Here is a 70,158-nt window from a genome sequence, read left to right as displayed (position 1 = left end):
ACAGTTAGATTTTGTGTGGAGGCTATATATACCCCTCCACCCACTCTTCATTCTTGGATAGAGCCATCAGAACAAACCTACACTTCCAACTTACCATTTCTGAGAGAGAACCACCTACTCATGTGTTGAGGCCAAGATATTCCATTCCTACCATATGAATCTTGATCTCTAGCCTTCCCCAAGTTGCTTTCCACTCAAATCTTCTTTCCACCAAATCCAAATCCTGTGAGAGAGAGTTGAGTGTTGGGGAGACTATCATTTGAAGCACAAGAGCAAGGAGTTCATCATCAACACACCATTTGTTACTTCTTGGAGAGTGGTGTCTCCTAGATTGGCTAGGTGTCACTTGGGAGCCTCCGACAAGATTGTGGAGTTGAACCAAGAAGTTTGTAAGGGCAAGGAGATCGCCTACTTCGTGAAGATCTACCGCTAGTGAGGCAAATCCTTCGTGGGCGACGGCCATGGTGGGGTAGACAAGGTTGCTTCTTCGTGGACCCTTCGTGAGTGGAGCCCTCCGTGGACTCGCGCAGCCATTGCCCTTCGTGGGTTGAAGTCTCCATCAACGTGGATGTACGATAGCACCACCTATCGGAACCACGACAAAAACATCGGTGTCTCCAATTGCGTTTGAATCCTCCAATCCCTTCCCTTTACATTCTTGCAAGTTGCATGCTTTACTTTCCGCTGCCCATATACTCTTTGCATGCTTGCTTGATATGTATTATGATTGTTAAACTTGTGCCTAAACTCCACTCCAACTTAAAGAAGTTAAAAACTGTAACTTTGGGTACTTAGTGTCTAATCACCCCCCCTCTAGACACCTCTTCTCGATCCTTTCAAACGCTCACTCTCTTTCTATGCTATCTAGTAGACTATCTAATTTACAATCTTGTTGCGAAAATGTCGCCGCTGTCATTACTTGGTCGTATACCAGGCTTACAGGAATTTCCTTCCCGTTGGGTCCCTGTGGTCCAACTCTGGCCATATGGTTCCGGTCAAGACCAGTATAGCGTGTCTTCACCATGGCCCATGCCTCTCGAGCACCTTCACGGCATGCAGATGTCTTCGAAAGCTTGAAACCACGCCGGGCACCCTTGAATAGATCAGCCAACCCCTCCAATCTTTCTGGAGGGACGTTAGAAGGCCATAAGGATTTGGCCATATTCTTCATGTCCTTCTGAGCACGCTCGTGTAGCTTTGCCAGCTCCTTCAGAATGTCGCTCTGTAAGACAGGCATTTCCTCTTCGGGATGGCTGGTTAACATACCTGTATCAACTGAACTATCATATTCCGCATTATATGATCATATCAATAATCCGGACAGTTCACAAGACATACCGAATATGCCGCCCTTCAGCTTCTGGTTTTCTTGTTGTGCCTCTAAGAGTTGAGCCTTCAAGCTCTTTATCTCTTCGGCCTGTTTCTTCACTTCTTCTTCCAGTTTATTATCGTTGCCATAATACATTGGGGCACTCTTTATTTATTCAAGCTCGGAGACAACGGCGTTTAGCTGCATTTGGCTTGTCTCAAGCTCCCGGGTTAATGTACTATTCTTCTCCTTGAGAACCTGTGGTCATAAAATGATCCTTAAATCGGTTTTGTCCACCCGCTTTAAGTCTCAGGGGCTACTACTATCAATCCACTAAGTTCATAAAGATTTGTACCTACATATCCTTTGAGAACAGGCGAGCGACCCCGGTGAGTCCGTCCCGAGCAGCTCGAATATATGCACCTACAATGCTTAGGGCGTTAAACTCCGGCTCCGTTAAGGCAGGGGCACGCAAGGCTTCTTTTAAGTGACGATGGTTCATCGCACTCTCGACTTCGGAGTTGGTCACGGACATCTCATCCGGCTCTCCGTGAGACGAACGAGTCTGTGCCACATCAGCATGCGCCCCCGTTGTTAGGGAATGTTGCATAAAATAAAAAATTCCTACATTCACCAAGATCAATCTATGAGTTCATCTAGCAACGAGAGAGGGGAGTGCATCTACATACCCTTGTAGATCGCGAGCGGAAGCGTTCAAGAGAACGAGGTTGAGGGAGTCGTACTCGTCGTGATCCAAATCACCGGAGATCCTAGCGCCGAACGGACGGCACCTCCGTGTTCAACACACGTACAGTCAGCATGAAGTCTCCTCCTTCTTGATCCAGCAAGGGGGAAGGAGAGGTTGATGAAGATCCAGCAGCACGACAGCGTGGTGGTGGATGCAGCAGGGATCCCGGCAGGGCTTCGCCAAGCGTCTGCGGGAGGGAGAGGTGTAGCAAGGGGGAAGGGAGGCGCCAAGTCAAGGGTGCGGCTGCCCTCCCCCCTCTATATATAGGGTCCCCAGGGGGACGCTGGCCCTAGGAGATGGGATCTCCTAGGGGGCGGCGGCCAAGGGGGTGCCTTGCCCACCAAGGCAAGTGGAGGCGCCCCCTCCCCTAGGGTTCCCAACCCTAGGCGCAGGGGGGGAAAGGGGGGGGCGCACCAGCCCACCAGGGGCTGGTTCCCTCCCACTTCAGCCCATGGGGCCCTCCGGGATAGGTGGCCCCACCCGGTGGACCCCCGGGACCCTTCCGGTGGTCCCGGTACAATATCGGTGACCCCCGAAACTTTCCCGATGGCCGAAACTCGACTTCCCATATATAATTATTTACCTTCGGACCATTCTGGAACTCCTCGTGACGTCCGGGATCTCATCCGAGACTCTGAACAACTTTCTGTTTGCTGCATACTAATATCTCTACAACCCTAGCGTCACTGAACCTTAAGTGTGTAGACCCTACGGGTTCAGGAGACACGTAGACATGACCGAGACGACTCTCCGGCCAATAACCAACAGCGGGATCTGGATACCCATGTTGGCTCCCACATGCTCCTCGATGATCTCATCGGATGAACCACGATGTCGAGGATTCAAGCAACCCCGTATACAATTCCCTTTGTCAATTGGTATGTTACTTGCCCGAGATTCGATCGTCGGTATCCCAATACCTCGTTCAATCTTGTTACCGGCAAGTCACTTTACTCGTACCGCAATGCATGATCCCGTGACCAAACACTTGGTCACTTTGAGCTCGTTATGATGATGCATTACCGAGTGGGCCTAGAGATACCTCTCCGTCATACGGAGTGACAAATCCCAGTCTCGATCCGTGTCAACCCAACAGACATTTTTGGATATACCCGTAGTATACCTTTATAGCCACCCAGTTACGTTGTGACGTTTGGTACACCCAAAGCACTCCTACGGTATCCGGGAGTTACACGATCTCATGGTCTAAGGAAAAGATACTTGACATTGGAAAAGCTCTAGCAAACGAACTACACGATCTTGTGCTATGCTTAGGATTGGGTCTTGTCCATCACATCATTCTCCTAATGATGTGATCTCGTTATCAATGACATCCAATGTCCATAGTCAGGAAACCATGACTATCTGTTGATTAACGAGCTAGTCAACTGGAGGCTCACTAGGGACATGTTGTGGTCTATGTATTCACACGTGTATTATGATTTTCGGATAATACAATTATAGCATGAATAAAAGACAATTATCATGAACAAGGAAATATAATAATAATCCTTTTATTATTGCCTCTAGGGCATATTTCCAACAGTCTCCCACTTGCACTAGAGTCAATAATCTAGTTACATTGTGATGAATCGAACACCCATAGAGTTATGGTGTTGATCATGTTTTGCTCGCGGAAGAGGTTTAGTCAACGGATCTGCGACATTCAGATCCGTATGTACTTTGCAAATATCTATGTCTCCATCTTGAACATTTTCACGGATGGAGTTGAAACGACGCTTGATGTGCCTGGTCTTCTTGTGAAACCTGGGCTCCTTGGCAAGGGCAACAGCTCCAGTGTTGCCATAGAAGAGAGTGATCGGCCCCGACGCATTGGGTATGACTCCTAGGTCGGTGATGAACTCCTTCATCCATATTGCTTCATGTGTTGCCTCCGAGGCTGCCATGTACTCCGCTTCACATGTAGATCCCGCCACGACGCTCTGCTTGCAACTGCACCAGCTTACTGCTCCACGATTCAACATATACACGTATCCGGTTTGTGACTTAGAGTCATCCAGATCTGTGTCAAAGCTAGCGTTGACGTAACCCTTTACGGCGAGCTCTTCGTCACCTCCATAAACGAGAAACATGTCCTTTGTCCTTTTCAGGTACTTCAGGATATTCTTGACCGTTGTCCAGTGTTCCTTGCCGGGATTACTTTGGTACCTTCCTACCAAACTTACGGCAAGGTTTACATCAGGTCTAGTACACAGCATGGCATACATAATAGATCCTATGGCTAAGGCATAGGGGATGACACTCATCTCTTCTTTATCTTCTGCCGTGGTCGGGCATTGAGCTGAGCTCAATCTCACACCTTGCAATACAGGCAAGAACCCTTTCTTGGACTGATCCATATTGAACTTCTTCAATATCTTATCAAGGTATGTGCTTTGTGAAAGACCTATGAGGCGTCTCGATCTATCCCTATAGATCTTGATGCCTAATATGTAAGCAGCTTCTCCAAGGTCCTTCATTGAAAAACACTTATTCAAGTAGGCCTTAATGCTGTCCAAAAGTTCTATATCATTCCCCATCAAAAGTATGTCATCTACATATAATATGAGAAATGCTACAAACTCCCACTCACTTTCTTGTAAACGCAGGCTTCTCCATAAGTCTGCATAAACCCAAACGCTTTGATCATCTCATCAAAGCGAATGTTCCAACTCTGAGATGCTTGCACCAGCCCATAAATGGATCGTTGGAGCTTGCACACCTTGTTAGCATTCTTAGGATCGACAAAACCTTCCGGCTGCATCATATACAGTTCTTCCTTAAGATGTCCGTTAAGGAATGCCGTTTTGACGTCCATCTGCCATATCTCATAATCATAGTATGCGGCTATTGCTAACATGATTCGGACGGACTTTAGCTTAGCTACGGGAGAGAAAGTCTCATCGTAGTCAACCCCTTGAACTTGCCGATAACCCTTAGCGACAAGTCGAGCTTTATAGATGGTAATATTACCATCCGCGTCCGTCTTCTTCTTAAAGATCCATTTGTTTTCTATCGCTCACCTATCATTGGGCAAGTCTGTCAAAGTCCATACTTTGTTTTCATACATGGATTCTATCTCGGATTGCATGGCTTCAAGCCATTTGTTGGAATCTGGGCCCGCCATCACTTCTTCATAGTTTGAAGGTTCACCGTTTTCTAACAACATGATTTCCAGGAGAGGGTTGCCATACCACTCTAGTGTGGAACGTGTCCTTGTGGACCTACGAGGTTCAGTAGCAACTTGATCCAAAGTACCTTGATCATCATCATTAATTTCCTCTCCAGTCGGTGTAGGCACCACAGGAACATTTTCCTGAGCTGCACTACTTTCCGGTTCAAGAGGTAGTACTTCATCGAGTTCTACTTTCCTCCCACTTACTCCTTTCGAGAGAAACTCTTTTTCCAGAAAGGATCCGTTCTTGGCAACAAAGATCTTGCCCTCGGATCTTAAGTAGAAGGTATACCCAATGGTTTCCTTAGGGTATCCTATGAAAACGCATTTTTCCGACTTGGGTTCGAGCTTTTCAGGTTGAAGTTTCTCTACATAAGCATCGCATCCCCAAACTTTTAGAAACGACAGCTTAGGTTTCTTCCCAAACCATAATTCATACAGTGTTGTCTCAATGGATTTAGACAGAGCCCTATTTAAAGTGAATGTAGCTATCTCTAGAGCATATCCCCAAAATGATAGCGGTAAATTGGTAAGAGCCATCATAGATCGCACCATATCCAATAGAGTGCGATTATGACGTTCGGACACACCGTTACGCTGAGGTGTTCCAGGCGGCGTGAGTTGTGAAACGATTCCACATTTCCTTAAGTACGTACCAAATTCGTGACTTAAATATTCTCCTCCATGATCTGATCGTAAGAACTTTATCTTTTAGTCACGTTGAATCTCTACCTCATTCTGAAATTCCTTGAACTTTTCAAAGGTCTCAGACTTGTGTTTCATCAAGTAGACATACCCATATCTACTCAAGTCATCAGTGAGAGTGAGAACATAACGATATCCTCCGCGAGCCTCAACGCTCATTGGACCGCGCACATCAGTATGTATGATTTCCAATAAGTTGGTTGCTCGCTCCATTGTTCCGGAGAACGGAGTCTTGGTCATTTTGCCCATGAGGCATGGTTCGCATGTGTGAAATGATTCATAATCGAGAGACTCTAAAAGTCCATCAGCATGGAGCTTCTTCATGCGCTTGACACCAATGTGACCAAGGCGGCAGTGCCACAAGTATGTGGGACTATCGTTATCAACTTTACATCTTTTGGTATTCACACTATGAATATGTGTAACATTACGTTCGAGATTCATTAAGAATAAACCATTGACCATCGGGGCATGACCATAAAACACATCTCTCATATAAATAGAACAACCATTATTCTCGGATTTAAATGAGTAGCCATCTCGTATTAAACAAGATCCAGATACAATGTTCATGCTCAAACTTGGCACTAAATAACAATTATTGAGGTTTAAAACTAATCCCGTAGGTAAATGCAGAGGTAGCGTGCCGACGGCGATCACATCGACCTTGGAACCATTCCCGACGCGCATCGTCACCTCGTCCTTCGCCAGTCTCCGCTTATTCCGCAGCTCCCACTTTGAGTTACAAATATGAGCAATGACACCGGTATCAAATACCCAGGAGCTACTACGATCAGTGGTAAGGTACACATCAATTACATGTATATCACATATACCTTTAGTGTTGCCGGCCTTCTTGTTCGCTAAGTATTTGGGGCAGTTCCACTTCCACTGACCCTTCCCTTTGCAATAAAAACACTCAGTTTCAGGCTTGGGTCCATTCTTTGACTTCTTCCCGGCAACTTGCTTACCGGGCGCGGCAACATCCTTGCCGTCCTTCTTGAAGTTCTTCTTACCCTTGCCTTTCTTGAACTTGGTGGTTTTATTGACCATCAACACTTGATGTTCCTTTTTGATTTCTACCTCTACTGACTTCAGCATTGAAAATACTTCAGGAATAGTTTTCACCATCCCCTGCATATTGTAGTTCATCACAAAGCTCTTGTAGCTCGGTGGGAGCGACTGAAGGATTCTGTCAATGACCGCCTTGTCCGGGAGGTTAATGTCCAGCTGGGACAGGCGGTTGTGCAACCCAGACATTTTCAGTATGTGCTCACTAACAGAACTATTTTCCTCCATCTTACAACTACAGAACTTGTCGGAGACTTCATATCTCTCGACCCAGGTGTGAGCTTGGAAAACCATTTTCAGCTCCTCGAACATCTCATATGCTTCGTGTTACTCAAAACGCTTTTGGAGCCCCGGCTCTAAGCTGTAAAGCATGCCGCACTGAACGAGGGACTAATCATCAGCACGTGTCTGCCAAACGTTCAAATCGTCTTGCAATGCTGGGAGAGCAGGTGGGTCACCTAACGGTGCTTCAAGGACATATGCTTTCTTGGCAGCTATGAGGATGATCCTCAGGTTCCGGACCCAGTCCGTATAGTTGCTGCCATCATCTTTCAGCTTGGTTTTCTCTAGGAATGCGTTGAAGTTCATGTTGACATGAGCGTTGGCCATTTGATCTACAAGACATTTTTGCAAAGATTTTAGACTAAGTTCATGATAATTAAGTTCATCTAATCAAATTATTTAATGAACTCCCACTCAGATTAGACATCCCCCTAGTCATCTAAGTGTTACATGATCCGACTTGACTAGGCCGTGTCTGATCATCACGTGAGACGGACTAGTCATAATCGGTGAACATCTCCACGTTGATTGTATCTTTCATACGACTCATGTTCGACCTTTCGGTCTCTTGTGTTCTCAGGCCATGTCTGTACATGCCAGGCTCGTCAAGTTAACCTAAGTGTTTTGCATGTGTAAATCTGTCTTACACCCGTTGTATGTGAACGTTAGAATCTATCACACCCGATCATCATGTGGTGCTTTGAAACGACAAACTTTCGCAACGGTGCACAGTTAGGGGGAACACTTTCTTGAAATTATTATGAGGGATCATCTTATTTACTACCGTCGTTCTAAGTAAACAAGATGCAAAAACATGATAAACATCACATGCAATCAAAAAGTAGTGACATGATATGGCCAATATCATATAGCTCCTTTGATCTCCATCTTCGGGGCTCCATGATCATCTTCGTCACCGGCATGACACCATGATCTCCATCATCGTGTCTCCATGAAGTTGCTCGCCAACTATTACTTCTACTACTATAGCTAACGGTTTAGCAATAAAGTAAAGTAATTACATGGCGTTAAATCATTGACACACAGGTCATACAATAATTAAGACAACTCCTATGGCTCCTGCCGGTTGTCATACTCATTGACATGCAAGTCGTGATTCCTATTACAAGAACATGATCTCATACATCACAATATATCATTCATCATTCATCACAACTTTTGGCCATATCACATCACAAAGCAATTGCTGCAAAAACAAGTTAGACGTCCTCTAATTGTTGTTGCATCTTTTACGTGGCTGCAATAGGGTTCTAGCAAGAACGTTTTCTTACCTACGAAAAAGCCACAACGTGATTTGTCAACTTCTATTTACCCTTCATAAGGACCCTTTTCACCGAATCCGCTCCAACTAAAGTGGGAGAGACAGACACTCGCTAGCCACCTTATGCAACTAGTGCATGTCAGTCGGTGGAACCTGTCTCACGTAAGCGTACGTGTAAGGTCGGTCCGGGCCGCTTCATCCCACAATACCGCTGAAGCAAAATAAGACTAGTAGTGGCAAGAAAGTTGACAACATCTATGCCCACAACAGATTTGTGTTCTACTCATGCAAAGAGAACTACGCATAGACCTAGCTCATGATGCTACTGTTGGGGAACGTTGCATAAAATAAAAAAATTCCTACGTTCACCAAGATCAATCTATGAGTTCATCTAGCAACGAGAGAGGGGAGTGCATCTACATACCCTTGTAGATCGCGAGCGGAAGCGTTCAAGAGAACGAGGTTGAGGGAGTCGTACTCGTCGTGATCCAAATCACCGGAGATCCTAGCGCCGAACGGACGACACCTCCGCGTTCAACACACGTACGGTCAGTGAGGGAGTCCTAGACTAGGGGGTCTCCGGATAGCCGAACTATCATCATCGGCCGGACTCCAAGACTATGAAGATACAAGATTGAAGACTTCGTCCCGTGTCCGGATGGGACTTTCCTTGGCGTGGAAGGCAAGCTTGGCGATACGGATATGTAGATCTCCTACCATTGTAACCGACTCTGTGTAACCCTAGCCCTCTCCGGTGTCTATATAAACCGGATGGTTTTAGTCCATAGGACGAACAACAATCATACCATAGGCTAGCTTCTAGGGTTTAGCCTCCTTGATCTTGTGGTAGATCTACTCTTGTAGTACCCACATCATCAATATCAATCAAGCAGGACGTATGGTTTTACCTCCATCAAGAGGGCCCAAACCTGGGTAAAACATCGTGTCCCTTGTCTCCTGTTACCATCCGCCTAGACGCACAGTTCGGGACCCCCTACCCGAGATCCGCTGATTTTGACACCGACATTGGTGCTTTCATTGAGAGTTCCTCTGTGTCGTCACCGATAGGCTCGATGGCTCCTTCGATCATCAACAACGACGCGGTCCAGGGTGAGACTTTTCTCCCCGGACAGATCCTCGTATTCGGCGGCTTTGCACTGCGGGCCAATTCGTTTGGCCATCTGGAGCAGATCGAAAGCTACGCCCCTGGCCGTCAGGTCAGATTTGGAAGTCTGAACTTCACGGCTGACATCCGCGGAGACTTGATCTTCGATGGATTCGAGCCACAGTCGAGCGTGCCGCACTGTCATGATGGGCATGATTTAGCTCTACTGCCGGACAGTGCCCTGGAGGCCGCACACGAGTCCTCTCCGACCCTCAATTCGGAGCCGGCTGTGCAGATCAAGGATGGGTGGTTAGACACCGCCTCGGGGGCTGCAACCTCTACGGCGATAGAGCCAAATACTGACCTTGTCCCTTGTGAAGCTCGTGACTTCGAGGCGCCGGACTCCTTGCCGGACTCCGAACCTCCTACGCCCCCTCCAATCGAATCCGATTGGGCGCCAACCATGGAGTTCACCGCTGCGGACGTCTTTCAACGCTCACCTTTCGGCGACATCCTGAATTCGCTAAAGTATCTCTCGTTATCAGGAGAGCCCTGGCCGGACTGCGGTCAGGACAGTTGGGATGCGGACGATGAAGAAATTCAAGGCCCACCCACCACCCACTTAGTAGCCACTGTCGACGATTTAACCGACATGCTAGACTTCGACTCCGAAGACATCGACGGTATGGACGACGATGCCGGAGACGACCAAGAACCAGCGCCTACTGGGCACTGGAAAGCCACCTCGTCATATGACATATACATGGTGGATATCCCAAAGGATGGGGATGGCGAGGGAATAGCGGAGGAAGACCCCTCCAAGAAACAGCCCAAGCGTCGGCGTCAGCGGCGCCGCTCTAAATCCCGCCGCAGCAAGAATGGAGATTCCGGCACCGGAGATAATAATACCCCAGACAGTGCCAAAGACAACACCCTCTAGCAAGATTCAGCGTAGGAGGACGGAGAAGCCAGCCCTCATGAGAGAGCGGCAGACGAAGAGGTAGAGGATGATAATTACATGCCTCCCTCCGGAGACGAGGCAAGCCTCGACGACGACGAATTTGTCGTGCCTGAGGATCCCGTCGAACAAGAGCGTTTTAAACGCAGGCTTATGGCCACGGCAAACAGCCTCAAGAAAAAGCAGCAACAGCTTAGAGCTGATCAAGATCTGCTAGCCGACAGATGGACTGAAGTCCTTGCGGCCGAAGAGCATGAGCTCGAACGCCCCTCCAAAAGCTACCCCAAATGCAAGTTGCTCCCCTGATTAGAAGAGGAGGCATATAAACCTGCATCACCAGCGCACAATACGGTTGACCGACCACCTCGTGGCCGCGACAGAGAGGGCTCTAGGCCCTCCACTAGAACCGTACCCCGGCATCGCTCGAAAAGCACAAAGCCACAGGGGAACGCTCCGGACTTGCAAGATATATCGGAGGATAAGGCAAGACAATCAAGATCGATCTACGGATCGCGTGGGCGCCCCATGATACGTGACGACAACCGTCGCGCCAGACACAGCAAGTCCGGCCGGGCCGAACACAGTAGACAAAGCTCGCTTGAGCTCCGTCGTGATATAGCCCAATACAGAGGCGCCGTACACCCACTATGCTTCACAGATGAAGTAATGGATCATCAAATCCCCTAAGGGTTTAAACCAGTGAATATTGAATCCTATGATGGCACAACAGACCCCGCAGTTTGGATCGAAGACTATCTCCTTCATATCCACATGGCCCGCGGTGACGATCTTCACGCCATCAAATACCTCCCACTCAAGCTTAAAGGACCAGCTCGGCATTGGCTTAACAGCTTGCCAGCAGAATCAATTGGGTGTTGGGAGGACCTGGAAGCCGCATTTCTTGATAACTTCCAGGGCATGTATGTGCGACCACTAGACGCTGACGACCTAAGCCACATAATTCAGCAGCCAGACGAATCGGCCAGACAATTATGGACACGGTTCTTAACTAAGAAAAATCAAATCGACGACTGTCCGGATGCGGAGGCCCTCGCGGCCTTCAAACATAACATCCGCGATGAGTGGCTTGCCTGGCACCTGGGACAGGAAAAGCCGAAATCCATGGCAGCCCTCACATCACTCATGACCCGCTTCTGCGCGGGAGAGGACAGCTGGCTAGCCCGCAGCAACAACCTCAGCAAAAATTCTGGCAGTCCGGATACCAAGGACTGCAACGGCAGGTCGCGTCACAACAAGAACAAACGCCACATTAACGGCGACAATAATGAGGATATGACAGTCAATGCCGGATTCAGAGGCTCCAAACCCGGTCAGCGGAAAAAGCCATTCAAAAGAACTACTCCGGGTCCGTCCAATTTGGACCGAATACTCGATCGCTCGTGCCAGATACACGACACCCCCAAAAAGCCAGCCTACCACACCAACAGGGACTGTTGGGTATTCAAGCAGGCAGGCAAGCTAATTGCCGAAAACAATGGAAAGGGGCTGCATAGCGATGACGAAGAAGAGACCCGACCGCCAAACAATAGAGGACAGAAGGGTTTCCCCCCACAAGGGCAGACGGTGAACATGATATACGCAACCCACATACCCAAGAGGGAGCGGAAGCGTGCACTCAGGGACATATACGCGATGGAGCCAGTCGCCCCGAAGTTCAACCCATGGTCCTCCTGCCCGATCACTTTTGATCGAAGGGACCACCCCACCAGCATCCGCCACGGCGGATTCGCCGCATTGGTTTTAGACCCAATCGTCGATGGATTTCACCTCACCAGAGTCCTGATGGACGGTGGCAGCAGCCTGAACCTGCTTTATCAAGACACAGTGCGCAAGATGGGCATAGACCCCTCAAGGATTAAACCCACAAAGACGACCTTCAAAGGCGTCATACCAGGTGTAGAGGCCAATTGTATAGGCTCAGTTACACTGGAAGTGGTCTTCGGATCCCCGGATAACTTCCGGAGCGAGGAGTTAATCTTTGACATAGTTCCATTCCGTAGCGGCTATCATGCTCTGCTCGGACGGACCGCGTTTGCAAAGTTCAACGTGGTGCCGCACTACGCATACCTCAAGCTCAAGATGCCAGGCCCTCGAGGAGTCATCACGGTCAACGGAAACACTGAACGCTCCCTCCGAACGGAGGAACATACAGCAGCTCTCGCGGCAGAAGTACAATGCAGCCTCTTAAGGCAATTCTCGAGTCCGACCGTTAAGCGACCAAACACGGCTAAACGTGCCCGGAGTAACCTACAACAAGACCACCTGGCACGTTCCGAGCACGCGTAGCAATGCGGCCCCAACCCCAGCCCTCGCAAGATTGCAAGACTGGTCCTTCGCGTAGATCATTACGCTCTGGAGATACCATGGGCATAGGGGGAGGGGCACGACCACGACAGGCCCAGAATGCGGCTTAACCACACCAGGGGCTCCCAAGTGTGTCATTCTTTTTTTCTTTTTTCTTTCTTACCCACAGGACTCTGTTCACCAGAGGCCCTGTCCGGCAGTAGACCGGCCGAACTCACGATGCAACAGCCAGGGAAGGAGAAAGCCTACGACGAATATCCAGGTGGTCTCCATTACGAGCATTAAATCTGTTTTATACACCATTCCGCAGCCTACCCCTGGAGGGGGACATGTTTAATAGTCCCATCCCTTGCTTACCGCACTACTTGTATCGTTCTGCATTCATGATAGTACTTCTTGAATAAACAATGCAACACCTTTTTGCTTACAATTGCATTCCTTTCTTATACATATGTTCATTTATGACATGTCGCATCCATACACTTTGGTACGGCTAAATACACCAGGGGCTTAAGTTCCCCACATTATGGTGTGATAAGTCCGAACACTTTCACAAGTGCGGCACCCCGAACTTATAGCATTATATGCGTCGGCTCCGAATCATGTCTTGGGTCAATAGTTGGGTTTGCCTGGCTCCCATGTTTTGGTTCCTTACGTTCCGTTGTATCGGCTAAGGTAGCACTGGGAGAACCACTGCGATTGCGCCCCAGTTGAGCTGGGCGAGCGCCTCAGTGGAGAAAGCTGAAACTGACCGTCATGATGTCGCGAGAGCCGGTCACTGTTCGAGAGGTTTTTTCGAGTCCCTAAAGACTTATGCCGCTTAGAGCGAAGAACCGGCTTTGTCCGGCCCAGATGTGGATAGCGCCTCGAATTCGGCCTTCCAAACACAAGGGGCTTCACCGAAATTTAAAATTATAGAATTCTATGGCTAAGTGAGAGTGTTCAAGCATTATAAGTCCGGTTGCCTCGTTCGTTGTGTTGAGCGCCTCCCTAGATGGACCCAAATATGGGAACAAGAGTGCTCAAATTTATCCCGAACACCCCAGCACTCGTGGCATGGGGGGTGAAGCCGATGACTTGCCATCTCTCAGATTTGATAAACAGCCGCACAGAAGGTAATATTTTAAATCAACAAGCGTTGCTTAGCACATATGAACAAAGTTTTCAGCGCACAGGATAACAAAATGCGAGTCTACTTAAATATTACATTTTTGGAGCACTCACCCGCAATAATGCGGGCACCCTTCAGGACACCCTTATAATACATCTCGGGCGTGCGATACTCCTTGCCCAGCGGTGGCGCGTCCGTCACAAGCTTCTCAGCATCCATCTTGCCCCAGTGCACCTTAGCACGGGCAAGGGCCCGACGGGCACCTTCAATACAGGCGGATTGCTTGATGACCTCAACCCATGGACAAGCATCCACCAGCCGCCACACCAGGCCGAAGTAGCTCCCAGGCATGGCCTCCTTGGGCCACAGCCGAACTATGAGGCCCCTCATGGCCTGTTCGGCCACCTTGTGGAGCTCGACCAGCTGCTTCAGCTGGTCGCTAAGGGGCACCGGATGTCCGGCCTCAGCATATGAGACCAGAAGACCTTCTCCGTCGACCTCCCCTCCTCGGCCCTGTAGAAAGCGGCAGCATCGGACACGCTGCGGGGCAGATCTGCGAACGCTCCTGGAGAGCTCCGAATTCGGGTAAGTAACAGGTAATTCACATTCACATGCTTGCTTTGCATGAAAAATGCCTTACCCGCCGCTATTTTCTTCAACGCCTCGATTTCCTGAAGGGCCTTGTGGGCTTCGGCCTTAGCGGCTTTGGCACTCTCAAGAGCCGATGCAAGCTCGGACTCTTGAGTCTTCGAGTCGCGCTCCAAACTCTCATGCTTTTCCACGAGAGCCTGGAGCTCTTGTTGTACCTCTACCACCCGCGCCTCCTGCTTCTCTCGCCCAGTACGCTCCACGGCCGCATTATGTTCGGCCGTGGACACCGCCTCCTTCAGGGTTGCCACCTCGTTCGTGGCCCCTGAAGTACCCACGTTATCCTTGTCATTTCTCTTGCAACCAAATCCTTTTCTGTAAGGTACAACTTTAATAAGGTGTTACTCACCTTCCTTGTCCTCGAGCTGCTTCTTGGCACGGCCGAGCTCGTTCTCGGACCGCTCAAGGCTTTGCTTCAAAGCATCGACCTCCGTAGTCAGTGCGGTAGAGGTCAGCAGCGCCGCCTACAATCCTTTATTGACATATTTTTTAAGACTCCTGCGTATATCTTTTTAGATCCTCAGTCCGGCTTTTCTTTACGAACACCGAACCAAGCATCAGGGGCTACTGTCTATGCGGTACTATTTTACATATATTAATATTCTTACCTCAAAGCCTGTTAGAAGGCTGCTGCAGGCTTCGGTCAGCCCGCTTTTGGCGAGCTGAACCTTCTGAATCACCGCGCTCATGACAGTGCGGTGTTCCTCCTCAATGGAAGCGCCGTTGAGCGCCTCCAGCAAGTTATCCGGCGCCTCTGGTTGGACAGAGGCCGCTGGCGTCACGGTCTTGCCCTTCTTACGAAGGGGCCGCCTGCCGGACTCCGGAACCACTACAGGTTCCGGTGCGGAGTCCGGTACGAAGTCCGAGAGGTTGCCCTGTGGCACCTCCGGGGCCTCCTCCTCTGGGTGGGTCCCTCTCTGGGATCCCACCTCGGCATCGTCGGCGTCACGGGGGGTGGAGGCGGTTGGAAGTGAAGTACTATTCACATCCGACGTACCCAAGGACCCGCTCGACGAAGCGGGAAGATCGTCCTTGGGCGGACTGCAGGGTTGTATGCGGCATTAGAAAGACACCGTGTGGCGAAAAGAAAAATTATGAAGTTATTCGGAAGTCCGGATACTTACGATCTCGCTAGGGGCTTGGCCCTTGAAGGCCAATCCTCGTCGTCGTCACCGGCGTTGGCGGAATAGTCCGGGGGAAGAGTCCTTCCCTTCTTGGACCCTTCGGCCTCCCTCGTTGGGGAGGCCTTCCTTTTCTTCCCTCCCCCCGCTGGGGGAGAGGCCTCTTTCTTCTCCTCCTCGTCCTCGTGGGAGGAGTCCGCCTTGGAATCATCGGACGATGAGTTCGATAACACTTGAAAACGGGAACTCTTTCGAGTGTCTGTGGCCTTCTTCTTGGCCTTCTTCTCCGGCACCACGTGGGGTGCCGGAACCAGCAGCCCCGTTAAGCGGGCGTCCGCTGGGTCTTCTGGCAAAGGGGCCGGACAGTTCGTCCGCTCGGCCTTCTTCAGCCAGTCCTATCAAAGGAGAGGGACTTTGGATCCCGCATAGAGTCAAACTATGGAAAACAAGTGTCCTGTAAAGGGTAGAATCGCTTACCTCGCTAGCCTGGCGCTGCAAGCTGAATCCGCGATCTTCGGTAGCGGATGCGGGAGCTTCGGCGCCCTTAAACAGCACCTTCCAGGCATCTCCGTACGTAGTGTCGAAGAGCTTGCTCAAGGTTTGGTGCTGGGACGGATCAAACTCCCACAATTTGAAGGCCCGTTGTTGGCACGGGAGAATCCAGCGGATGAGCATGACCTGGACTACGTTGACAAGCTTGAGCTTCTTGTTCACTAGCTTTTGGACGCAGGCTTGGAGTCCGGTCAGCTCCTCCGAATCGCCCCAGGTCAGGCCACTCTCTTTCCAAGAGGTGAGCCGTGTGGGGATGCCAGATCTGAATTCGGGAGCCGCTGCCCATTTAGGGTCACGCGGCTCGGTGATGTAGAACCACCCTGATTGCCACCCCTTGATGGTTTCCACGAAGGCGCCCTCAAGCCAAGTAACGTTGGGCATCTTGCCCACCATGGAGCCTCCGCACTCCGCTTGTCTGCCCTTCACAACCTTCGTCTTGACATTGAAGGTCTTGAGCCACAAGACGAAGTGGGGCTGGATGTAGAGGAAAGCCTCGCACACGACGATAAACGCCGAGATGTTGAGGATGAAATTCGGGGCCAGATCATGGAAATCCAGGCCGTAGTAGAACATGAGCCCCCGGACAAAGGGGTGAAGTGGGAAGCCCAGTCCGTGGAGGAAATGGGGAAGGAATACCACCCTCTCATGGGGCCCGGGGGTGGGGATGAGATGCCCCTCGTCGGGGAGCTGGTGCGCGATGTCGCTGGACAGATATCCGGCACTGCGCAGCTTCTTGATGTGCCCCTCCGTAACGGAGGAGGCCATCCACTTGCCTCCCGCTCCGGACATAGTTGGAGAAGGTTGAGGTGAGATGTGCGGACTTGGGCGGTGGAGCTCAAGTGCGCGGAGATGGATAAGCAAAGGAGGAAGAAGGCGCAGGTAAAAAGGTGGATCCTTATCCCCTTATATATGGGTGGACGAAACTATGCGTCCCCGCCGGCCTGGTAAAACTCGCTTTTCTCCCAAGCGCCGCAATCAATGGCGCGGTTGGGTGACCCAAGTCCGTATTGATGGGAATCCCGGAATAAGGGGAACACGATCTCTACTTCGACAAGACGTGCCAAGGAAACCGCTTCGCTAAACGCGCTGAGGTGGTATAACAAAAACGATTCAAGTAAAGGCTTGGTTGTGGTGTGACGTCACGCCACAAAATACGTCAGCAGATTGAACTTGTGTAAATATTATTCTCCCTACGGTGGAATGTGGAATTTATTTTGTAGAGCCGGACACTATCCTGGTGTTCACAATCTTCTATAAATTATTCGGAGGAGGAACCCGCCTTGCAATGCCGAAGACAATATGCGCGCCGGACTCGTCGTCATTGAAGCCTGGTTCAGGGGCTACTGAGGGAGTCCTGGACTAGGGGGTGTCCGGATAGCCGAACTATCATCATCGGCCGGACTCCAAGATTATGAAGATACAAGATTGAAGACTTTGTCCCGTGTCCGGATGGGACTTTCCTTGGCGTGGAAGGCAAGCTTGGCGATACGGATATGTAGATCTCCTACCATTGTAACCGACTCTATGTAACCCTAGCCCTCTCCGGTGTCTATATAAACCGGATGGTTTTAGTCCATAGGACGAACAACAATCATACCATAGGCTAGCTTATAGGGTTTAGCCTCCTTGATCTCGTGGTAGATCTACTCTTGTAATACCCACATCATCAATATCAGTCAAGCAGGACGTAGGGTTTTACCTCCATCAAGAGGGCCCGAACCTGGGTAAAACATTGTGTCCCTTGTCTCCTGTTACCATCCGCCTAGACGCACAGTTCGGGACCCCTACCCGAGATCCGCCGGTTTTGACACCGACAGTCAGCGTGACGTATCCTCCTTCTTGATCCAGCAAGGGGGAAGGAGAGGTTGATGAAGATCCAGCAGCACGATGGCGTTGTGGTGGATGCAGCAGGGATCCCGGCAGGGCTTCGCCAAGCATCTGCGGGACAGAGAGGTGTAGCAAGGGGGAAGGGAGGCGCCAAGTTAAGGGTGCAGCTGCCCTCCCTCCCCCCTCTATATATAGGGTCCCCAGGGGGGGCGCCGTCCCTAGGAGATGGGATCTCCTGGGGGGCGGCGGCCAAGGGGGTGCCTTGCCCCTAAGGCAAGTGGAGGCGCCCCCTCCCCTAGGGTTCCCAACCCTAGGCGCAAGGGGGGTCCAAGGGGGGGTGCACCAGCCCACCAGGGGCTGGTTACCTCCCACTTCAGCCCATGGGGCCCTCCGGGATAGGTGGCCCCACTCGGTGGACCCCCGGGACCCTTCTGGTGGTCCCGATACAATACCGGTCACCCCCGAAACTTTCCCGATGGCCGAAACTCGACTTCCCATATATAATTCTTTACCTCCGGACCATTCCGGAACTCCTCGTGACGTCCGGGATCTCATCCGGGACTCCGAACAACTTTTGGTTTGTTGCATACTAATATCTCTACAACCCTAGCGTCACCGAACCTTAAGTGTGTAGGCCCTACGGGTTCGGGAGACACGTAGACATGACCGAGACGGCTCTCCGGCCAATAACCAATAGCGGGATCTGGATACCCATGTTGGCTCCCACATGGTCCTCGATGATCTCATCGGATGAACCATGATGTCGAGGATTCAATCAACCCCGTATACAATTCCCTTTGTCAATCGGTATGTTACTTGCCCGAGATCCGATCATCAGTATCCCAATACCTCGTTCAATCTCGTTACCGACAAGTCACTTTACTCGTACCGCAATGCATGATCCCGTGACCAGACACTTAGTCACTTTGAGCTTGTTATGATGATGCATTACCGAGTGGGCCCAGAGATACCTCTCCGTCATACGGAGTGACAAATCCCAGTCTCGATCCGTGTCAACCCAACAGACATTTTCGGAGATACCCGTAGTATACCTTTATAGTCACCCAGTTACGTTGTGACGTTTGGTACACCCAAAGCACTCCTACGGTATCTGGGATTTACACGATCTCATGGTCTAAGGAAAAGATACTTGACATTGGAAAAGCTCTAGCAAACGAACTACACAATCTTGTGCTATGCTTAGGATTGGGTCTTGTCCATCACATCATTCTCCTAATGATGTGATCTCGTTATCAATGACATCCAATGTCCATAGTCAGGAAACCATGACTATCTGTTGATTAACGAGCTAGTCAACTAGAGGCTCACTAGGGACATGTTGTGGTCTATGTATTCACACGTGTATTACGATTTTCGGATAATACAATTATAGCATGAATAAAATACAATTATCATGAACAAAGAAATATAATAATAATCCTTTTATTATTGCCTCTAGGACATATTTCCAACACCCGTCCCGATTGGTATCTCCAGCGCCGGATTAGCCACAGCTCGCCTAGCTGGGCTTTTACCCACGGTTCGCCATATACCCCTCCTGCGATGATACAAAAAGGATTCGAATGACAGTCCGGCTTCACGACCGAATATTAAAAAGAGGAATATACCTTTTCGGTGGTGGAGCAGGCTCAATGGTGCTACCGACCTCCTTTTGCTTTGCACGACCCTTCCGCGAAGGTGCTGACCTTTTCTTGGTCGCCCTCCCTTGAGTACGGCTTGCTGAGCGCCGATCCTGCGAAACATGGTCCAATGCGGAGGATGAAGAGACGAGCAGAAGTATCCCTTTCCCTAAAAATACAATTTCTGAATACTTACCTTCACGAAGGGGTAGAGGTGGGGGTAGTCAGCCATAATGGCCACCTCCGAGCCGTCAAGGCTCGCCTGATAGTAGACTCCATCTTCAAACTCTACAAATATGTCCGGATCCTCATGGGATCCGGGGTCTTCATTGTGATCATGATCCTCCGGCTGGGGAGGGGGGCAGTTAATGTTCTCGACAATTTGCTTCCATGACTATTTAAAGCCAGTGTATTTAGTTAATGCATCTCAATGAGTAAAAAAACATTGAACGGTTAGAAAACTTACCCATTCAATGGGGGTATACATGGAGTAAGACTCTCAGCAATTTAAACTAAGGAAGTCTTATGCTTCTCCTTTATAAAGGTCGGCCATTGCCGCGAGTAATGCGGCTTGACTATCAGGACCCTTTCACCTATAGCGGGATGCGTCATCCTCCCCATTATAGTGCCATAAGGGGGTTACTCGGGATTGAAGTGGCTGGATGCATCTGTGTGTCGCAATGGCCATAACTTCCACTATGGAGAGCACGGGATGGGTTAGTACCTTGACTTTATTTACCAATCTCATCACTTCCGCACTATCTTCCTGGGCAGGGGACTTGGGACGCCAGCTATATGGCTTCTTCAAGGGGGCGCTGGAAAATTCTGGCAGTCCGCGCCGAACAGGGTCCGGAACAGGTACATCATCGATATAGAACCATTCGAAAGACCATTCGGCAGATCCCTTCTTCGGAGTCCCAACGGGGTAGCCGGATCCGGCTATACGCCATACTTCGGCGCCGCCCACTTCAAAAATAGACCCGCCGCCCTGATGGCAGGGACAAGGCAGAAGAACTTTTTCCATAGTTCAAAGTGAGCCTCGCAACCCAAAAACAATTTGCAAAGAGCGACGAAACCAGAGATATGTAAAATAGAACCTGGTGTGAGGTTGTGCAGCTGGATCTCGTAGTGTTCCAGTAGGCCCCTAAGGAAGGGATGGATCAGGAATCCCACGCCCCTCAAAAGGAACGAGGTGAAGCACACCCTCTCCCGGTGACTGGGATTGGGGAAATTCCCCGCCAATGCATCAGCACCTATAGTGGTTAACCCCGCCCGTACGGAGACTAGATCTAGGGGAGGGAGATAACCTTGCGTTTGGAGTTGACTGAGCTGAAGGTGAGATACAGAGCAACTCTGCCAGTCCCCGTCTTGAGGGCGATGAGGACGCGAGGTGGAACCGGGGGCACTCACCATGGTCTCAAGTTTTCCATGGCTTGCTCTGTTCCTTTTGGTGTGATGCGAGATGACGGTTTGAAGATCTCGCCTCGTTTTATAGGTGCGGCTTGTGCCTGCCAGGAATATTAAAATACAGGGATAATGGACCCTTCGCATTCACTCAGACGCGTGGAAATCGAGGCACGACGGGGAGAAATCATAAAGACTAGGCGCGGAAACCGATGTTGGACTGTATCGTCAATCCGGAGTATAATAGGGAACCCGCCTTGCAAAGCCGAAGACTTGCGCCCGCATACTACATCGACATTCAAGGCAAGTTCAAGGGCTACTGAGGGAGTCCTGGATTCGGGGGTCCTCAGGTGTCCAGTCTAGGAATATGGGCCAGGCTGCATGGGCCGTACAGGATCAAGCTGAAGATCATCGACCGTGTCCGGATGGGACTTCTAAATACGTGGACGGCAAAGATAGAGTCCGGAGGTTTCCTTCCCTGATCAACCGACCTTGTACAAACCCTAGGCCCCCTCCGGTGTCTATATAAACTGGAGGGGTTAGTCTGTAGAGGGTAACTCATCATCATCGGAATCTTCATAGGCTAGACATCGAGGGTTAGCCATCACGATCTCGAGGTAGATCAACTCTTGTAATATTCATACTCATCGAATATAATCAAGTAGGAGTAGGGTTTTACCTCCATTAAGAGGGCCCGAACCTGGGTAAACATCGTGTCCCCTGACTCCCTGTTACCATCGATCTCTAGACGCACAGCTTGGGCCCCCTACCCGAGATCTGCCGGTTTTGACACCGACAGCGATGGCGATGATTTCCCCTTCCTGGAGGGATGTTTCCCCGGCAGAACAGCTCTGCCGGAGCCCTAGATTGCTCTTTCCTAGGTTCCGTCTCGAGACGGCGGCGCTTCACCCCGAAAGCTTCTCTCTGATTTTTTTCCAGGGCAAAAGACACCATATAGCAGAAGATGGGAGTCGGGGGCCTGCCAGGGGGCCCACGAGGTATGGTGCACGCCCTCCACCCTCGTGACTGGCTGGTGGCCCTCCTCTGGTGCTTTCTTTGCCCAATATTTTTTATTTATTCCAAAACTGATCACCATGAAGTTTCAGGACTTTTGGAGTTGTGCAGAATAGGTCTATAATATTTGCTCCTTTTCGAGTTCAGAATTCCAACTGTCGGCATTCTCCCTCTTCATGTAAACCTTATAAAATAAGAGAGAAGAGGCATATGTATTGTGATATAACGTGTAATAACAACCCATAATGCAATAAATATTGATATAAAAGCATGATGCAAAATGGACGTATCAATACCCCATTGTCACCGTGGGTATTCATATGCAAGACATATATCAAGTGCTCTCAAATCCATCAAAGTATTCAATCTGATAAAATAAAATCTCAAAGGAAAAACTCAATTCATCACAACAAGATAGAGAGGGAGAAACACCATATGATGCAACTATATTAACAAAGCCCGCGATACATCAAGATCATGACATCTCAAGAACATGAGAGAGAGAGAGAGAGATTAAACACATAGCTACTGGTACAAACCCTCAGCCCCGAGGGTGGCCACCGGGATGATGAAGATGGACACCGGTGATGATTTCCCCCTCCGTCGGAGTGTCAAAATGGGGTCTAGATTAATTTTTTGTGGCTACAGAGGCTTGCGGCGAAACTTCTGATCTATCGACTCCCCTAGGGTTTTTGAAATATTTGGGAATAGGGCGAAGAGGCGATGCCGGAGGCCACCGAGGTGGGGACAACCCACCATGCCCAGGTGGGTTGTGCCCCCCTCGGGGCACCCCTCTGGTATTTCTCTGGCCCAAGTTGTGTCTTCTGGTCCATAAAAATTCTCACCAAAAAGTTTAGCTGCATTTGGACTCCGTTTGGTATTGATTTTCTGCGATATAGAAAACAAGCAAAAAATAGGAACTGACACTGGGCACTATGTCAATAGGTTAGTCCCAAAAAATGATATAAAGTTGCTATAAAATGATTGTAAAATATCCAAGAATGATAATATAACAACATGAATACTTCATAAATTATAGATACATTGGAGACGTATCAAGCTACTGGTATAAAAACCCTCAGCCCCGAGGGTGGACTACTCCCTCCCCATCATGGTGGCCGCCGGGATGATGAAGATGGCCTCCGGTGATAATTCCCCCCTTCGGCAGAGTGTCGGAACAGGGTCCAGTTTGACTTTTCGTGGCTACACAGACTTGTGGTGGCGCAACTTCTGATCTAGAGTTATTTCTGGGGTTATGTATTTATAGGATTTTTTGGCGTCAGTTTCACGCTGAGATGGGGTACGAGGGGCCCACCACCTGGCGTGCCCTGGTGTCTTGTGGGCAGGAGGGGGCCTCCCTCTGGTGGTTCTTTGCTCTATCATTTCTTTTCATCCAAAAAATCGTCAAAAGGTTTCGTCCAATTCTGAAAACTTTTATTTCTGCACAAAAAACAACAGCACGGTAGTTCTGCTGAAAACAACGTCAGTCCAGGTTAGGTCCATTTAAATCATATAAAATTACACCCAAACCGTATAAAATTATTGTAAACATGACATAAATACTTAATAAATTATAGTTACGTTGGAGACATAACAATGAGACCGTGGGCAGGGCTGCGGGCGCATATGTGGCCGGGTCAAGGCAGTACTCGGCGTCGGCGCCCTAGACGTAGTGGAGAAGCAGCCTAGCACCGGCGCTAGACAGGGTGGCGGCGGGGATGGGTTCCATGCGCTGCGAGCCAAAGGTGACATGGCCCATGCGTTCCTCCCGGGCGAGCTGCGTGAAATCTGCGAGTGCTAGGCTAGGCTGCAAGTGTTGGCTATGTGTGAGCGTCCAATCCATGCTTTGGGGCGTATTTGTAGGTGTGGAGAGCGCCGATTGGGTGCACACGTGGAGGTGGGGATAGCGCCGTAGCGAAGCGTTTCGATGGCGGCCGGGAAACCGTGGATATGCGGGCGGGGGTGGGGAAGCAAATTGGATGGTTCACAATCGACCGGGGGCATACAACCGGGTCGGGCCGGGCCGTGGTTCGTGCTGGGCTAACACCAAGCCCAATATGATCATGGCATGTTTGGGACAATGAAAACCATTCTGTTTTAGAAAAAAGAATTGAAAAACATATTAGTTTATGTTTTTAGAATACATATGTGTATTCTTGAAATTTCTAAAAACATACAGACAGATATACACGTTTCCCCCCACACTTTTGGCCCGAGCCTCGGGCCGAAAACTAGGGCCGGAGCCCGAGCCCGGCATGACACGAGTGACGTAAGTGCATACGCTTTAGGTCTTCAGGATTGATATCAATTAATTCATGAAATTAATCCCTATGGGAACTATCGGTTCCAGCATGAAAATAGTTATTGTCGATTTTGGAATCATTTTAATAAATTACTAAAAATAGTTGATCGCAAAAGATTGATTCCTAAATTACGTCCAAATTTAATAATTTAGTAAAACTCCGTATCATAACGCTCGATATGAATTTTTTAATTAAATTGTTAAATTAAACTCGACCGCACTGTTAATTTTGAAATAAATTAGTTTTAGTAGATGATTGAAAATAATCACTATCACAGTGGTCGATTCCAAATCAAAAATGCTAGACATACAAACAAATACATAAGTTTACAAACTCTTTCTATCTACCAACCAATCACAAACTTGCCCCCTCCCCTGGTTTTCAGGGGAGGGTGGGCCGCCTCCCCACCTATTGACCAATCTAGTTAACCCTTTTTGTAAAACCTTGTAACTCATTTGTACGTGTAGCATTACTGATACCAAATTTAGAATGTTAAATTTACAATCAGAATAATCACCAGCACATGTGGATGGATGGACGGTTGGATGGCGTTGCATGCGATGCAGCGTACTGACCTTTATTATGGGGGTCAGCTCGGCTGCATGTTGCATGCATGCTGCGGAGAAGAGAAGCCGCAAAAGGCCAGGCCCTACCAGCCTACGCGCAAAGATCAATTGCGCAAAGATATATATCGGTCTTGCTGACCCCAACAAGGAAAGGTGCCATGGCATCCACACATGTATCTTCAACATGAACTAGTAGCAAACAACCATGATCTACTTACAACTGATGAAGCAAATTAACTGTTCGATAGATAAAACCAGGAAGGAATAACGACACTATCTCTCGCACATACTTTGAGAGCGACACTTTATTGTCCTAGACCCATCTGAATCTCACGACACTTTGACGACTGGCTGACTCATGGCTGCAGCATAAGCTCCGACTAACTGACAAACTAAACTCGATCGACGATCTGCCTCCCTTAACCATTATCCAAACCACCATGCATGCATGCTGCGCTCCTTCACTGCGCCCCGGCGTCCGGCAGGTGGCCGCTGCTACTCTCGCCGATGCTCATCTTCAGCTTGTGCTTGTCGGCGCGCTCCTCGGCGGCGCCATCTGCGGGCATTGCGCTCCAAACGGACGCCGTGAACAGGGGCCGCTCGTGCCACATGAGCGAGAGGCAGCCGCCGATCTCCTGGACGCGGAACCCGGCGGTGGAGTACATGCGGACAAGCTTGGCCGCCTGATAGGCTGCGCTCGGACCCAGCGGCACGTGGGTGAGACCCATCCGCCAGAGGCGAGCGCACCAGCATGCGAGCGGCTCGTGGCGCTCGGTGCGGGCGCTGCCCTCGCCGCAGACGATGTCGAAGATCTCCCTCTGCACGTACGCGTCGGCGCCGGCTCCGTTGCCGATGACGCCGCCGCGGCTCGCGGACATGGCCTCCATGGAGTCGAGCACAGAGCCATAGTAGAACATGGCGTTCTCGAACCGCGTCGGCAGCCTCGGCTTGTTGTGGTCCGCCTCCTGCTCCACGACCGTGAAAACCCTGGGCTGCATGGACGCGATCCAGCCGAGCACGACGTCGATGGGCGTGGGGAGAGACGTGGACGCGGCGTCCGGGTCCACCAGGAGGCGGTGGAGCTGGCAGATGGAGTTCACGGCCACCGCCTCTCCGGGCAGGACCTGGAACATCCATGGCTTGAGCTGGTCCAGGCTATCGTCGGTGAACCTTTGAAACGAGAAGGGCACGTTCATGGCACGCGCGAGCTCGGCGAGGCGGAGGCCAGCTTCGTCGACGGCGGGCGCGGAGCCGATGCCGGTGATGCGGACGGACGGCGGGCCGCCGGGACGGATGGAGAGGGCCTGGATGAGGGTTGTCCACTGCACGCCCTGCTTGATGGCGAGATCCACGACGTGCACGCGGTCGCAGCCCTCAAACGCCTCGAGGATGGCCTGGTTGGCCGTGAAGTGTGCGAACTTGAGGTATGGCCCCGCGTCATAGAACTGACGGTAGAGCTCGCCGGCGCGCTCCGGTGAGGCGTCCAGCGTGAAGGAGGAGTGCGGGGACGCCGGGAAGAGGCGATGGGCCAGCGCGGCGGCGAAGTGGCTGGCGACACGGCCGATCCCAGTGGTCGTCGAGACAGACGTCGCGAGCATCGTGCGCGCCTCGGAGAGCTTGCCGGCCGCGACCGCATAGTCGCCCGCCTCGATGGCTTCAGCGCACTTGTGGAGGATGTGGATGAGGTAGAGCGCGATGTTCTCCGCATCCTGGCGCCTCTTCGCTCCCGCCTCCGCAATGGTCGGCGGGACCGTGGCCAGGACTGCGGGCGCGTACGTAGCCGGGTCGGGGCAGTACGAGGCGTCAGCGCTGTTCCTCGCGGCGTCAGCGCTGTTCCTCGCGGCGGCGGCGCCCTGGACAGAGTGGAGAGGCAGCGTAGCACCGGCGCCGGACAGGGAGGCGGCGGGGGCGGGTTCCATGCCCTGCCAGCTGAAGGCGAAATGGGCCATGTGTTCCTCGCGGGCGAGCTGCGTGAAGGCTGTGAGTGCTGGCTGTGTGTGAGCGTCCATGTCCATCCTTTGGGCATATTTGTAGGTGTGGAGAGCGCCGATTGGGTGGACACGTGGAGGTGGGGATAGCGCCGTAGCGAAGCATTTTGATGGCGTCCGGGAAACCGTGGATGTGCGGGCGGGGGTTGGGGAAGCAAATTGGATGGTTCACAATAGACGGGGGGCATACAGCTGGGTCGGGCCGGGCTGGGGTTTGGGCTGGGCTTACACCAAGCCCAATATGATCATGGCATGCTTGGGACTGAGAAAACCATTCCGTTTTAGAAAAAAGGAACTGAAAAACATATTAGTTTATTTGTTTTTAGAATACATATGTGTATTCTTGAAATTTCTAAAAACACACACACACACAGATGTGCAAGCTTTTTTTCCACACTTCTGGCCCGGGCCTCGGGTCGAAAACTAGGGCCCGGGCCCGAGCCCGGCATGGCACGAGTGACGTAAGTGCATACGTTTTCGGTCTTCAGGATTGATATCAATTAATTCATGAAATTAATCCCTGCAGTGACCGTCGATTCCAGCAAGAAAATAGTTATTGTCGATTTTGGAATTATTTTAATAAATTGATAAAAATAATTGATGGCAAAAGATTGATTCCTAAATTAGGTCTAGATTTAATAATCTAGTAAACTGCGTATCGTGACGCTGGATATGAAAATATCTTATTAAATTACTAAATTAAACTCTACCGCACTATTAATTTTGGAATTAATTGTTTTTAATAGATAGTTGAAAATAATCACTATCGCAATGGTCGATTTCCAAATTTAGAATATTAAATTTACAATTAAAATAATCACTAGCGCATGTCGATGGATGGACGGATGGATGGCGATGCCAGCGTACTGGACCTTATGACACTCCAGCTGTGTCACCCGGGCACGCGTTGTCCAGGCAAATCAGACAGCACAGAGCCGCCTCAAGAAACTCCCGCCGCGAGCCACCCAGCAGTGGATGGCCTGGAGGCTCTATTCGCCCTCGAAGAGCCCCACGAGGCGGGTACTCCACATCCTTTATAGGAGTAATATCAAGGAGTGTTTTTGTGCTTAAATGTGCAAATTCGCATTTTTGTATGTGTGTGTGGTTCAAGTGGAAAAATTGTAGTTTGTCTAAAATACTTACGTGATTAATATGTTATATTCTACTTGTGTATTTCTAGAAAAATGGTCAAGCTTTTTATTCTTAAGTAATAAATGAATGACAAAAAGTCATGTCTCCGTACCGTTTTGGGAGCTCGCCTATCCTGCTCAAATTTTGGGCAGTTAAAAATTTTACCGGGGAGGATTATAGGTGGCTTTAACTCAAGAAAAAAAGATGGTCGCCAAACATCTGAACCAAAAACAAGACAAATTAAGCGGAAAAAATACCAAGACAAATTTAACACTGGACATGCATAAATTGGTTACTCCAGATTACTCAAGGCAATTAAACTTAGCATAGCTTTATAGCTTCCAGCTAAATTTCCAAACGAGAATGCTCTCCAAGATGTATCAAAGATACAACTGTGAGTACTGGACAACTGATATAGAGATGGGCTACACTTTTACTGATCACTTCACAAGATGGCATGACAAGAGATTGATTACACTATAAATCTATTCCATGTTTGAAAAAGATAGCTCATCAGCAAACTGGAAAGCATAATAACCACATATGCATCTACCATTTCCTAACCAGAAAATACATCCTTGAACTGGAGCATGAACAATCAATACAGATTCATGGGCAATCAATATACTAGAGACTTGATCGAAACGATGAGTTGACGCCGTTTCTGTGCTTTTCTGTCTGGTCAATCTCTCAGTCTTTCTTGAGGAGATCATAGAACACCACAGGTTTCCTGTGGTTCTTGCTGCAGGCTTCCTGCAGCCAACGTAAAGCCACGGGACGTTTCAGTGATCAGTATAACAAAATCTGTTTTTGTCGAAACAACGGATGGAATGCAGAGATTTCGTAGTAAACGGTTATTTCTTTTCAGGATCTGGAAGAAAAGGGAGTAAAGGATTCCGCATTTAGTTGTTTCTTTGGACAAAAAGTTGAATCTTGCCTGCATTGCGAATGCGATGTGGAGCAGAGTCGCCTCGGACCACGGCCTGCCGATGAACTGAAGACCTATGGGCAGCCCGCCCTTATCTTGCCCAACCTGGCATGTTAACTTGTTATCGCAATGTGTAGATTCTTTTCTGAAGAAGGTAGAACATGTTTAGAGATCTGTTACCATGACTGTTATCGCCGGCAAACCAAGGAAGTTCCCTGCTATCGAGTACCGAATCAACGCGGCTTTGATTGGAGAAAACAGAGCACCAAGTTAGGGAATTAGCTCACGCAAGAAACATGGAAATTAGGAAACGCGGCTTCTGGAACTGTTTGCTGAATTCTGTTTTTTAGTAGCTACCTCCGTTTATGTAGTCGAGTTCACCACTGCTTAGCGCGTCATCTTGTAGTGTGTAGGCAGTCACACTGCACGAGGGGTTGATAATCTATAATGAACACTAGATTTTATTGTGTGTATTGCAGGAGTGATGAACTGAAAGTAAATACCCAGTCATCGGCGAGACGATGACATCTGCTGTCTTGAAGATCTCTTTGTGAAAGAACATCTGACGGTTCCTGAAAAATCCCGTGGCCAGATATCAGATTATACCAACCATGAATAAATAGTAACAGAGCATTCAATGTTACTACAACGATTTAAATATCTGTGCACTATCCCAAGAAGGTAATACTGCTATATTTACTAAAAAAAGACTATCTTGCAAAATGACAGCGCACCGGAGTCGTTGTGAGTTCAGGTAAGCTCTGCTGCTGAATGACCCGTAGACAGCCAGCGCGACTCTCACGTCCCACCCGATCTCGGACCTCTTCCTGGCATAGTTCACCCGGCATGCCAAGTCAGTTCAGCCACAAGCTGTACGCATTTCAAATGCAAATAAGAATAATAGCAGTAAGTAATTTCAGTGGCTTACAGTTTGTCGAGATACTTTGCAAGCGAAGCAGTGCATTCTGATCCGATCGTCACGTAGTGCGCGAGCCGCATTTCCTCAATCTCAGGGACCGTCACATCCAGAGTCTAGCAGCCAAGAAATCATCACAAGAACAACTCAAAAAACCCTCCAACCACCGGCAAACTTGAAGATATCATGGGGGTTCTTGAGAGAAATGCCACCGCAGGATCTTAACAATTCCTTACCTCCCAGCCGTATTGTGCGTGCAGTGTCTGAAGAGCTTTGTCACAGCAGGTTCTGATGTCCTCGGAACTGTCGTTAAACCACTGTAAAAAAAATCATAGTGTTAATGAGCTCACTGTGAGTTGAGGAAGCTTAAATAACATGGTGTCTGCTTGACTGGTGGAGGCACTCGTTACCTTTCCATATTTTGCTAGCCTGACATTGCTAATCGAGGGTGTCGACGTCAGCATAGGCAGATTCAGCTCAGGCTGCACAACAGGGGCTTGTCAGCAATTCAAAAACAATTACTGAACGATGAATGCTGTGGAGGTAAATATAGGGACTTGAAGTAGCAAGAGCCGTTTGATTTACCCGCAAGTAAGATGGTTGGGACTGATCAACAATGGCCGAGTAACTGAAATTGACAAATTAAACAAGACATTTAATTCCTGTTTTACTTATCAGATCAGCAAGATTGACATCAGCAGTTTGTGTGACAGAGAGAGAGAGTGGTCACTGACGCTACGACGGCGTCCTCCACTGTCCCTGCCAAGATCCCCGCCATCCCGACCGTCCAATTCAGTGGAAGAACTCTGGAAAATATTTGCACTCGTACACAGATCAGTGTCAAGGTCTCGAAATGTTGATTTCACAACGGCGATGGTAGATAGTGCACGGCGTACCCGGCGTTGGAGAGGCGTCCGGCGGTGGGCTTGAAGCCGACCACGCCGCACAGAGCTGCCGGCATCCGGACAGAGCCTCCTCCGTCGACGCCGAGCGCGACGGGGCAGAGGCCAGCGCAGACCACGGCGGCGGAGCCGCTGGAGGAGCCCCCGGCCACCTTGCCGACGTTGTACGGGTTCCTCGCCGATCTGCACCCATGAACGCCGTCAGCACGCGCACGAGGCATGGGGGTTAGTTAGGAGACGTGGCTCGTGGGGATGGCGCGCAGCAACGTACCCGTGGTGCGGGTTGATGCCGCTGGTGCCGGCGCCGAGCTCGTGCATGTTGGTCTTGCCGGCGAGGACGGCGCCGCATGCGCGCAGCTGCGCCACGCACGCCGCGTCCGCCTCGCACGGCCGCGCCTTCCCCAGCCACCGCGTCCCGCCTGCACATGCATTCAAACCGTCATCGTTGCTGCTTTCAGTTTCAGAAAGAAGAAAAACATCCCAAAATCATCCATCCGTGACTGACTGAAATGTGAATGAGATCGTCTGAACCCTGAAACAAAATCATGCAGCAAACTTATTAAGGTGCGCAGTGCCATCGATGCCGTTACCTGTGGTGGGGTAGGGCAGGCAGTCGATCTCGTCTTTCACCGCCACCAGCACGCCGTCCATCACTGACAGCGGTGTCCCTGCATGCGGTTCAGGTACAAAAATGGAAACTGTGAATGAAAATCTGACAAGTGAGTGAAAACCTAAAGGGTATACATGCCCATTAATTTCAAGAACGGTAACCAGTCCGGCAGATAGAGAGCCAAATATATGGGAGCACGCAAAAAGTTACACCCAGTCCAAGCAGGGGCTTAACAGCAATTGAATTGCCAGATAGTGAGAACAAACCCACCACCCTGACTGTAATTTTACTGTTCTAATAAAAAAACTGTAACTTTACTGGCAAACAAATTGGATATGAGTAAGCCAATGTGATGCGGCTCTTATGCTAGCTATTGTATACCAGTAATCGTGTATGTGCAGAGCATGTTTTGACTGGTGCATAATTTTCTTCTCAGTTAACGGAGATCAGGATCTGTTCTGCATTTTTTCACGCACACAAGGTATTTCTTTCTTTCCTCCCTCCGTACCCACGAGGCTACATGACCTAACACGAAATCTGAGATCTCTAGACATAACTCCTGCCGAAGCACTGATTGAGCTGCAATCACATGCGCTAACAACTAACATATTGGTTGCGTAATAAATGTTGAGATCTTCAGCACGCGGGTAGAACAATCATCGCACAAATCCCAACTCGTTGCTAATAATACTGCTAGTAGTGCAACACAGAATAGCCTGTCGAAATGAGGAGAATTTAGTACGAATTTGAAGAGAGATGGTCCAATCTAGATGAAAATGTCCTTTTTCCATGTGGTGTCGAACTCTACAACCATGTCCAACTCAACTGAACATCTTCAAAATCCTCTAAAATTCCAACCCTTCAAAAACTACATGTGTGCCCTGTCACACTTACGCAATCAATCATTTCCCACTGTGCAAAACAGAATAAAAATCCCCCGGAATGCGACATTTGCCATGCTAAAGCTGTAGCCACTCGCAGCCCCTCGTTGTCTCCTAGACAACGACATGTAACCAATAACATTTATTCGACCAGCTCCCTTCACTCGCCGTTCCGTTTCCTCTATACGATCAATCAATTTATCTACGGGATAAGTTTTTTCAGCTAATAGGATGGATAAGCTTTGTGTTACCAGAGGTCAAAACTGAAAAACTCAGCAACTTGTTGGTCAGGTTCTGGTTGTGATGTGTTCTTGGATGGGGTGTATGTCTATGTATCCCTTGGTTGGTACCAAGTGGGTGCCCAGTTTGGTTGGTGATGGGTTCATGTCAAAGCAAAAAAAAGAGGGTAAGAACCAAGACAAGAAAGGGAAAGGTGATTTGTTGGTTGAGAACAGTTCACAGTTCATCCCTAGCTCTGTTGGCTCTTGGTTGAGGTAATTTATTGGATGGGTAAATGGTATTTTGTTTCTGCCATCATGCTCTGTTTTCTATGCTTCCGTTTGCGCCATCGTGCTCTGTTCGATCTGATATAATTTGATGATTGATGCGCCGTGTGAAAATATAAAACGCGGGTTTGATTTTTACCTGTCTGGTATCTGAGGGTGGATTCTTCGGCCTGCTTCAAGACGTCCTCAGGGTTGCAGCTGATGAAGAAGGCCATGTTCATGGTAGGGCCTGAGGACTCCTTCACTGCGGCCAGGAACCTCTTGGCCACCTGCAAAACACTGTGCCCTTGCTCATCCTCCATAATTCACTTACCAGCGGCCATACATCATGCAGTAATTAAGAGAGTGCAGGCTCAGCCCTGCATGGCCCCTCTACAGTTCACTAGCCATGGCCCCTCTACATTTTATGAGGAACGAATTACTATTAATCCTAGGACTTTACTGCTGCCAATATGTCATTTTTATTTATTTACTTTTGTGCCGAACATGTTCATATTGGCAGTGTGCATCCTAACTATGCAGAGGACGGGTGTCGCCCAATGTGATTGTATCCAGTGGACGCTACATTTTGAGTTAATAAAAGTGCCGTTCGAAAAATGAGGAAGGAATTACTGTGTGAACCTTACACCTGCTGTCAACAACAGCAATGCATGCAGACCTAGAACGGACCTGGACAGGCGTGGTCTCTCCCGAGCTGTAGGCCCTTGAGAAGTCCATGATCGTCCAGCGTTTCAGGCTGGACGACGGCGGCGCATCGGCGGCGAGCGTCGACTCGAGGCGCGCGGGGAGGCAGTCGACGGCCTCCCGGACGCGCTCCGCGGGCGACAGGCCGGGCTTGGTCAGGCTGACGTTCTGCTCCGGGGTGTCTGCATTGCGGCAACAGCAGCAAACGGTTTTTCTGAATCAGAATCAATCAGGATGAAACTTCGGTGCTGACAGACACTGATCAAGGAAGGAATTTGGTGCTTTTCAGAGTGCAGTGCAGCAGGGAGAACCTTCCCAGCGGTGGGTCGAGGTGAACAGTGGCGGCTCAGGGATCTCGGCTTCGGAGACAAGCTGCGCACAGAGCAGAGCAGAGCGTCAGAGAAGAAGCAGAGCATTTCAGCAAAAGGTAAAAATATCACAGCACAGAAGAGTGAATTGTCTGTCCAGAGATTGTTTCGGTGAAACTGTACTGATCAATGGTTACAGGTGAACAACATCATCATCCACATGCATGTGGAGGTGAGGATTACTAGAATTGCGAGGCTCAGGCTGGGAAAAAAAAGAGAAGCGTTCATCACAAGTGAAGTGCATGCACCTTGTTGATGAGATTGTCTTTCTTGAGGATGTGGAGCAGGACCCAGCCCACCACCGGCATCTCCAGGACCCACACGAAGATCTTCACCAGCATGCCGGCGACCCGCGGAGCTGGTCAACGGAATTCACAATTCAGAATTCAGCAGCAAGAAGAGAGGAGGACGAGTAATCCCATGAGGCCATGATTGAGCGAAATTGAGGGGCCGAGCCGAACCTTTGACATTGGGGCTGATGTAGAGCTCGGCGCTGCCGGGGCCGAGGTCGACCTCCGGCGCCGGCCGGTAGACCTTGGCCGAGGAGCCGAAGAGGCCCATGGCAGCAGCGGTGTCTGAGTCCCGAGGAGCCCAGGAAAGATAGAAAGGACAAGAGCGGTGTCTGTCTGGCAGAATCCCGAGGAGTCCCGAGAAAGATAGAATTGGCGGTTATATACTGCCGGGCGCCGATGAGGAGGAGGAGGAGGAGGACGACGACGACAACGAGGAGGGAGGGGAGGGAGAGAGGTGGTTTATTATTTACCGGAGGACAAAAAGATGAGCGATGGCGGATTGATTGAAAACTTCTAGACGACCGAGCGAGTGAAAGCGAGTCCTCCTTTTCTGGGTGGGGGCACGGGTGACGGGTCTGGGTGGGCGGAGACCCGGTTTGCTCGGGAACCGGAGGACGGCGGCGCCGCCGGCGGCCGTGGGATGCAAGGCAAGGTGGTTGGAGGGTGGAGCATGCATGGCTCCTGCGGCGGCGCCGGCGAGTTTGGGTAGGGTCAGAGTAGGAGCGGGAGGACTGGTTTGACTAGTCGGCCCGGCCCGGGCATGTGGTGTCAAGTCGGGTCGGGTTTGCTGCTACGGCCCGACCGGACCCGGGACCCGGGTCCCCTCTTACTTTTCCTCTTGTTGGAGATTTGGCGGGGACGAAAACGGTTGCGTGGTTCCCAACGGTAACTTCCGGCGAGGCCAAGGTTTGCGTTGCCTTGTGGATCACCATCAACCCTTCTAACCTTGATTTAAATATGTTTATCCTTATGTTTGTTTTCTTAACCTGGCAGCATCACTCTTTCTTGCAGACGTACTAAAGAATGTGTTAACGGAAATTTTCAGGAAATAAACTTCTCGAGGAATTCAAGGAATGAACTCAGTTTTGGCGTCACTTCAAACGCCATAAATGAAAAAATAATAAAGGTAATAATTTACCAGGGTTATGAGATTTTTATAACTAATTTCAAAGTCGTGTTAGGCACCAAGGAAATACTGATAATAACGGAATAATTTATCAATGAGAGAATTTCTAGAACTACGTCACTTTAGATGACAAGTACATCAAAATTATAACAACTCATGATAAAAAAATTTAGTCGCACGTATGCACAAGACGGACATATGCTTGGTCGATATGTTTTCTCGCCAAAAAAAAAATTGCTTCGCCGATACGATCAAGACCATTGGTCTGGAACTGTATTCGCTTAATTGGCACAGCAGTTTCTAAGGCCCCCGTTTTATCTACGTCTTCCGTCTAAGAATTGCGTAATGCCCAGCTGTCAAATCAAAGCTTAGTACCACGATTTTTTGTCGAAAGAGACCCTCTGCCGACTGGAATTGCCAAAAAAGACCCCCTGCGGACGAAATTAACAAAAGAGACCCCCTCACTAGTGGCGGCAGGCGCGGCAGGCGACACGTGTCACCAGCCGCCACGCCGTGAGGCGGCGGGCCCGGCCGCCACAACACGAGGCGGCAGCCCGGTGTATAACGGTGCGTGCACAGTTCGTCGTGCGGCGACGTAACGGGCCGGGTCAGGTGGGCCCGGCCGCCACCAGGTGAGGCGGCCGCCGCTGCCGCTGTCGCTCCCCGGCCAACACGGCCTGCTGCGCGCGCGACGAGACAGCGGGCCCGGCCGCCACTAGGTGAGGCGGCAGCGCTGCTTTGAGGCGCTGATTCCCGTGCGCGTACTCTTTTTCAGGCGCTGATTCTCGTGCGGCGTCAGTTTTGTTGCTTTGCCAGGACAAATTTTACTGTTGCTAACAGGGCTGGTTCCCAGGCGCGGAGGACGACGAATTTCACGTGCGGGAATCACTCTGTCTTTTGCTTCTTTTGCGTTAGCGGATGCGACGGCACTGCGAGAATCTGCAGTGTGACCGACATGAGAACTGTGGCAAATGATGCTCATTCCCATGCTTTGAAAATTGCTGCTGCAGGTGAGGTGACAGCACCCAAGAGCGTGATTTCCGCGCGGGGATATGGACACTGATGCCTGCTTTTGGTTCTGTAGTGCCGACAGTACAGGGATCCTAAAATATCCCGCCTAATTTCCTCTGTTCTCGCTTATTTTCTCGCCATCATTAATCGTCTGAGCCTATAAAAGAAGACACCGAGGCTCTCGTCCAGCCATCCTAGAAATCGCCAGTGCGCAAAGTGTGTACACATTTTTTTTCAGTCGATATGAGTTTGCCTTGTTCGGATCAAAGCATTAGGCCGAGGAAAATGAAGACTGCAAGTTTGCCACCTGGGGTGGTAGTCCTGCGGTGTTGGTGTGGCGATCTTTGCAAGGTGAAGGAGGTGACGGATTTTTCAGATTGGTTGGGCATGAAGTTTTTCATGTGCGCCAATTATGAGGAAGATCCTGCCGTAGCTATTTCAGAGTACGACAAGCCTCCGGTATGGTTTAACCATCACGAATAGATATTGTTGGTATTTTCATTGATTCTTTAGTAACATTCTTGTTTCTTGTTGTAGTCTCCTCCGCGTCTGTGCATGTACTATCGTTGGATTGACACGGAGAAGCCGGCTTGGGCAGTGACTGAGATTCGTGAAAGAAGTCGCCGTGCGTGGAATAGTTTATTTGCGGAAGAGTGACGCGAGAAGGCGGAAGCTGAGGAGAAAGCGGAGCAAGAGAGAGAGTTAAAAGAATACTATGCGGAGCAACACCGTTTTTTTGAGAAAATGGGAAAGAAAAACAGGGAAGAGGCTCGTCGCATGGAGGAGCAGGAACGACAGCGAAAGGAGGCTCGTGAGGCGGAGAGGCAGAGAAAGAAAGAAAGGGCTCGTCAGGCCAAGGCAGCAGAAGAAGCTGGCGATGGAAAAGGAAAATATCCACGTTGGACTCAGTAGATTCCTGTGGTAGTATTTTAAATTTCGCAATCATTTGTATCTTTATTTCTACAGTTTAATGTAGCTTCATTTCAGTAGTTAAATGTAGCTTTATTTAAATTCTACGATGTATCTTATTTTCAGTTGTACCTTATCGTGTTGTATCTTATTTTCAGTTGTACCTTGTCGTGATGGAAAAAATATATAGTTTTAGAATAAAGTAGTGGCATTTTCTTTCCCTCCACTAATTATCGAGCATCGTGCAACAACTATAAAATGAAATTAAGATAGAACATAATGCCTTACAATAAGAGAGTACAAACTAATAATGCAAGTACATCTGAATTAAACGGTACAACTGGAATACAGCTTAAAAACTACATGAAGGCATCATCGTCATCCTCCGTCGATGCAGAACTCTTGCCCTTTGAGGATGCAGAACTCTTACCCTTGGATGATGAAGAACTCTTGCCCTTCGAGGATGCAGTACTCTTGCCCTTGGACGATGCAGAACTCTTGCCCTTTGACGATGCAGAACCCGGAAGCGGCGGCATGAAGATATCATCTTCGTCCTCGCTCTCCTCAGTCCATAAAAATGGATGGTTTTCTGCAGTCCTTCTAAAAGTTTCACTCTTCGGCTCCACAACCTTCTTCCACCTTGTATCCAACCTAAGAAGTTCTTTACGTACCTCCTCATAGGTCCTTTCAGGCCACCCAGACCTACGTAATTGGTGAGCCAACTCATTCATTATGGTGTCACTACCGGTGAGATCGTCCCATGGAACTATCCTATTGTCCATCCTGAAATCGGTAGCTAGCCTCAGAAGAGTGCTACTCATCCCAGGGTGAAAACTACGATCGAAAGGATAATGGGACATCTCGACTACACTACACTCGAATGCTTATCCACCTCCGTATGAAGGGGGTTTTATAGGTAAAGAGGAGAAAATGGCGGGAAAGAACGACTGCGATATGGAGGGAAAGGGTTGGCGGGAACATATGGCGGGAAACGGGTGGCAGGAAGATATGGCGGGAAGGGGTTGGCGGGAAACGGGTGGCGGAACATATGGAGGGAAAGCGTTTGCGGGAAAATATTGAGGGGAAAGCGTTGCTTGAAAATATATTTTTTTCAATGTCTAAGACGGGCAATGGTTGCACAGTATTCATCAGCCAAAATTTTAAAAAAAATTCATTTCGGCCTAACATAAGCAAAAGAGTGGAGCGGGATAGTATGACGGGAGATATAGGCGGGAAAAATTGTTCCTGACCGGTGCATTTTTATTTCAGCATACATAGATGTTCAAATTGAAAAGTCTGATACACACATATGTAGATACAATGGGTCGCGCACGTGCATAGATGAATCACCCTACTTAACGACGACCACCTGGCCTTTCCTTACGACCGGAAGGCGACAAGCGATTAGGTGGCCGGGGCACACGAAGACCGCGGTCGTACTCCAATTCGGCTTCATGTGTCTGCGAGTCCTGCGTAGGTGGTGGAGTCGCGAATCCTTGTTGCGAACCTGAAGCATAATTGTAGGCGTATGGTTGTGACTCCGGGGGATAAAAGATGGGCCAATAACGTCCCCTCCGAAGAACTCTGTAACTAATGACGTAACCGTGTCGCCAAGATCATGTGATGCTCCCCCGGAGGCCTGTGTTGACGCCATGATCATGTGATGCTCCCCGGAGGCCTATGTTGACGCCGCGTTGGGTGTTCTCATCACCCCAATTAACATCAGGTGTGTCCTGCACATAGAAACATTTTAAACAAACTGTTAAAGGATAATATATGATATCATTGTAAATGCATTGAAATGTAAACATGACTACCTGAGCATATCCCTCTCCTACCTAAGCATAGAATACACACTTAGAAACTAATCAAATAGAATAAAAACATCGTGCATGCGAATGAAACCAACAAAAATGGATAGATCTTACCTTAATCTATCTTTTCTTCAACTTCATCATCCTCCAAATCCAACTCTAAATCGCCCTAAATCACGAGTGAAAGTGCTTACTGAGCTTTCTTTTCTCTCTGTACTTAGAGACTTAGAAAGCAAAGGAGAGGAACGAGGTTACAGAGTGCTTGCGCACGGAGCTAAAGCATGGCATATAAAAGGGAGAGGATCCCTGTAGTGTCGGCAGCCTCGGATTCCCACGCGTGAAAATCAACATCATCAGCAACAGCATGCAAGGAGCAAAAGCAAAGCAACAAGCCAGAGTGATTTTCGCCCGTGAAATTCGTCGTTTGCCGCGCGTCGGAATCAGCAAAAACAACACAACGAGCCAGAGTGATTCCCGCCCCGCCAGTTTTCGCGCGTGGGAATCAGTGCCAGGACCTCGCCTTCCGTGCACAGTCAGCGTGCACCAGCTGCTGTCAGCAGGGGTGGCCGCCTCAGCCAGTGGCGGCGAGGCCCACCGGCGGGGCCCGCTCGCATCAGGGCCTGTCGCCCAGGCAGCGACTGCGCCAGGGCTGGCCGCCTCGCCCGGTGGCGGCCGGGCCCACCTGGCCCGCCCCGTTCCGTCGCGGCGCGACGCACAGTGGAGATTCCGTTCGGCTGGCGTGGCCGCCTCCTGCGGTGGCGGCCGGGCCAGCCGCCTCCTGGCGTGGCGGCAGGTGCCACGTGTCGCCTGCCGCGCCTGCCGCCACCGCTGAGGGGGTCCTTTTTGTCAAAATGATCTAGAGGTAGTCTTTTTTGTCAATTCATCTCGGCAGGGGGTCCTTTTGGACAAAAAATCTAGTACCACCCGCAAAAAAAAATCAAAGCTTAGTAGTACGTGGTCACGTCTCTCTGTCAATTGTACTCGGCGCAAATAAATACATAACGCTCCGAAAGGGACTGGACTTTTTCTTTCCTTTAATTCTTTCTTGCATCCAGCTGATGTTTGGTGAATCTAGTTATACATAATTTTTCAAAAATTATATTCATCACAAGCTTTTTCTCTCTCTGAAAATAGTAAATCCTACTAAGTTCTTGGGGTTCAAATCAACATCTGACTAAATGAGTATCTGAATCAAGGATTTATAAGTTCCCCTCATATTTTGAGTAAAGCTTTGACAATAAATTTAACTAGCAAAATATAAGTAGTATGTCAGAAAAATAGTACCATTGGAAACTTGGTTCGAATATGAATCTGAACGTACAACCTTCATGACATATAACTTACATTTTACTAGTCAAATCGACGGCCAAACTTCGACGCGTAATAAACCCAGACCGGAGACAAATATACGCTTGGCCGATAGCGATCTTGGGTTCGGAACTATGTGGGCTTAATTGGTACGGCAGTTTCCAAGGTCACGATTTACCTACGTGTTCCGTCCAAGAACTGAGTGATGCCGGCCCGGCTGTCAAATCAAAGCTTGGTAGTAGTACCTAGTGCGTGGTCACTTTTCACTGTCTCGCAAAAAGGGAAAAACTGTAGTAGTACCGGGCAGAAATAAATACACAGCGGCCCCAAAAAGGACTAGACATTTTTTTCCTTCCTTTAATTCCATTGGACTTGAAGAGAAACTACAGTAGTATGTTTTCCAGCACCAACGGAAGGACTGATTCATACTTCTTCTTTCTTGCACTCGATTGATGCCTGGTGTCTGGCGACAGAACATTTATATCACAAAAATTACATCCGTCAGAAGCTGTGTTTTCCCCCCTCCGTGAATCCTACTAGATTCTGAGGGGAACCGAATATTTGGAGCTAAGGATTACTACTACTCCCTCCCTTCCTAAATATAAGTTTTTCTAGAGATTGCAATATGGACTACGTACAGATGTATATAGGCGTAGTTTAGAGCGTAGATTCACTCATTTTGCTCCGTATGTAGTGTACATTGGAATCTCTAGAAAGACTTATATTTAGGAACGGAGGGAGTACTTGGAAAAGCAATCCAACTCCTTGTCTCACCACAATTTTTTTTAATTTTTTTTACGAAAATTACTACAAATTTATAGACATGAAATAAAAAATAAACCAGGCCAAAACAAAGCTAACATACCTCCAACATCAATCCTACATTGCATGAATCAATAACCAATAAATGTTGCCAACTTCCCTAGAGTATAAAGTGTTTTCTTTTTGTGTGTGTGTGCAAAAATCACCACAAATTTGTCAGACATAAAATAAGAAGTGATCAGGCCAAACAAAACTAACGCGCCTCCTCCTACATCAATTCTAGTACTACTACTACAATGCATGAATCAGCAACCCATAAATGTTGCCAACCGCCCTAGACAATAAAATGGGTGGAATGCATGTACTCCCACAAGTCACAACCACACACACACACAAAAAAAGACGTTCTAGAAGCTCATGAAAAAGAGGATACAAGAACAAACATGGATTGGAGCAGCAGCAACAACCAACTGTTCCAGCATGCAATTGATGTGCTTGCTTGCATAATCTGCATGGCATGGCATGCCCCCATTCAATTCCTCTCTTTCCCTTCTCCCTCCCGTTCCATGTGGAATACGGGTCCTGCTAACTAACCTAAACCCATTGAATAGCCACGGGGTTAGGGATGCATTAACTTGTTTCCCCCCAGATGATGATGATGATCATACGGTGCGGCGCGCTGTGCTCACCCGAAAAGGAGGCCAATCGATGCTCTCGTGTGCTGCTGAATCTTCCATCCTTCTTCTTCCATGCCAGGATTCCTATCCACCATTTATTGTTGCCTGTACATCCAGGCTGAGCCGCCCTCGATGTAGAGGACACTAGACGGCTGCGGTGCGCCCGTGGCCTTCCAATTGTGTAGAAATCATAATAGATTGTGCAGTTTAGTTGTGTATTGGTTTCCCTGGTTGTTACTCTGATAGTATTAGGGAGTAGTTGGTCCAGTTGGGGGGGTTTCCATGTCTGGACTATATGCCTAATAATATCTTGAGTTTCCCTAATACTACTGCTTGTTTGTTACATACATGCCTCTTGATGCCACAGTTTTTTATAGACAACTAATTTCGGTCAAGGATGTATTGGTAAACATGACTGCAGGAGCATCACCTGTGTTGTGGATGAATTGCGGCTGCCGGAGGACGATCTGATGTTAAACAGGACTGCAGGAGCATCACCTGAAAGCATGGGATGTGCATTCATACACAGACGAACTCTGGTGGCGGCGCAAAGTGTTGGTGGTTTCTGGATAATTCTCCCCATGCATCTGAAAAAAAGAAAGAAAAAGGTTCAGAATCAGTACATGATTCATCAACTGCAAGATCAACAAGATGGCATAATTCAATGACAGTTGACACTTGACAGTACAAGGGTTGGTCGAAGATCCTGAACCAGCCAATGCAACAACGTTATTAAACCTACAGGTTGCATCAAACACCATGACTTGACAAGTAAATGGAGTTTTTTCTCTTGACAATAAAAAATTCACTTGATTTTTAAGAACAAAGGACCTGCTCAAGTTCGATTAGGTGTTAAGAAGCATCACAGGGTACAACCTGATAAAGATTCCGTCTGCATGTACACTCTACATATGGTTAGACAGTAGCATTGTGTAGCGGTTGTATTGAGATTTTAGCAGCAGCTTCAGGCACAAGAGTTAAAGTGTACAGAATTACAGAGTACAATAAAAGTACACCGATGGACAGTTCAATTTATAGAGAAAACTTGCAAGTGGCGATCCACAATACTGTATCAGCTGCCAAGGTGTGGATTACAACAGTCAGCTGCTTGTCGTTCCCCACTCAACAAGGTCAGAAAACATATATGGATACCTTTGTTCTGTGGATGTCACTATTGTAGCTGAGCACAGGGTTCTCAAGAAATATTTCATACATTGCCACAGAAAAAATCGGTATTAATCCACTAGTATAATGTGCTCAAATACAAAGTGCTCTCAGCTTCTAAGAGAGGTTTGGTCTTGCCCAAGTACTGTTGCTGAAACAAGCACAACAAGCTATCTCAATGTCAAGACCCAAACATCTATGCAGGGCCAGTACTGATCAATATAATGTGCTGAAATATGACAAATGTGATGAAACGATTACATTATGTGTTGAAACTTCTAAGAGATGCATGTCACAAGCACAGTAAACTATCTCAATGTCAAGACCCAAACATCAATACAGGGCCAATACTAATCCATCAGGACAATGTGCTGAAGTATGATAAATGGGATGAAACTATGGCATTATGTGTTGTAACTTATAAGAGATGCATGTCAAAATGAAAGAAGCCAATAACACTTCAGTTATGAACATAAAGTTGTGAATATACTTTTGGCCCACTTGCCAAACTGGTTCGAGACTATGCTGCAAAATCTGATATGGGTCAGTCTCGGCAACCATACTGCCGGTTGCAAAAAAGCAAAAGGGAAAAAACATTCTGACGGTTCCTAAATGAGTCACCGAGGAGGTGTCCTTCACATTTTCCAGGTATATGGACATCTTAGGTCCAAGTATAACTCAAGTCACAAATTTATTTTTATTTTATTCTGAATGCCTTAGCTTCATGTTTTTCAATTACAAGTGTGAGCCTCAGTTGTAATATTTGCTCCCGTGAGGGCTCAAACCCGGCTGAGTGGGAGCACTAAACAATGCCCCTACCACTGAGCTAGCACTCAGTCCACACTGGCATTATCAAGTCATCTCAAAACACTGAAGTGCCTAGTTTCATGCATACACTATTATTAACATAAAACCTGCAAAAAAGTACAGCTCCGCCCCTTGTTTGTAAGGCGTCCTGCTTTAGACGCTTAAGCGATAGGGCGCCCTGGCAGCGGCCTTAGAAATATGTCCGCTTTAGGCACTTAAGCATTTGCTTTAGGCGCTTAGGGGCCGCTTCGGCGTCAGAGCGGTGATGCTCGCCTTAGGTCGCTTTACCGCCTTATAAACAATGGCTCCACCATTATACAACCTATGGTTGACATTTGACAGGCATTACAATTACAGTTACTCCTATTCAACAGAACAGCATGGAATCCACTACTCTACCCTTCCTTGGTAGAATAAGCTTACTTGATACTTCTTTTGGCAAGTTGTCGGAAGCAAATATCATCTCCAAGAAGCATTACTTCCAGAGACTGGGAGAAACAATATAACATATTAAGACGGAAATAACAGGACCCTTTTTTGACTAGACTGAACAGAGAAAAGATAAATTACTTTTTGTGAGGTCAAGATATGTCCCAGCATCTTGGATAACTTTTCACCATCTTTTGTCATGTACCAAGCTGTAAATTTGCATGGAGCTTCTACATATAACCCAAAATATAAGCTACTACCTCTGTCTCTGAACTGCAAAAACATCTTATATTAAGGGACAGAGGGAGTATGTTTATCTAAGCAGCAAGCAGCCTGCTGGTGAGCATATTGCCATATCGAAACTGTCATTCTACTTGCTAGTAATTCAAGTCACTAATATGTTCTTTTTTTATTCTGAATGCCTTAGCTTCATATTTTTCACTTACAAGCGAGAGACTCAGTTGCAATATTTGCTCCTGTGAGGTCTCAAACCCGGCCGAGTTAGAGCACTAGACAATGCCCCTACCACTGAGCTAGTGCTCAGTCCACACTGGCATATCAAGTACAGTATTACTAACATAAAACCGGCAAAAAAGTGCAGCTCCACCATTATACAGCCTATAGTTGACATTTGACAGGCATTACAATTACAGTTCCTATTCGGCAAAACAGCATGCAATCCACTAGTCTGCCTTTCCTTACTGGAATAAGCTTACTTGATATTTCTTTTGGCAAGTTGTTGGAAGCAAATATCATCTCCAAGAAGCGCATTACTTCAGGGGACTGCAAGGCAGGAACAATATATAGTATTAAGAAAGAAATAACAGGACCTTATTGTGACTTCACTGATAAAAAAGAGAGAAAGAATAAATTACTTTCTGTGAGGTCAAGATATGTTGGAACTGAATTCCCAGCATCTCCGATAACTTTTCACCATCTTTTGTCATGTACCAAGCTGTAAATTTGCATGGAGCTTCTACGCATAACCCAAAACACAAGCTATGTTTATCTAAGCAGCAAAGCAGCCTGGTGGTGGGCATGTTGCCGTATCGAAGCTATCCTTCTACTTGCTAGTGACTACATATATCAAGTTCACAATGCTTGTTGCAAAAGAGTTATGTACTGGTGATTCGGAACTGAGGAGTATTAGCACATGGCCACGTATTATAGTCTTCTTAGCCTGAACCTCCGCATGAACAACTTCCGTCCCTAAAATGGTGGAATTCCTTGGTGTCCCTGACAATTATCTCTCTGCGAACTATCTTAGAAATCATACTCAATATACCGTGACAGCTCTGGCAAGTGTACTGGTTCTTTGTGACAAAAATAGAGGTGCCAGGTGTGGTATTGATGAGACCAAAAGCGACAGCTAGTCTTTCACTGTGGCCACATAAAACGTCATCCTTGGATACTTCTTTATCTTCTAAAGAATAAGATTCAATAGGATCAAAACCAGATGCTTTCATCCTCTCATATATGCTATGTAGAACAGCATTTATTTCTTTGATCTGCGGGTGCGATTCATCACCTGTAAGAAATGCATGAATATCTCCTTTAACCTCAACCCAGCTACACCCATAGTCTTGCTCCAATCCCTTCTCTCGCATGGTTTTTCTCACTCTAGCCACTTCAGCCCATTTGCCAGCATCAGCATATAAATCAGACAAAAGAACATGATATCCAGCATCATTAGGTTCCAACTCAAGGACAAATTTGGCAGCAAGCTCCCCAAGTTCAGTATGCCGGTGTATCCGACATCCGTTCAACAAGGCTCCCCATACAGCAGCATCTGGTGTGATAGGCATTCTATTTATGAAGTCGTAAGCTTGTGTTAATCTCCCAACACGGCTCAGTAAATCCACCATGCATGCATAGTGCTTGAGATTTGGAACAATTGAGTATTCCTCAGTCATGCGGTGAAAAAGTTCCCAACCTTGACTAACCATTCCAGCCCTACTGCAACCACACAATAGAGCAACGAATGTAACTTCATCCGGATGCTCTCCAGTTTCTAGCATCTCGTTGAAGAATGATAAAGCAATATCTCCATGTCCATGAGCAACAAAACCAGCAAGCATGATATTCCAAGATACAACATCCTTTTCACCATGCGCACTGAACTGTGCCCAAGCATAGCCTGTATGGCCACATTTCACATACAAGTCCAGAAGAGCATTGGGTACATAACCTTCAGATGCCAGACCTCGCCTTAAAACATGTGCATGAATCTCTTTACCATACCTCAAAGATCCAGTAGCAGCACAAGCAGCAAGAGCAGCGATGAAAGTAACAGAATTGGGTTTTACATCTGCCAGCATATGCCGGAAACAGAACAGAGCCTCAAAGCACTTATGGTTAAAGCAAAAGCCCGCGATCATTGAACTCCATGATATTACATCCTTTTCAGGCATGTACTTAAAAACTTCGATCGCTTTATCAATGTGCTTGGACTTTGCATACATTTCAAGGAGTGCATTTGCAACTACAATGTACCTGATGAATCCCCTGCTTGTAGCAATCTCATGCAGCTTGATTCCAACATCTACTCGCCCCAAGGAAGCACAAGCAGCAAGAGCGCTTGCTACAGTAACATCATCAGGACTAACATTATTTACTTCCATCAGTGCATACATTTCAAGAGCTTTGTCTGGGAAGCCGTTTTTCTCATACCCTGATATCATGGCTGTCCATGACATGGCATCTCTGGTCTCCATTCTTGAGAATATCGTGCATGCTTCCGCCATCCTCCCAAGACTAGTATACATCTGAATCAAAGAGTTGCAGTACGCAACATCAGTGGCAAAACCTCTTTTTACTGCTAACGCATGCATTTCCTTTGCAAATTCAAGGTCAGACAGCAATCCGGACGCAACAGTCACGCTGGTTATCGTCATGAGATTCGGCTGCACCTCATTCTCCAGCATGTTCAGAAATAACTCCAGCCCCGCCTCCCGCTCATGATTCTCGAAATGCCCAGCAATCATGGCGTTCCAAGAAATGCAGTCCGTCAAGGCCATACCGTCAAACACCTTCCGTGCAGCCCCGACGTCCCCGCACTTGGCATACATGGTCACGAGAGCATTGAGCACGTCGACCTCGACCCCGAACCCAAACCTCAGGACATGGGCGTGCACCTCCCTCCCCATCCTCAAGTCGGGGACGCCCCCGCAGGTGCGCAGCACGCAGGGGAAGGTGTAGACGTCGGGCCTGACCCCGGCCCAGAGCATCCGGTGGTACAGGTCGAGCGCCTCCTCCAGGAACCCGGCCTTGCCGTAGCCGCCCACCATGATGTTCCAGGAGAAGACGTCCCGCTGGGGCATTTTGGCGAACACGCCCCAGGCGTGCCACGACTCGCCGAAGCGGACGAGCATGCTGAGCATGGTGTTGCCGAGGCGGAGGCCGAAGGTGGGGTGCGCGGCGTCGGCGTGCTCGCAGGCGCGCATCCCGGCGTCCGCGGCCCGGCGCCACTCGCAGAGGTGGAAGAGCGCCACGTAGGCGTCCTCGTCGGGCGGCTCCGGGGAGGACTCGAGCAGCCAGAGCGCCTGCGGCAGCTGGCCGTGCACGCAGAGCGCCCGCAGCGCCGCGCTCGTGTCGGAGGCCGCCGTCGACGAAGGCGGCGGCGGCGACGGCGAGACGGCCACGCGGGTGGTGGAGGAGGAGCTGAGGCGCCTGCTCCGCGGGGCGAGGTGGCGCGCGGCGGGCGGGGAGCGGGGCGGGGCGAGGAGGAGGAGGGGAGGGTTCGGTCGCGACGTGGCCGTGGGCGGAGGAGGCATTTTGGGGGGCGGCGGTGGTGGAGGACGAGGAGGCGGCGGGCATGGCCCCGGGGTTTAGCGGAGGTTTGGGGGAGGCGGTGGCGCCATGGTGGCCGCTTGCTTCCGTAGCGCGAATGGATAAGCAGCCGGCTGTGAGGAGGGAACCGAGGTGATTAACGAAGCTCAGAAAAAAGGAAAGTTAGCGGTCACCCGCTGGAAATCCCTTTTCAAAACCTTTCCCCATGCTGGACAGCTGCCCCAGCCCCTCTCAGAAATTTGAGATTTTAGACTTTATGCAATCAAAGTTTTATAAAAGGATAAACTGTTGTCTGACCTGGGCGGCACCCGCTACGATGCCCTCGCTCGGCATGATCTGCGTCGTACCACATTCGCCATGACCGCGAGGGGAATGTATCTGGTGCACCAAGGCAATTGGTGCTATCGGTGCACCGATCGCCTGTTGCACATTCAAAAATATTTGAAAAAATTCAAAAAAATTAGTGTATCGACACAACATAAGTGTATGTTGTCACAAAAATTCAAATCAAAATTCAAAACAATGCTCAAGATACAAAACTGACAAATTTGACCTCAATGTGCTAATGGGCCAAAACTGAAGCTCAACTTGTATTATGTACGATTCTGTGTCAAATTTGTTATTTTCGTATCTCGAGCAATGTTTCAAATATTGATTTAAATTTTTGTGACAACGTACATTGATGTTGTGTCAATGCACTAGATTTTTTTCGGACTTTTTTAAACCTTTTTGAATGTGCAACGGGCGATCGGTGCACCGGTAGCACAAATTGCCTCGGTGCACAAGATACGTCCCCTGACCGCGAGCTCTAGAGCGGCGTGTGAGAGCCTCTCGGCGGAGCAGAAGCACGAGTTGGCCGGGCTAGCGGCCGACTGGTAGGCCCCTCGTGCGCGGCGGACAGATGCTGGCTTGCCAGCGAGCTCGCCGGAGGTTAGTCACGAGGACTAGACGATGGAGGAGGTGTCCGACGACGGGTCGACGCCCCCGCCCACGCTCAACGCTACCATGGCAGAAGAGTGGCCGGCGACCGTAGTGTCGGCATTCCGACAAACGCTGGAGGGCCAATGCTACAACCTTCGAATCCTCGACGAGCACCGGCTAATAGGGGGCAAATCACCGGCAAGTAGGCGAATGACAATGTCATCACGACCATGGTCGCGGAGGATCCAGGCTTCCTGGATGTGCAACGGGCCTTGTACCAACGGGCCTTGTACCAACGGGCCTTGTACTCTCCATCTCTTCCCATCCTACAACTTCATTTCGCAAGGCTCACGGCCATTGAGCTTGCCGGACATGGGGAAGACAGGCCATGGAAAACAGACGCCTCCATGGCTGGTGAAGATTTAGACAAGGTTAAAAAAGTGTCGTCCTCTTTTATTTAGTTAAAATATATATGTCGACAATGTAATGAAGTTGGTCCAGTTTAAAGGAAAATCATTCGGTTTGCATGAAAATCGTCCGGTTTGTTCAAATTCCATTTGACATGTATGTGATGTTTGAGGTACATGATTGGATGATCCGATCCCATATCAGTGTCTGTGGACTTATACCGTGTTCGTTTTAGGTGTCGCATCGGAGATGCCCTTAATTAGTGGTCATCCACTGGGAAGAACATGGTCAATGTGGCATGCTGGAGAGCTTCTCCCAACCTAGGGGCGGAGCCAATTAAGGACACTCTCCATCAAGAGAAATTTGATTCTCCCCACTAATCTCTAGCGGATCTTGTTACTCTTGGGTGTTTGAGCTTCCTAGACAGTTGAGGTCACCGTGGAGCCATAGTCCATTTGTGGTGAAGCTTCGTGATGTCGTTGGGAGCCTCCAATTAAATTGTGGAGATTGCCCCAACTTTGTTTGTAAATGTCCGGTCGCCGCCTTCAAGGGCACCAATAGTGGAATCACGGCATCTCGCATTATGTGAGGGCGTGAGGAGAATACGGTGGCCCTAGTGGCTTCTTGGGGAGCATTGTGCCTCCACACCGCTCTAACGGAGACGTACTTCCCCTCAAAAGGAAGGTACTTCGGTAACACATACTCGTCTCCACCGGCCCCACTCTTAGTTATCTCATCCCTTTACTTGTGCAAGCTTATTTAGAAACATTATAACTGTGCACTCTAGGAGGCTTCTCATGCCCTCACGATTCTGGACCATTTGATCTATTCCCGGGCGTTTTTTGGTGGTTGGATCAGCTTCTCAGTGAAACACTTCCCGCAGCTTTTTTTTGAGACAAACACTTCCCGCAGCTGGGCTTGACCCTCTGATCTCCATCTCCAATGGGCCGCTGCTCCTGGAACAAAATCGGCGTTCTCTGATTAATTGGGGCCGCGGGGGGTATGACTGAAAAATAGCCTGCGGGCCTAGCATTTGACAAAGCCCACCGAGCAACTCAACCGTTACTGGAGATGGCGATCGGTATGCTCAGAAGGAAAAAAACATCCAGTCCAATCTAAGAGAGACATGGCGATCGAGCGAACGGAAGATCGCCCTCTTGATCGGCCGAACAACGTGGAGCGAAGCAATGCGTGAGTGAGGATGTGGATCTCCTTGCACACCTCGGCAACTGAAGCGGTAGAAACATGCGAAAAAAGGGACCGCGGAATCAGATCGATGGCCGATCTGCCGGCATTGAAGAAAGCATTCAAGTATCAGTTCATGGTTGCCTTCATAGCGGTTGATGTCCGCCACTCGCGGTGTTGATTAGTGGAGGTACGTTATTGCTTTGGCAGCCTACACCTGCTTGAGTTCGTGCGCCTGTTTAATACGTATATAATTATATATCCGTCGCCCCGTGCTCTCCCGTTGTTCGGGCAGCAGAACCAAACATCTCCTCCACCAACCATGTGGCCTTCTCACTATGGGTTCTCATCATTATTTCAAGCTTCCTCTTGTGCAGATCCGTCCATGTCAATCTGGCATCCTTCTGTCTTCTCCCTTGTTTGAGATTTCTTGATGCACTTTCTAACAATTTCTTGAGAGAGTGTTACCATTAGGGCCTGCCAAGTGTTTGATACTACTCTACTTATTTTGGGCGATCGAATCTGTTTTTGGACTGTCCTTCAAGTCCAGGTTACACCTTCCCCTCTGCCCCTTTTAAATCTCTCTTTGGGTTCAGGTTGATGTGAGTTGAGGTAGTTCTGGTAGCAGTTGGCGTGGACCAATTAACAGGCACTACAGCTACTATTTGCTATTTCCATGCACTTTTTTTAATAATATTAGTTACTTGATGAATCATGTGGTTATTCCGGTTATGACTTGTGAAAGGAAAATATTGAGTGTGCTACTGAACATAAAGCAGGTGAGCATTCTCTACTATATTGACATTTACACCTAAAATAGTTTATGAATTGATTCAGGTACAGTTGAAAATTCCGTGAAATGTCACCATGGGTGAGAATAGCTACTGCATAAAAAATGCACAGCCACTGAAAATGCATATACATTTTGTAATGCTCAATTATTGTTACTGTAGAGTTAGCCGAGCTTAGACAGTAGATTACACATTAGCAATGTGTAGCTATCTGCTCAAAGAATATTACTCCATCTGAAACTATTACTAGAAGTATATGCTTTTTCTGACAGAGGTCGAAGACATATTTTGGTCTTTTAAAAAAAGACATATTATGGTCATACTAATCTATTTGCATCGTATTCTTCTACATGTCATGAGACAAATGTTTACTTTTTGCCATATAAAATTTATTTTCATTCTACTAATATGTGTTAATGTTATATGAAAATTTTAGCCTCATATGGTGCATTATTATGCCATCCTGTGTCCAGTATGCGACCGGTGATAGTTATCATCTTCTTTATTATATATTCTGAGTTTCTGACTATATTGTCCATCTTGCAAATGATATTACCTGCTCTATTGGACTTTCTCTCCTGATTGTGAGCTTTACTTTTTTGTACGTGGTGCAAGGTGCATCAACTGCTGATCGGTAGAAAATCCAGTTTGGATCTTAATTGACTCGTGGGAGTCACCCCTTTCCCATGATGACCTATTTTGGACAGCCTAAATGGAAGAACTTGTGGCTACAGATCGACACGGCTCCTTGTACCACACATGTTAGTGTCATTTGATTTCCAACCTAATTAAATTCCTTCTTTAGGAATCTTCGTCCATGGATGTAATGCTCTCAACAATCGAGCAGATTGTTTATTATTTTTTGCTGTTGAAGATGGTTGTCATTCGGGTATAAACCAGTGAGGATTTCATGGCTTTAAATCAACATTTAAACTTTTTAAAATTACATGTACATGTTTGTTTTCTGCTGTTGATTGTCATCTTATTAGCAGTTTCTTTTAGTGATACTAGATTGGTGTGTATGTTTTCATAACAAGCCAATTTGTATTGACCACTTACGAACTGACTGATGGTACTAATCCAACCAAAATCAATAAAATTCATATCTCCTCTGCCAACAAATAGGTAATATAAATAAATTGGGATTGTGTACGTCGCAAAAACTCCCTTCCAATACATTTATCAAGTACCCATTAAGAGTCTACATTAAGGCCATTACATTCTTCAGGGGCGGAGCCAGACTGAAAATTACCCGGTGTCCACATAGAAGAACACATGTCTACATGTCATACAATAAATGACCTACACACTAAATCAATGGATTTTTATTAGGCAAGTGCAAATTGGACCCGGTGCCAGTGACACCGGCTAGCTGTACATAACTACGCCCCTGACATTCTTGCAAAAAGCTAGGTCTAAGTAACTGAGTAATGTAACGGTCGAGTTTTTGCAAATTTAAGTTTCATTTTTCTTTTGCCCCTATGGCCCTGTATACAAATATAATATTATGTAACTGTCAAAATAGACGGGTGCGGCAATGCGCGCCGGCGATGATCTAGTTTGTGTTATATCCTTGCTTGCTTGTGTGCTTTTGGTTGTTGCATCATATAGGTTGTCCACCTAGCTGCATATCTAGACAATCTACTTTGATGCAAAGTTTAATTTGGTTAAGAAAAGCTAAAAATTGTTAGTTTCCTATTCACAACCCCCCCCCCCCCCTCCTAGTCAACTATATCGATCCTTTCACTTGCATTTTGTAAATAAATTGGTTGAATTTTCAGAAATTTCAATATGAACTTCCAACAAATCATAATAAAAGATAAACAAAATCTAGGTTGAGCTTCCAAGAATCATGCCACATGAATCTAGGTTCAACATTCACAAATTTCAACATGAACTTCCAACAAACATGACAACAATATTTTGAAACCAAGCTTTCATAAATTTCATCACGAACTTCCAACAATCATGGAACAAGATTTTTGAATTTTAAATATGCACTTCAAGCAATTATGACTCCTTTTTCACGATTGAGCTCACTCCAAGATGAGTTTTTATTTATTTAACAAAAGAGTTAGCTCCCATAAAATTGAACTTCCAACATTCAAATTTAGCTTTCGAAAAAAAAGAATCACATGGTAGCCATATTTATACAATTTTGAGCTCTGTGTACTTCATGCAGTTTCAAAAATACGACTCATGACTTCAACAATAATTGTAAAAAGGAATAATATATATATATATATATATATATATATATATATATATATATATATATATATATATATATATATATATAGTGCTCCACCCACCATCCCCGCGCATTGGCGGCTGTTCTACTAGTAGCAAGGAGTGTGATGACGCCGTCGTGGTTGTGGTGCCAAAAAGTGAAAATAATAAGTGGTGAAAGGAGAACAATATGATAGTTGAATGGTGGTCAACCATCTCCGATTGTTGTGTTACGGGGGCCAAGGCTGGTCTCCATATTTTTACACCCTTCTAGAAATTTTAGCTTTTAAACTTCATGCGGTCGAAATTTCAAAAACACGAATCAGGTGTTGAACAAACTCTAATCCCATCCATGATCCAGCTTCTTCATGACAAATGGTAGCAAATGCATGAATGGTCAAGCTACTACCCATTTCAAATAAATTTAACGCTCCTTCAGTAGCACAACATATGCATGTTGTAAGATAGTACTACTCCTTCTATAAACTAATAGAAGACGTTTTACATCTGAAACGCCTTCTGTTACGATAGAGGAGTAATTTTTTTCTTCTCGGCCTTTTCATCGAGAACTTGGGGGGGCGTCATCATCCTGGCGCTCCGAACAGAATCTTGTAACGCACGGGCCGCCATGGGGTTCACCTCGCCGATTTATTTGTTCCTGCGTCTCTTTGCACCGGCACACGCCTCTCGTGGGCGTACGCCCGGGGAGTATGATTGGCAGGCAAGTGTTGCACGGTACCTGAGACAGTTCGACAGGAAAGAGTCGATGGGCTAGGCGTGCCATACGGAGTGTGCATGAAAGGAAAAAGGAAAAAGGAAACGCAACAATGGTTTGGATTTAGAAAGACGATCATTGTCAGAAGAAAAATAAAATCAAAGCTTCAAAAATGGTTTTGAAAATAACTTTTTTCGAGCATCAGTTTTTTTTTTTTGCCACGCCTTCCACGAGTGCAAATGTTTGCTTAAAGAACAAACATGTTTTTGGAATTCTACTGTTTCACTCGGCTCAAATGAGCTTGAGCTTAGATAATCCGTGTCTCGTGTCGCCTTGTTGTTGTGTTGGTCTTCATTAATTAGTCTCCGCAATCAGGATGAAAATCTTTGTCTAGGTCATCCTGACCACGCGTGGCAACGTTCACGTGAGGATGCTTAGCCTTTTTTGAAGGTTTTCTTGTGGAAGAAGTTGACTTAATCATTACTCTCATATTGTAATGGTTCGACCGTGGTTTCATATTTGCTTGTTTTCTTTAACATGGCACAGACGCAATCGCTCATATACACGCGCATACACTCATCCCTATGAACGCTCGCAGGCAAAGGAAAGACAAATCCATGCATGGGCTCGACGATGGAGCTTGAAGAGGACGAGTTTTCTTCGCCTAGCCACCACTTTAGTGAAGGGGAAGGGAGATATCATTCCTTTTGAGAGCATCTCCAACACGCGCACAAAAAGAGCTCCACACACTAAAAGTTTGTTTTTTTGACGCCGGACTGCTCTAGCAGAAGCTGTAGCGCTAAAAGTTTTTAGACGCGCGCTGAAAAACGCTATCGCGCGCAGCATATTCGGGGCGCCGGATTGCGTGCGCTTCACAATTTGCACTGTCTGCTTTTTGGGCGCGCGTTTTTGGACGCCTGCTAAACTAAAGTTGGTCCCGGCGCATTAAAAACGCTACAGTGACGCGCTATAACGTTTATTGGGCGCGAGATTTTTGTGCGGCCGTTGGAGATGCTCTAGTTTAGTTCATCCGTCTCTGCCACAACAGTCAACAGTTGGGCACAGCAACCGCATGCATAGAACAACTTTCATGTTTTTTTTTTCTTTAGATCAAGAACCTTGAGGGTTAAGCGGGCATACGAAATGTGCATGGACGGAGGGTGTGAGTGGATGAGCGACAGCATCGCATGTATGAAGCAGACACGCGGAGAACATTGTGAAAAATCGTATTCTGAGAGAGTTACCTGCTGCCGTGACGTGAATAACTTGCGATTTGCTCGTAAACACAGCCACTAAATTAAGCACATGACAGAAGAACAACTAGAGGATCAACGGAAGACTTAGTAATCTCATCAATCAGATCAAATACAATACCCCAACTAAATTAAGCAAACCTAGCTCGACTGACTCTACTTAATACCAATGCAACCCCAACCAAGCAGCTCGCTAATACAGTATAATGCTAGCTACAGACCAAAAGACGTACGTACGTGACCACTAGAAATCCTTATTGCTGGGTGGTGTCGCTGGAAGTGGATGGAGGATCGATGGCTGAGAAGTTTGGCACGCGCACGGGGAAGCGGTGGATCTCGTCGGCCCAGGGGTTGCCGGCGACGTCCCCGGGGTTGGCCGGGTTGACCGACCGGAGCGCCCTCCACACGGCGCTGTTGCACTTGAACCCGGAGCCGAAGGCGATCTGCCAGGTGCGGTCGCCCTTGCGGATCCGGCCCTTGGCCTCGGCGTAGGCGAGCTCGTACCAGAGGGAGCTGCTGGAGGTGTTGCCGAACCGGTGCAGCGTCATCCGCGACGGCTCCATGTGCCACTCCGACAGCTGCAGGTTGCTCTCCATCTGGTCCAGCACCGCCCGCCCGCCGGCGTGGATGCAGAAGTGCTCGAACGCCAGCTTGAAGTCCGGGATGTAGGGCTCCACCTTGGCGTTGAGCAGCCTCCTGGCCGCCAGCGTCGCAAAGAAGAGCAGCTGCTCGCTCAGGGGCAGCACCAGCGGCCCCAGCGTGGTGATGTTGGCCTTGAGCGCGCCGCCGGCGATGCCCATCAGGCCCTTGGACAGCGACACCCCCCGCTTGCCCGACTCGTCCTCCTGCTGGTACACGCACCGGAACGCCTTGTCGTCCGCCCCCTTGTGCGTGCGCACCGTGTGCACCAGCTGGTACTTGGACCGCCGCCGCGCCGACCGCCGGTTCGACAGCAGGATCGCCGCGCCGCCCATGCGGAACAGGCAGTTGGACACCAGCATCGAGCGGTCGTTGCCGAAGTACCAGTTGAGCGTGATGTTCTCCATGCTGATCACCACGGCGTACGTGCCGGGCTGCGCCTGCAGCAGGTCCTTGGCGAGGTCGACGGCGATGAGCCCCGCGCTGCACCCCATGCCGCCCAGGTTGTAGCTCACGATGTTGCCCCGGAGATTGTACTTGTTGACGACCATGGCGGAGAGCGAGGGCGTCGGGTTGAAGAGGCTGCAGTTGACGACGAGCACGCCGATGTCCTTGGCCTTCACGCCCGTCTTGGCGAACAGCTCGTCCAGCGCGCCGAACATGACCAGCTCGGCCTCCTTCCGCGCGTTGGCCATGGAGGGGTTGGGCGGGAGGTTGAGCACGGCCTCGGGGAGGTACGTCTCCTCACCCAGCCCGGAGCGCTCGACGATCCGGCGCTGGAACTCGACGTTGTCGTCGGTGAAGGTGCCGAGCTTCTCGGTGCAGTCCATGAAGCGGGCGCGGCTGCACTTGCGCGCGTCGTCGGGCTTGTAGCAGGCGAAGTCGACGAGGTAGACGGGGCGCGGGCGGGTGACGAGGTAGGCGGTGCAGGCGGCGACGAGGAAGGCGAGGCAGGCGAGCAGGGAGCCGAGGCTGTGGTGGAGGACGCCGGCCCAGAGGTCGGCCAGGTCGTGCATCGTGAAGGTGGAGAGGTGCGCCGCCACGAGCCCCGGCAGCGGCGCCACCGCCAGGTACGCGCCGTGCGTGATCAGGTAGTGGTACCCGAGCTTCACGTACTTGAGCTTCACCGACCGCGTGAAGTCGCCGCGCGCCGGGGCGGGAGGCGCCGGGTCGGCCATCGCGGCGGCGGCCCGGCGGCCGGAGGAGGAAAGGTTGCCTATGGTGGCAACGCAAAGATCGTCTGGGGGGGGAGAGGCCGCCGGGAGCGGGGGCTGTCCCGATGGATCGCTGGGCTCGGCGCGGGTTTCGCTCTGGGGGTGGGGCTGGGGTTTGGAGTGTGCCGCCCTGGCCACGCAGCCGCGGGCTTATATAGATGGGATGGGACGACCGGGCCGGACTGCCAACCCAGTCCTGACGGAGGTGCAGCCCCAGAGACCTGCAGAGGCACGACACGACACGAAGGAGTTGGAGTTGATTGGTTAGGCCACCAACCTGCTAAACATCTGAGCTTCTCAAGCACTAGTAGTAGTAGTAGGTTTCGGAGATGAGCGGATCACCGGACGCGTTACGTACGTACGTGAACGTGATCGTGACCGCGACGGGCACGAGGAAACGCAGCTGGGTCGGGTCGGGTCGCAAAGGGATGCCACCACGCACGCACGCACGAAACGGAGGCCCGGCCCGGCACGGCGCGTGCGTACGTACGTGGCGGTCACAGGCAACCGCGGGCCGGGGGGCGCTCGATCACGCTCCCGGCGTGACCGGCCGGCATGGTGACCACGAACGGCCAGCGGCCGGGGGGCGGGAAAGAGAAACCACCTAGCTAGCTAGGGAGGCGAGGCTGGTCACGCGATGTGCCGTGCCGCTGCCGCTGGTCGCGCGTCGGGGAGCGGCACGAAGGCGCGCGCGTCTCGCCGCCACTCTTGGGGGCGCGGTTTCCTCCCGCCTTCGCTGTGCCGCACGTCACACCCTTGTCCCCGGTCGCGCAAGGTTTTTCCACGGGACGGCTGGGGGGTTGGGCCGGTGGGGCGTCCGGTACCCGGATTTTCCACCCCTTGGGCTGACCGAACCCGGTCGCCGGCCGGTCAGCCGTCAGCGGCTCGTGTGAAAAACCTGGATGATTTGGAGATGAGATAAGAAGCGATATTTGGCGCCGTTGGATGGCACGTTGCTTTCCTCGCGCGGGCAAGTTACAGTTGCTGACTGATCGTCGCTGTCGCGCCGGAACCGTCCCGGCAAGCTTCCTTCCCGCCGGCCCTATCTGCTTTCAGGTGAGTGTGAGATGTCAGAGGTGGTGTTTTTTAGTAGCAGCAGGTCTCGCCGCAATGCACGCTGACCTGACCCGTCAACGGACGGGCTACCTCGATCTATCCAAGACGTGAGCTGACCGGTGGCCAACAAGGAAAGAGGGAGCATCGAGGACAAACTCGCGCAGATCAGCCAGCAAACGGAACGGCACGAGCCCGCTTGGTCAATGCAGACTGATGATTAGATAAGAGCATCTACGGCCGTGGACAGCAAATGCGACTGGGCGCGTCAGCGGGCAGTGACCGGTCCTCCTCCTGCTCCTTCTTCTGCTTAGCATCCTTCTAATGCTCCTCCTTTTGCTCCGTGTCCCTCCTCCAATCCACCGCGACTAGAGGTAGCCCCGCAGTGATCCGGGCTTCGCGCCTAGCTCGGATCTACTCGAGGAGTTGTAGCCGGCGCTCCGACGTTAGATGAGGTAGCTCTTGACCCGTCGGCGTGGTGGCATGGCTACTTGATTGTGGTGGCGGACGGACGGTGAGTGAAATGTGGAGGTGACGGCGATTCAAAAGTGGATGGGAGGGGAGGAAATATGGACGGGTAGGGTTTCGGTGCCAGCGTCCGACTTAAATAGCCGGTCTAGGGGCCTTGCACGGCGCACGGGAGCGCCGACACGCGGCGCCATCGGTCCGTCGGAGGAGTCGAGCTTCGGACCACCGGTTTCAGATTGTTTTTCTATGGGACCCGGACGTCAATCCGACGTGACGGACGCGTCTGGGCCTCCCCCTATCCGTCCCAGATTTGGGCTGGATACGAGGGCTGCTAGTCAGTCCAGACATTATTTGAGACCCGTTTGAGGAGCCCGTCCGGGTTGTATTTTTTTAAGGGAGGGGGGGGGGGGGGGGGTTGGTTGAGAGAGCCCGGCCATAGATGCTCTAAGAGTAAAAAGGGAAGCAGGTTGCTGGCCTGTGGTGAGGTTTGGTGATTAACCATGGCTTGTTCCGACAGAGACAGCGCCTTTGCGTGCTGCTCAGCAGCCAAAAGTGAGAGTGAAACGGGCATGCCAGGACGTGTATGGCTCCCTTGCGGTCTCAGCAGGTCTCTCGCCGCAACACGTGCTGACCGGACGTGTCAATGCAGAACCTAGACGGACCGATTATACCTGCAATGTCCAACACGTGAACTGACCACCAAGACATTCAACCTCGATATCCAGAATCTGAGTGTTTCATCAACTCAATCACGGAAGTACATTATATATTCCCTCGGTCCCAGAATTTTTGTCTTAGATTTGTCTAAATACGGATGTATCAGATACGAATCTAAGACAAGAATTTCACAATATAAAATTTTGGGACGGAGGGAGTACTATATACAAAATTAGTACTCCCTCCGTCCCACAATATAAGAACGTTTTTGACACCAGTGTAGTGTTACAAACGTTCTTATATTTTGGGAGAGGGAGTACTTTACAAGCTAGACTTTAACACTTATTTTCTACACTTGTTTTGTCTTGAACGACTCTTTTCTATACATTTGACGGTATGGTTGACTCAATCACGCAAGTATACATTACAAAATTGATTGACAATGCAGGACCTTCATTTTTTTTAGATGAACACCGGAGAAACTTTTTACAAAGTTTTCATTAGGGGTGAACTTTTGCAAGCTCATTACGGCCGTAACTCTTCTCTTCTACTCCTTCCTTCTGTTTCTAAATATAAGACCTTTTACAGATTTCAATACATACTACATACGGGTGTATATAGACACATTTTAGAGTGTAGATTCACTCATTTTGCTTCGTATGTAGTCTATACTGATTGAAATCCCCAAAAGGTCTCATATTTACATACAAAGGGAGTATACACTTGTTGTTTGTCTTGACAACGACTGTTTTCTATGCATTTGACGGCATGGTTGGCACGACGAAACCTCTGCAGAATGGGAGCACGCCAGCCAAACCTACCGGAGATTCGTTTCATTATGTGCTACTCCATATGTGGCATCGGCATCGACGGCAGACGGCGACGATCATCTGCACCATCTGCAAGCTTCGTCCTGCTGCCCTCTCAGCCTTCAGGTGAGTAGCATGTCAGACTGGTAGCCTTGCGGTCCATGTCCTCCTTGTGTTTTTTAGTACCAGCAGGTCTCGCCGCGACACAGGCTGACCGGAAAGGAACCAGACAACGGACAACCTCAACCGGCACAGGCGAACTGACCGGTCACCAAGAGCGAAGGAGGAATTATCGAGGACGAACTCGCAAGTCAGGCGCTCGCGCAAATCGGCGATGAGACGTGCTTCTGATTGGTCAAACTCAGAAACTCAGAATGATATAAGAGTGGAAAAGGCTGAGGCGAGTTGCTGGTGTCTGGTGAGGTTTGGTGATGAACCTTGGTTCCTTCCGACAGAGCCCGTGCGTTCGGCTCAGCAACCTTTCCAAGATATCCAGAATCCGGGTGTTTTGTCCACCTATGGAGCCAAACAATAATCATGCAAAAATTACTTTACAAGAAGTGTGACTCTTTTCTATTTTGAAAGCGATTGTCTTTCTTTTTTGAGTGGGCGAAAGTGATTGTCTTGTGTAGCTAGATCTGGTGGTATGGTTGACATGATGACATGCTTTAGAGAATAGCAGAACGGGGAACACACCAGACCAATTCTACCACAAGTTCTTTTCTGTGTGTGCCGTGACATATACGTGGACAGCGTCGCAGCGACGACTATATCTGGACCATCAGCTCATAGTTACGCTGCTAGTTTCCTAGGTATATGTAACTGGACTTCGGATGTACATCGATTAATATGATGGCAGCTGAGTGTTATATGTACATGCCTGTCAATAAGCAACCCCGCCTGAGAATGCGTCCCCGTCGTTGTTGGTCAAGCTCTCGGTTAGCCAGTAACCATCCCATGAGCCACCAACTCTCTACAGCAGAAATCCGTTCAAAATAGGCCGGTAGCTGGAATGTAGGAAACAGGGAGATGTGGTGACCGTGACAGGTACCTGAACCATTGTAAACTGGAATATTTCCTCTTCCTCCGGGCGAGCTCCTCGGACCCAGACTCTCTGCTTAAACTGGTTCTGTCAGCACAATGAGATTGAGGGCATAACCTTCGTTAAAAGTTGGACAGAAGAGACTGGTACTCGTGAATTTATTTAAGCGGCCAATTTGAACAAATAAAAGGATGACAAGGGGAAAACCTCTTCGACCCATAGTCTGCTTAATATCTCTCTTTCTTTGTGGCCAAGCAGCACTCTGTAAGTCGAATGGTGAAATATCCGCCGGAAACGTTCGAACTGAAACAGTATCAGCGGCAATTAGTAGGGATGACAACTGTTGACCATCAATATAGGTCAGAAGGGGGAAATAATCTAGCTTACCTGCCCAAGATCAAACTGTCGTCCAAAATAAGTTGACCTTTCAAATGGATCAAAGCCTGCAAACTAGAGATAACAGGACTGTTAGATTGACATAGCTTTCATCAGCAGTTCAGCACAATGCCAGAGAAAATGAATAATTTTCATGCCCATGCTATTAGCCTATTACCCGGTACATGACCTCTACCCCATAATCCGGGCGGGGTTTGTCATTGTATTTCAAGGCCTCAAGTTGGTATTCCACTGCTTCTTCTGCATTATACTGAAAGTGGAACACCATGCTAAATGGCTAAGCTTAAACTTGAATATTATGGTATTTGAAGGTTTGCTTTCAGTTAGGGAATTACATTCAACCTGGGGCCAAAAGGCTTCTTCTTGCGTGTTTCAAGCCTGAAGTAGAATGGAGAGAATGAGACAGGGAAGCAATAGAAAGATAGAGTGAATTGCATAAAACCACCACATTTGAGGCTTCGTTTGCAGAAAACTACCTAGTCGCTAATTTTTTGCAAAAGTCACCGCGCATTCAGTAATCATTTTGCAAAATGCACTGATCAGGTGATTTAGCTCGTTTAATCACTTTCTGACAAATGGGGCCGGATTGTCGAAAGCTGACTTGGCAAAACATTTACAAACACCCCCTTGGATCTAGAAAAACAAAAGCAATCAAGCCCCTCCCAAGCCCCTCCCCCTCACCCCGTCGCCCCACTCGTCCGCCGCCACGGCGGCCTCCGGCTCCCAGCCCCAGCCGTTGTCCGACGAGGTTGAGGTCCTGCAGCTTGGTGAGCCCCGCGAGCGACTCCGGCACTGGCCCGTCGAGCGTGTTGTGCGCGAGGCCGAGGAAGACGAGCTGGTAGGTCCCGGTGATGGCTTCTAATTTCCGCTCGTCGGAGGAGGCCGACGAGGGCGCCTTGGAGCCGCCCGCGAAGGCGTCAGGGATGCGGCCGGAGAGCCTGTTGTAGGACAGGTCGAGGAAGAGGAGGGATTGTGAGGCCGCGACCTCGGCCGGGATCTCGCCGGAGATGGAGTTGCGGCTGAGGTTGAGGCGGATAAGCTTGGTGGAGTTGGCGAGCGAGGCCGGGAGGACGCCGGTGAGGCGGTTGTTGCTGGCATCCAGGGACTGCAGCGCGACGCAGCGGCCGATCTCCGGCGGGACGGCGCCGGAGAAGTGGTTGTTGAACAGGTAGAGGCCGCGGAGGTCGGGGAGGAAGCCGAGGGCGGCGGGGATGGCGCCGGCGATGGCGTTGTCGTGGATGCTGAGGCGGCGGAGCCCCGTGAGCTGGCCGATGCGGTCGAAGAGGCGGCCGGGGGTCGGCCTCGGGCTCTCTCGATCGGATGGGATCGAGGCAGCGGCCATGGTCCAGGGGGCTGATTGCTTTTTTAAAAATCTACTAGGGGTCTGGGTATGATTATTTTGCCAAGTCAGCTCCTTACAGTCGGGTCCCATGTGTCAGAAAGTGATTAAAGGGGTGAAATCACCTGATCAGTGCATTTTGCAAAATGATTACTGAATGCGCGGTGACTTTTGCAAAAAATTAGCAACTAGGTAGTTTTTCGCAAACGAAGCCCCAAATGTGGTGGTTTTATGCAATTCACTCAGAAAGATACCATATGGTAATACACAACATGTGCAATGCCAGCCTAACTGTTATATATCAGGATATTTGATTAGCTTCCTGCCTACAAGAATACTTCATAGGCAAAGTTACACATATCACAACTGCTAGTTAACTTCTCACTGTAATTTGTGAATATGTAATCTGCCAACACTTTGCTTCTCAGTTAATTAAGCAATTCTCGAAGGTAGGGCCAGAAGTAAAATGCACGTGGAGAATACATAAAACCAAGTAGCAGAAATAGCTTTTAATCAGATCAGTAGATCAACACAGAGAAAATAAAATGTCACACTAAAAACATGCAGTTGACACACATTCCAGATGGAGGAAATGTCTGGATAGACTTCGATTAGATAAGATTTGGTTTGCTAGGGATAAGATTTAGTTTGCTTCCTATAGGAGATAAGAGGTCAACTTAATGTGTGCCCTCAGCATAAGGGGATTGAAGAGTTGTGCTTCCCTGTGCCACACCAAGAGAAGGACCCCAGATGCCCTCCTCCTCTCAACCACATCCCTCCCTACTTCTGCAGACCCACAGAACCAGTACATAACATGCTTCTCAGGTCTAACTGTCATGGTGTTGTTATGTTTACTCAAGCAAATCCAACTGACTGAATAGCTGGCATGATGCCCGGCACTCTTGCGCCCATGCCTGTACTATCTACAGCTAAGGCTGTTACTCTTTTTTACATGAAAGGCATCTTCCTGGCTTTATAAATCAGTGAAGCCCCAAACGGCCAACTAGAGTATCAGTTTAACATTACAGCCCCAGAAAAGAAAAGGCAACAGAAGCAGGACTGTTTTAGTAGCTGAATGGTGAAAATGAACTCTGGGCTCTGGCATAACTAATATGGTATGTCGTCGTTTGATAGAACACCAAATCGCGGCATTGGTGTCAGTTAGATCCATCTAGTACTCTTTGTTGTGACAAAAATGAAGGATGAGGACTTGATAGTTGGCTACTTGGCTTTATCAAACCATGAAAATAGCAGTCCATTTAATCTGACCTCTAATGGCCTTTGTCAAGCCTGCACACTACCACTGCGGGGACGGAGGTGATTTTTGTCATCGTCGATAAGAATAACAAGTCGATGATTTCTAGTGGCATACAGAACTGAGTCAAGATATGCATCTGAAATTCTGAATACACAATCTGGCTAGAAAATGGCAGTTTTTCTTCTTCTAATTTTGATCTGATCCCGAGTCATATATCCTAATGGAAACAGTGCTCCTTCTTCCATGCTAAAATTCTAAGCATATAGTACCCCATTATAGATGCTAGATGAGAGGACAGGGACATCAAATCCCAAGAAATGCCCACTGCCCAAATTCTCTGCCTGGCTAAGCTACCCAAAATCCCCCCGGTCTGCTACCAGGTAATCCAATCGACATAGAGTCTGGCATGCGTGTGTATCCAGAGCCAGGAACGAAACACGACAGGGCAATCGAAGCTAGTAGTACGGGACGGGGGTACCGACCAGTCGGAGGAGAGGAAGTCGGGCACGTCCGACGCGGAAGCGGAGGCCGAGACTCTGAACCGGCCTGCCGCCGCAGCCATGGACGGACGCGCCGGGCAGAACCCGCCGCGGATTGGGACCGGCGGCCGCCGGAGAGCGACGGGCTTCGCGGGAGCGGGCGACGCCATTGCAGCCACGGTGGTTTCGTGTTCCCTTTTTCCTCTCCGGTTAACTCTGTCCACTGACGAGAGTGAAAAAAAAAAGAATAATGATTTGTTTTTAGCAAAGACAGTGATTTTTCTTAATGGGCCAATGCTCTTCCTCCAGGGCCCGTGCCAAGGCGATTCGAGCCCATTAGAGCCCACGCACTGCGATTTCTTAGGGAGCAGATTGTACAGCCTTTGTGTTAATTATTATTTTTACAGAAACATACATTAATCTTGTCTCGCTTAAAAAAACATGTTATTCGAATGCTCTTACACTTTTTTTTAGAAGATACTCAAAAGGGCATCTCGTATCTTATACTCCCTCTGTCTGAAAAATTTGTCCCAAGCTGAAGTAGTTAACAAGATAATACAATTAAATGACAACACGACACGAAATAATATGTAAAATCCCCCGCAAAAAAAGAAATAATATGTAAAAAACAAAATACATTGAAAATCGTATTGTTTTTGTTTTTTCTTTCGCTTGGTTGCCGTTCGCTGAAGCTTGAAAAATGCACTAAATAGACATTAAGGAATAGGGACACGTAAAACTGCAATAATCACTCGCTGTGAATGATCTTTTTCTTTTGGCGGTAAAACATCCAAACTATTTATCTTCAATCATGGCAGTACAATGAACACCAGAAATAATAAAAATTACATTCAGATTCATAGAGCATCTAGCGACAACTACAAACACTCAAGCAAGCTGAAGGCGCGCCACCTCATCGTCCCTCCCTCACCGGAGCCGGGCAAAGCTTGTTGTAGTAGGCAGTCGGGAAGTCATCGTGCTAAGGCCCCATAGGACAAGCGCATCAGAACAACAACCACCACCGCTGAAGAGTAGCGTAAGTCGGAAGGATACAACCTGAAGACACATGAACGTAGACGAATGACGAACAGATTCGAGCGAATCCACCAAAGGCAGATCCGCCGAAGACACGCCTCCACACTCCCACCTTCTGCCCCGGTCGGGCGCAGAAAATCGGGTCGGTTTTCCCACCGCAATGATATCAAATTATTATCCGTCACTGAATTTCAACTATCTGTCACTAAACTTCAACTAGTACATGTGTATGTGCAATGCACGTTAATATTTGGGAAGAAATTAATTACACATTCATATTAGGTAGGATATCATTACTACAGGAATGCCCAACAGTGGCGGGTGCAAAAAGCCTAGTAGTGACGGGCCAGGCTCTCAGGATCGTCCGCCACTGACCTCCTGCCACCGCTACTATGGTAGTGCCGTAGTGGCGGGAAAAAGTTATGGCCCGCCACAACTATAATCTCTACCCGCCACTGTTGTGTGTATTAGCAGTGGCAGGCACCTTTGCTGCCCGTCACTGGTAGTGATGTCGGCATATAGAGAAATTGTTGTCACCACAACGTCTTTTAGCTGCCGTGGCATCATTTTAATGGCGCTCAAGCAATAGTTTGCACTCAATTATCTCATTGCATTCAAACAATCATATTACAATGATGTTACGATAATTAAGATGAACAACGAATAAACATACAGTACAAGAAGTGTAGGGCAACAAATAAACATGTAAAATTCTCAACTCATAAAATGAACAACGAATCAAGATGTTTTGAAGCACTGTATCGCTCCCAATTGATTACCGCAATATGTCTTCGACTCGGTGAAGTCGTTCTTCATCTCGCTATAGCTAGAAGTGAACTTCCCATCCTTGTTTACAACCTCTTTGTTGATGATTCTGGCTAACACCTTTTAGTGGCGGCCATGCTCTGCTAATAGTTCCTCTATGTCCATGTCCCTCTCCATCTCTTCGGACAACTTGATGATCTGGCTATGATTACGCAAATATTTGCTTTTCTTCAAAAAGTCATCCATAATAGCCATGGCACAGTATCCAGACCTATGAGAGATTTCCACATTTTGTTTTTGATAGCAACAAGTGCTAGTGAAGAACTTGAATTATGAATGTTCTGTTTATAGTCTCTCTGATGTTCTTACACTTGGCGAGAGCATCATTTGGAACCTTCTTCAATCTGGTCCATTTCTTTTGAGGGTGTCTCTTCGAATCGAAGAAGTAAGCCAAGCCCTACATCGGCAATAGTGCGATTTTGATCCAATGTCCGTCGCTGCGCAAATTTTTTTGAAGAAATTAGCATTGATGATATCAAACCACAAGGGCGGTGGTCGTGATGCCTCTTGGTCGTGTGAGCGGCAAGAGGCATAGCAGAGGGTGGCTTTGGCGTGCTCTCTGTCTCTGGCAGTGGAGGTTCCCCGATCAGGATCTGGGGTTTTGATCACGTCATGTTCCTCTTGGAGACCTTGTGGTGGCATGCGGAAGCTACCGGGTGAAAGCTTTGCGTTCTGGCACTGACGACGGCGACGCTTGTGGGCACCGCTCTCTTCTAGAAGACGTCGTCGTGGTGCTCCCCTCCGTGTCCGGGTTTCAGGTGAAAATCTCGTCCATTGTGGACTCGGCAGCGGTGGCACGTGGCGTCAGTTTCCCTTCTGAGGGTGTTGTGGTGGAGTTTAGGTGTACTAGGGCGTGGCATGGTGTTGTACTCAGTTCCTCCGGTGTTATCTTTCGGTAGCGTAGTCGCTTGCGCTGTGCGTGTTCCGTTTATCATATGATCGGCTTTGTAAGAGAGCGACCTCTCCACCTTGTATCGTTTGGCCGTGTACTTTGTGCGGTTGTTGCTTTATATATAAAGCATGATGAAAGCCTGTTTCGAGGAACTAGGCTTGTATACTATATATGTCCCACTCAATGATGCAGATTGTGATGTTTCTTGACATAAATGAGCAGCTGTTTCCACTACCAATCGCTTCAATTTGTCATCATAGTAATACTTGTTCTGTTGACCTAATTCTGCCTAAACAAAATCTCACATTAGTATTGCTTTTCTCATAAATTAAACAAACTCAACAAAGTGGTGTAGATACTCCAATTTCCGAACTCCGAAATTACCTGCCCGGATTTTGAAACAAATTTTTGTCTTCTGCAGTGTGGAGCCAATCAAACAAAAACCTTGAATAATCAGCCAATCCTGATGCACTCACTGCTCAGTGTGTTATCGGACCATGCATCCACTGATACTCAGAGATTGTTCAACATATTAAACAAATAAATAGGGAGAGATTTAAGATCTTCCTCACCAAACATCCACTGATTCTCAGAGTTCCTTCCATGAAAGACATAAGTACTCGTCTGGGGTTCTGCCAAAGTTTGGTTCAGAAAACAGTTTCTCTTGTGTGCAGTTTTCCTGCCAGGGACACCACCTATTCTCAGCCATACTAGAATGCACTGAAGCGGATGGTATTAATAATGGATCATTAACATGGTCATTCATGTTTGTCTATTTAAAAAAATTGAAGAACACAAAATGCCTCATAATGGATCACCCCACCCTCATAAATCTAATGGCATCTGACAAGGGACGCAAATGTGCAGCAAGGCCAAAACCTGGGACTACCTGAAAACGGTCGCACACTTCGGGTAACAATCAGAATAGTAGGCATTTCATTGCAAGAACATAATAACTGTATCGATATTTTAAATTGGGATGTTGTCAAGGAGTCTCCCGCTATCAAATATGCCCGCTCCTTCCTCTTTTAAAAGGGTAAATGGAGTGCATATCTGGTAACAATATGCTGATTCCAAGCACAACTATCTCTAGAAAGAAAATCTAAAAACTTGTTCTGGCATGTAGCATCAGTGATATACAGAGGATGATGAGCGGTCACCCAAAATCAGTATTAATATAAATTAGTATAAATGATACTCCCCCCGTTCGGAAATAACTGATGCGGTGGTTTTAGTTCAAATTTGAACTAAAACCATGTCAGTTAGGTAATAGTATATATCAAAAAATTATCCTGATAAGCTCTAGCTGTTTCATCATGAACTGCATTAAAAACCTAAAAATATGTGATCCTGTGAACTAATAGGATATTTATTCGATATTATAGCACCTAAGAACCTAAAGCAATCTGTTTTGTCTTGCAGCTGAATGAAGTACGGTTCTTGAGAATATGAGATTATGCTATCACCTATCGGTCACCTCCCTGTATAATAAACATGGTGAGATAAGCCTACAATTCAAAGCTATCACTTTGGAGGTGCACAACAGGAAAAAAAGAACTATTTGCAGCAACCAGTCATATTTGTTATTTATTCAGTAAAAATATAAATCCAAACACCAATAGAACATAAATGCTCTAAAAGCATACACTGCATTCTGCAACATTTTGACTGCTTTAACGTGATCTATAATTTTAAACAACATTCAACAATATGAACTTTTGAGCCGTTGCCTGAAAGAAGAACAATGCTGACAGGTCATAGCAATGAATTTGAGCACGATAAAAGAAACAACACGCCACCTCAGTTTCTTTACCTGCCCCGGCATAAAAGTTTGCCTCCTTTATAACACTGGAGGAAGTTTTTTCAGATACTGGCCCTGTTCTTTACAGATATTTAGTTTTGTACTAACATGCTTAGGCCATGTGAACTAATCAACAATTCATCGGACCGCAAAATTCACAAAAGGAAGTGAGAGCACCAATGAATTCAGTAGCGCGACTGAAACTAATGCAGCTCACAGTTTGTTTTGGTAGCTGCAGGTTCTACTGTTTGGTGAGAATGGACCATGATGTTTGTGACTGGACATGAAAAAGGAGAAAGTACAGTGTATCTAGATTATGAAGTACCTGACATGGGTTCCTGCAAGCAAGCCTATATCATTGCACGGACAATATCCTCAACCTGCTTCATCATAGCACAAAAAGATGATGGGCGTGGTTGAAAAGCAATTGAAAGACATCCAATAGTCATCACAAGTCACCTGCTTCATAAACAAAACACGAACTTGCTGAATACAAACCGTTAACTCAAGGAGGCAATGAGCTCTTTTGTGTGTTTTATGGATCATGTACGGACAGTATAACAACAACACTTTCTACGACGTAGTCGAACTTTCCTTTCT

General features: G+C 48.5%; 5 protein-coding genes and 1 long non-coding RNA gene across 10 annotated transcripts; 1 reads left to right on the top strand and 5 right to left on the bottom strand.

The window, feature by feature from the left end:
* Positions 1-25,275: 25,275 nt before the first annotated feature.
* On the bottom strand, positions 25,276-27,123 carry LOC123099707 (DELLA protein SLR1-like). Its single transcript, XM_044521816.1, has one exon. The coding sequence runs from the start codon at positions 27,093-27,095 to the stop codon at positions 25,608-25,610; it is 1,488 nt and encodes a 495-aa protein (XP_044377751.1). The 5' UTR covers positions 27,096-27,123; the 3' UTR covers positions 25,276-25,607.
* Positions 27,124-28,580: 1,457 nt separating this feature from the next.
* On the bottom strand, positions 28,581-34,834 carry LOC123147721 (fatty acid amide hydrolase). Its single transcript, XM_044567015.1, has 19 exons — positions 34,522-34,834; positions 34,309-34,418; positions 34,004-34,064; positions 33,678-33,874; positions 33,148-33,277; positions 31,602-31,679; positions 31,283-31,430; positions 31,006-31,194; positions 30,844-30,915; positions 30,695-30,737; positions 30,520-30,591; positions 30,346-30,426; positions 30,122-30,225; positions 29,928-30,020; positions 29,697-29,765; positions 29,551-29,615; positions 29,374-29,435; positions 29,203-29,298; positions 28,581-29,018 (listed from the first exon to the last, which is right to left on the bottom strand). The coding sequence occupies exons 1-19, from the start codon at positions 34,619-34,621 to the stop codon at positions 28,956-28,958; spliced, it is 1,833 nt and encodes a 610-aa protein (XP_044422950.1). The 5' UTR covers positions 34,622-34,834; the 3' UTR covers positions 28,581-28,955.
* Positions 34,835-36,687: 1,853 nt separating this feature from the next.
* LOC123099699 (uncharacterized) lies at positions 36,688-37,629 on the top strand. The gene is made up of 2 exons (XR_006448216.1): positions 36,688-36,949; positions 37,028-37,629. It is a non-coding gene; the product is annotated as an uncharacterized lncRNA (long non-coding RNA).
* Positions 37,630-38,638: 1,009 nt separating this feature from the next.
* On the bottom strand, positions 38,639-48,293 carry LOC123147706 (pentatricopeptide repeat-containing protein At1g15510, chloroplastic). Of its 3 annotated transcripts, XM_044567009.1 has the most exons (7): positions 45,236-48,293; positions 45,077-45,143; positions 44,502-44,633; positions 44,355-44,419; positions 39,328-44,253; positions 39,217-39,237; positions 38,639-39,132 (listed from the first exon to the last, which is right to left on the bottom strand). In XM_044567009.1, the coding sequence occupies exon 1, from the start codon at positions 48,131-48,133 to the stop codon at positions 45,536-45,538; it is 2,598 nt and encodes an 865-aa protein (XP_044422944.1). In that variant the 5' UTR covers positions 48,134-48,293; the 3' UTR covers positions 38,639-39,132; positions 39,217-39,237; positions 39,328-44,253; positions 44,355-44,419; positions 44,502-44,633; positions 45,077-45,143; positions 45,236-45,535. The 3 variants fall into 3 exon arrangements, with proteins under 3 accessions (XP_044422944.1, XP_044422936.1, XP_044422927.1); XM_044567001.1 differs by lacking the exon at positions 39,217-39,237; XM_044566992.1 differs by lacking the exons at positions 38,639-39,132; positions 39,217-39,237; positions 39,328-44,253; positions 44,355-44,419; positions 44,502-44,633 and having other exon boundaries at positions 44,742-45,143.
* Positions 48,294-55,719: 7,426 nt separating this feature from the next.
* Positions 55,720-57,998, bottom strand: LOC123147685 (3-ketoacyl-CoA synthase 11-like). Its single transcript, XM_044566960.1, has one exon. It carries the CDS (start codon positions 57,466-57,468, stop codon positions 55,906-55,908), a length of 1,563 nt encoding a protein of 520 aa, XP_044422895.1. The 5' UTR covers positions 57,469-57,998; the 3' UTR covers positions 55,720-55,905.
* Positions 57,999-60,363: 2,365 nt separating this feature from the next.
* Positions 60,364-65,232, bottom strand: LOC123147692 (uncharacterized). 3 transcript variants are annotated; one of them, XR_006473397.1, is made up of 9 exons: positions 65,009-65,232; positions 62,265-62,307; positions 62,087-62,179; positions 61,921-61,983; positions 61,741-61,836; positions 61,543-61,620; positions 61,372-61,464; positions 60,929-61,007; positions 60,364-60,838 (listed from the first exon to the last, which is right to left on the bottom strand). XR_006473397.1 is itself a non-coding variant. In XM_044566974.1 (8 exons), exons 1-7 carry the CDS (start codon positions 65,173-65,175, stop codon positions 61,375-61,377), a joined length of 630 nt encoding a protein of 209 aa, XP_044422909.1. In that variant the 5' UTR covers positions 65,176-65,232; the 3' UTR covers positions 60,364-61,007; positions 61,372-61,374. The 3 variants fall into 3 exon arrangements, 2 of the variants coding, with proteins under 2 accessions (XP_044422909.1, XP_044422901.1); XM_044566974.1 differs by having other exon boundaries at positions 60,364-61,007; XM_044566966.1 differs by lacking the exons at positions 60,364-60,838; positions 60,929-61,007 and having other exon boundaries at positions 61,328-61,464.
* Positions 65,233-70,158: the final 4,926 nt, after the last annotated feature.

This window comes from Triticum aestivum, chromosome 1B (assembly GCF_018294505.1).
Source record: "Triticum aestivum cultivar Chinese Spring chromosome 1B, IWGSC CS RefSeq v2.1, whole genome shotgun sequence".
Taxonomy (NCBI): Eukaryota; Viridiplantae; Streptophyta; class Magnoliopsida; order Poales; family Poaceae; genus Triticum; species Triticum aestivum.
This window is presented reverse-complemented; position numbering and strand designations above follow the sequence as displayed.

Coding starts and splice junctions, on each gene's coding strand:
- LOC123147706 (XM_044567009.1), bottom strand. CDS start 48,133: ATGCCTCCTCCGCCCACGGCCACGTCGCGACCGAACCCTCCCCTCCTC.
- LOC123147692 (XM_044566974.1), bottom strand. CDS start 65,175: ATGGCGTCGCCCGCTCCCGCGAAGCCCGTCGCTCTCCGGCGGCCGCCG. Junction 62,180..62,264: donor CTTTTGGCCCCAGGTTGAAT/GTAATTCCCTAA, acceptor TTCCACTTTCAG/TATAATGCAGAAGAAGCAGT. Junction 61,621..61,740: donor GCAGACTATGGGTCGAAGAG/GTTTTCCCCTTG, acceptor TTGTGCTGACAG/AACCAGTTTAAGCAGAGAGT.
- LOC123099707 (XM_044521816.1), bottom strand. CDS start 27,095: ATGGCCCATTTCGCCTTCAGCTGGCAGGGCATGGAACCCGCCCCCGCC.
- LOC123147685 (XM_044566960.1), bottom strand. CDS start 57,468: ATGGCCGACCCGGCGCCTCCCGCCCCGGCGCGCGGCGACTTCACGCGG.
- LOC123147721 (XM_044567015.1), bottom strand. CDS start 34,621: ATGGGCCTCTTCGGCTCCTCGGCCAAGGTCTACCGGCCGGCGCCGGAG. Junction 31,680..33,147: donor CACCCTCAGATACCAGACAG/GTAAAAATCAAA, acceptor AACCGCATGCAG/GGACACCGCTGTCAGTGATG. Junction 30,592..30,694: donor CCCAACCATCTTACTTGCGG/GTAAATCAAACG, acceptor CCTGTTGTGCAG/CCTGAGCTGAATCTGCCTAT.